The 72089-nt window shown below is 37.4% G+C and overlaps 1 protein-coding gene across 1 annotated transcript; it reads right to left on the minus strand.

Annotated features, from left to right (window-relative positions):
* Positions 1–13749: 13749 nt before the first annotated feature.
* On the minus strand, positions 13750–54421 carry LOC128662386 (protocadherin gamma-A4-like). The gene is given in 5 exon segments (XM_053716177.1): positions 13750–13931; positions 13933–14081; positions 16857–16945; positions 20884–20942; positions 54286–54421. Coding segments are annotated over 5 exon segments (441 nt in total). The 5' UTR covers positions 54322–54421; the 3' UTR covers positions 13750–13823.
* Positions 54422–72089: the final 17668 nt, after the last annotated feature.

Consider the following 72089-nt stretch of genomic DNA (forward strand, 5'->3'; position numbering starts at 1 on the left):
TATATGGTTACAATTGCACCAATAGAAGACTCAGTTGTTCTTGTTGTTTGCTTGTAGTATAACAAATGGATTCAATGTTAAATAATTCAATTTAATTATAAACACATCTGTTAAAGGGATAGTCTAGTCAAAATTAAACTGGCATGATTCAGATAGAACATGCAATTTTAAGCAACTTTCTAATTTACTCCTATTATCAAAATTTCTTTGTTCTCTTGTTCGCTTTGTATCTTTATTTGAAAAGGCTGGAATGTAAGCTTAGGATCCAGCTTAGGATCCACACCATTTTTAGTTCAGCATCCTGGGTAGCTCTTGTTGATTGGTGACTGAACCAAAAATTGGCTGGCCCCTAAACTTACATTCTTGCTTTTTCAAATAAAGATACCAAGAGTACAAAGAAAAATTGATAATAAGAGTAAATTAGAAAGTATGTTCCATCTGGATAATAAAAGTTTAATTTTGACTCGACTATCCCTTTAAATATGTTTAAATACATTTTCTTTAAATTTACTCAAATTAGGAAATACAAACATTTTACGAGCGCACTCACATACACAAAAAAACAGAAAATGTATGGTTTAATAAATGCACCCTCTTACTCCTTGGCTTAGTTGATTACATGACTTGGCACAGATCAAGAGGTTCTGAAAGAGGAAGCATAGAAACATTACATGTAGTATATTCTGGAACTCATACATTACATATTGGGCCTTTTCTTGCATATACAGATATATAATTCAGCCATGTATTTTTGTTTTTAAAATGTTTAGCAATGTCGCTGATTGTTGATGTTGATGGAGTATGGGGGTGCAACAGAAACCCTACAATTATTTTCTATCTCCCACCATCCATTTTTTTTGCTCTACAAGTCTGTTTGACTGATGGCTGCTATCCAGTACTTCTAATATGCCCAATAAACAAATAAGTTGCAAGTGATAGGGGCATATTTATCAAGCTGGAGCTTAATGCCCCTCTAAAGACCGCTGCTCCGTAACTTGTCCGCCTTCTCTGAGGCGGTGGACAGAAATCAACCCGATCGAATACGATCGGGTTGATTGACACCCCCTGCTAGTGGCCGATTGGCCGCAAATCTGCAGGGGGCGGCATTGCATAAGCAGTTCACAAGAACCGCTGGTGCAATGATAAATGCTGACAGCGTGTGCTGTCGGCATTTATTGAAGTGCAGCGGACGTGATACACTAGTTTGTATCATGTCCACTTACACATTGATAAATATGCACCATAGAGTAAGGAAGTAAGATAAAAGTATGAATTAACAGAGTAAAATGCAAAGACATACATCTCTCTATCTATCTATCTATCTATCTATCTATCTGTTTATCTATCTATCTATCTATCTATATATGTATATAGAGAGAGATAGAAAGAAAGTTAATGTGTGTGTGAAACTGAATGGCAATGTGATTAGTATTGATGGGAAAGGAAGTGGTGCAACCAGGTTGAAAGCAGGGAAGTAGCACTGCATGTGGGATTATTGGCTATTGTGCCATTATTGTTTCTGTTGGCTCTATATGTGAAATTACTACTGCAGTCATGAAATAAATGGTTCTAAAAACTTCTCTGGGGTCCCCTTTGTTTAGAAACAGCAGTCATGCGTGGCTTTGCAATTGTTTTTTTGGCAATTAGAAGACTGCTAATTGTAGCTATGCACCACACTTCTGAAATTCCTGTCGGTGAAGGGTTTAATCAGTTAGCTTGTAAGGTTAATTTTTTCTCTCCCACCTGACACCTCCCATCCCCTGATCCCTTCCAAACAGCTCTCTTCCTTCTGCCCCCCCACTAGTCACTACCATCTTAGTTGTCTGCCAGGATACATTTTAGGGCTTTTTTTTTCTGTAGTGTAGGGATCCCTCTTCTTACCCTCCTAAATCACTGATCCCCACCCCAAGTAGCACCTGCTGATTGGTGTTTACATTTAGCCACCAATCAGCAAGCGCTACCCAGGTGCGGAACCAAAAATGGGCCAGCTCCTAATTTTACATTCCTGCTTTTTCAAATAAATATACGAAGAAAATGTGATAAGAGTAAATTAGAAATGATACTACAGTATTAGAGTCTTCCTGCTTCATTTGTGATAAATGTATTAAACCTTTTTGTTTCCTGTCCTGAAAAATTGCAGAGTTTAAAACAGGAGTGAAATCTATTTTCCCCACCATAGATATATATTTAGATACAATATAATTATAAGATAGTTCCATACAAAGTTTTTGCTATGTAAAGATAATATTCCTAAAAGTACTCAAATTATTAACATTTGATGGTAACTTAGCAGCAGGAATATGTAAACAGGCACTAAGCGAGAAAGGAATTAATCTTTCTTCTAAGTTATACAATATTAATATTTATTTTCTTGATAACCAGTCTAAAGCAAACGTGATTATCGCAACCCAATTATAAAATCTCATTTTTGGGAGGGCTAAGCCTCCCTAATAATTTCTGAGAGATAATGTTGATAAAGAGATCTGGGCTCTTTTCCACCCCAGATAAATTCTGAACAAGTTGTACTGAATCTTTGTTTATCTAATTTAGGCAAGATTATAGGACGATTTGGCATTACATAGGGTACCTTAGGAAGGATTCTAGTTTTTATAAGCATAATCCTCAGTGGTAATAAAGACCACCTTTTCAAATCTTTAGAAATCTTATCCAGTAGACAGCATAATTTAAGATATCCCATCAATTAGGATTCCAACCAAGGGAGATACCTAGGTAGTTAATCTGCTGTACCCCTTGAAAAGGATGTGTACCACAGCTATATTGATTCACCCTACCTGTATATCTTGAGAAAGAACCATATATTGCGATAATATCTAGAAGAAGGGGTATATTACGACTTTTATTGCTCATAAAGAGCAACAAGTCATGGGCGTATAACAAAAGAACCACATCTTGTCCACCCAATCTAATGCCTTCTAATTCCTGCCTTAGGATAATAGTTAAAGGTTCAAGTGCCACATTAAAAAGAAGTGGTGAAAGCGGGCATCCTTGTCTGGTTCCTTTGGATAATTTAAAGGGCATGAAACCCAACATTTTTTTTTCTTATTGTTCATGTTCTAGAGCATATGATTTTAAACAACTCTCCAATTTACTTATTTTATCCATTTGCTTCATTCTCTTGGTATCCTTTTTTGAAGGAGCAGCTATGCACTATTGGGAGCTATCTCAAGACATCTGGTTAACCAATGAAAAGAGGCATTTTTGTGCAGCCACAAATCAGTATCTATCTCCCAGTAATCCATTTCTGCTCCTGAGCCTACCTAGATATGCTTTTCAACTAAGGATATTGAAAGAATAAAGCAATTTAGATAACAGAAGCCATTTGGAAAGTTGTTTAAAATCACTTGCTCTGTCTGAATCATGAAAGAAAAATGTGGTGTTTCATGTCCCTTTAATCTGTTGAGTTAATTCACCATTTACAAGAATTTGAGAAGTAGGGTTCCTATAGATTCAGCAAATAAAATTATAAAAAGGACCAGTTAGTCCAAACTTTTTCAAAAAAGTAAATAAATGATCCCAGCTAATTGTATCAAATGCTTTTTCAGCATCAATCGTGATTAGTGCGAGATCTGTTCTAAAATATGCTGTTTAATTATTATATAAATAATATTTGGCAAGCAAAACCTTCCTTATATTATCTGTGGAGTTTCTGCCTGACATAAAACCTACCTGATCAATATAAATCAAAGTACCCAGGCATCTCGTCAACCTCTCTGCTATAATTGAAGTGAGAATCGTATAATCGTTGTAAAGCAATTAAATAGGTCTATAGGACCTTAGTAATTTTGAATCTTTCCCTTTCCTAAGTATTAGAGAAACCACTGAGGCTGCAAAATATAGTGAAATCATACGGCTAGATTACGAGTTGTGCGTTAAGGTAAAAAAGCAGCGTTAAGAGGTCCTAACGCTGCGTTTTTATGCCCACTGCTATTACGAGTCTTGCAAGTTTAGGAGCACAGCACACTTCTTTGGCCTTACTGCAAAACGACTTACGTGAACTTCGTAAAGTCTTTTTTCTATGGGACTTCCATAGCGCCGGTATAACGAGTCTGTCCTGGGAGGCCAAAAAGTACACCCTACCCTGTCAAGAGTCCTAACGCATTTAAAAATCAGTAGTTAAGAGTTTTATGGTACAACGCTGTAACATAAAACTCATAACTAAAGTGCTAAAGAGTACACTAACACCCATAAACTACCTATTAACCCCTAAACCAAGGCCCTCCCGCATCGCAAACACTAAAATAAAATTTGTAACTCCTAATCTGCCGCTCCGGACACCGCCGCCACCTAAATTAATATTATGAACCTCTAATCTGTTGCCCCCAACATCGCCGACACCGACATTATATTTATTAACCCCTAATCTGCCACCCCCAATGTCGCCGCAACCTACCTACACTTATTAACCCCTAATCTGCCGCCCTCAATGTCGCCACCACTATAATAAACATATTAACCCCTAAACCGCCGGCATCCTGCCTCGCAAACATTAGTTAAACATTATTAACCCCTAATCTGCCGCCCCTAACATCGCCGCCACCTACCTATATTTATTAACCCTTAATCTGCCGCCCTCAACGTCGCCGCCACTATACTAAATGTATTAACCCCTAAACCTAAGTCTAACCCTAACCCTAACACCCCCTAACTTAAATAGAATTACAATAAATCTAACTAAAAAATCCTATCATTAACTAAATTATTCCTATTTGAAACTAAATACTTACCTGTAAAATAAACCCTAAGATAGCTACAATATAACTAATAGTTACATTGTAGCTAGCTTAGGGTTTATTTTTATTTTACAGGCAAGTTTGTTTCTATTTTAACTAGGTATAATAGTTATTAAATAGTTATTAACTATTTAATAACTACCTAGCTAAAATAAATGCAAAAGTACCTGTAAAATAAAGCCTAACCTAAGTTACAATAACACCTAACACTACACTATAATTAAATAAATTAACTAAATTAACAACAATTAAATAAATTAAATTAGCTAAAGTACAAAAACAAACAAACACTAACAATATAATACTAAGATAGCTACAATATAACTATTAGTTATATTGTAGCTAGCTTAGGTTTTATTTTACAGGTAAGAATATACTGTATGTAGTTTTAAATAGGAATTATTTAGGTAATAATCGTAAGGTTTATTTAGATTTATTTTAATTATATTTAAGTTAGGGTTAGACTTAGGGTTACGGTTAGGGTTAGGTTTAGGGGGTTAATATATTTATGTAGAGTTAGTGATGTGGGAGGTCAGAGGTTTAGGGGTTAATAATTTATTTACGTATATTTTGTTGTGGGGGGGCTTGCGGTTTAGTGGTTAAATAGGTTTATTATAGCGGCGGTGTGGGCGGACGGCAGATTAGGTGTTAATAATCTTTAAATAGTGTTTGCGATGTGGGAGGGCAGCGGTTTAGTGGTTAATAAGTTTATTATAGTGGCGATGATGTCTGGGAGAGGCAGAATAGGGGTTCATAATTTTTTTTTAGTGGCGGCGATGTCCAAAGCGGCAGATTAGGGGTTAATAAATTTATTATAGTGTTTGCGATGTGGGAGGGCCTCGGTTTAGGCGTTAATAGGTAGTTTATGGGTGTTAGTGCACTTTTTAACACTTTAGTTATGAGTTTTATGCTACAGCTTTGTAACGTAAAACTCATAACTACTGACTTTAGATGGCGGTACAGTGGTTGTGGTACTTGTGGTTATAGAGTGTACCGCTCACTTTTTGGCCTCGCAGGCAAACTCTTAATACCGGCGCTATGGAAGTCCCATTGAAAAATGACTTTTTTAAAAGTGCGGTACTGACGTTGCGTGACGGCCAAAAAGGTGTGCGGTACACCTATACCTACAAGACTTGTAATAACGGCGTTAGGGAAAAAGCAGCGTTATGAAGCATAACGATGCTTTTTCACTCATAACACAAAACTCATAATCTAGCTGAATGTGTTAATATATTTTTAAAATGTTTACACTTGGCTAAAATGTTATTCTAACAAAAGACAACAACGATTTCTTGTAATTGCAATCACCTAGATTACGAGTTTTGCGTTAGAGGCTATGCGGTGCTAACGAGCAGTTTTTGCTCACCACTCACTTACCTACTGCGCTGGTATTACAAGTTTTCAGAAGCCCTTCATTAAAAGACAAGAAGTGAGCGTTGAGCAAAATTTTGCTCATTACCGCACTCCAATACCAGCGCTGCTTAAGTCAGCGGTGAGCTGGTGTAACGTGCTCATGCACGATTTCCCCATAGGAATCAATGGGGAGAGCCGGCTGAAAAAAAGTCTAACACCTGCAAAAAAGCAGTGTAAAACTCAGTAATGCAGCCCCATTGATTCCTATGGGGAAATAAAAGTTATGTCTACACCTAACACCCTAACATGAACCCCGAGTCTAAACACCCCTAATCTTACACTTATTAACCCCTAATCTGCCGCCCCCGACATCGCCAACACCTATATTATACTCATTAACCCCGAATCTGCCACTCCGGACACCACCGCCACCTACATTATACATTTGAACCCCTAATCTGCTGCCCCCAACATCGCCAACACCTACATTATATTTATTAACCCCTAATCTACCGCCCCCAATGTCGCCGCCACCTACCTACACTTATTAACCCCTAATCTGCCGCCTCCAACGTCGCCGCCACTATAATAAACATATTAACCCCTAAACCGCCGCACTCCCACCTCGCAAACATTAGTTAAATATTATTAACCCCTAATCTGCCATCCCTAACATCGCCGCCACCTACCTACATTTATTAACCCCTAATCTGCCACCCCCAACGTCGCCGCCACTATATTAAAGTTATTAACCCCTAAACCTAAGTCTAACCCTAAACCTAACACCTACTAACTTAAATATAATTTAAATAAATCTAAATAAATATTCCTATCATTAACTAAATAATTCCTATTTAAAACTAAATACTTACCTGTAAAATAAACCCTAAACTAGCTACAATATAACTAATAGTTACATTGTATCTAATTTAGGATTTATTTTTATTTTACATGCAAGTTTGTATTTATTTTAACTAGGTAGAATAGTTATTAAATAGTTATTAACTATTTAATAACTACCTAGATAAAATAAATACAAACACCTAACACTACACTATAATTATATTAACACTATATAAATTAACTAAATTAAATACAATTACCTAAATTAAATTAAATTAGCTAAAGTACAAAAAAACCCCCACTAAATTACAGAAAATAATAAACAAATTACAGAAATTTAAACTAATTACACCTAATCTAATTAAATAAAAAAGCCCCCCCAAAATAAAAAAAAAACCCTAGCCTAAACTAAACTACCAATAGCCCTTAAAAGGGCCTTTTGCGGGGCATTGCCCCAAATTAATCAGCTCTTTTACCTGTAAAAAAAAAATACAAACAACCCCCCCAACAGTAAAACCCACCACCCACACAACCAACCCCCTAAATAAAATACTATCTAAAAAAAGGGCATTTGGATGGGCATTGCCCTTAAAAGGGCAGTTAGCTCTTTTGCTGCCCAAACCCTAATCTAAAAAATAAAACCCACCCAATACACCCTTAAAAAAACCTAACACTAACCCCCTGAAGATCGACTTACCGGGAGACGTCTTCATCCAAGCCCGGGCGAAGTGGTCCTCCAGACGGGCAGAAGTCTTCATCCAAGCCGGGCAGAAGTGGTCCTCCAGATGGGCAGAAGTCTTCATCCAAGCCGGGCAGAAGTGGTCCTCCAGACGGGCAGAAGTCTTCATCCAGACGGCATCTTCTATCTTCATCTATCCGGTGCGGAGCGGGGTCCATCTTCAAGACATCCGACGCGGAGCATCCTCTTCTGGCGACGGCTAAAACAGAATGAAGGTACCTTTAAGTGACGTCATCCAAGATGGCGTCCCTTAGATTCCGATTTGGCTGATAGAATTCTATCAGCCAATCGGGATTAAGGTAGAAAAAATCCTATTGGCTGATCTAATCAGTCAATAGGATTGAGCTCGCATCAGCCAATAGGATTTTTTTCTACCTTAATTCCGATTGGCTGATAGAATTCTATCAGCCAATCGAACTCTAAGGGACGCCATCTTCGATTAGGGTTAGGTGTCGGCGATGTTGGGGTCAGCAGATTAGGGCTTCATATATAATGTAGGTGGCGGCGGTGTCCCGGAGCGGGCAGATTAGGGTTACAATTTTTATTTCAGTATTTGCAATGCGGGAGAGCCTCGGTTTAGGGGTTAATAAGTAGTTTATGGGTGTTAGTGTACTTTTTATCACTTTAGTTATGAGTTTTATGTTACGGCGTTGTACCATAAAACTCTTAACTACTGACTTTTAAATCCGTTAGGACTCTTGACGGGGTAGGGTGTACCGCTCACTTTTTGGCCTCCCAGGACAGACTCTTAATACCAGCGCTATGGAAGTTCCATAGAAAAAAGACTTTACGAAGTTTACGTAAGTTGTTTTGCGGTAAGGCCAAAGAAGTGTGCTGTGCCCCTAAACCTTCAAGACTCGTAATACCAGCGGGCATAAAAAAGCAGCATTAGGACCTCTTAACGCTGCTTTTTTACCCTAATGCACAACTCGTTATCTAGCCGAATGTGTTTAATGTCTCTTTAAGTAATAATATAGTATTTTTTTTTTTTTTTTTTTTTTTTTAGACAGAATATAATATAGTATATTTTAATGTGAATATCCTTACCTTAGAAAACTTCCTCACTTACAGATCTTTTTGCTTGCATTTTACGTTCATTAAACTCGTATGGTAATTTTCTTTCATTCTCCTGTACTGACTGCTCAGGGACAGCACATCATTGAAGTGGCCATGTTGTATTACCAGATTGTGGAGGCAGAAGCAGACAATGAAAATTTGGACCACTTACTGAAAAAATATGTGATCCAGAGAACAAAATCACATTTGTAGAACTCCAAAGTTTCTCTTAATTGCAGATCCAGCCTTTTGATGTGCTGTATTAAATCTATTTTTAGTGGTTCCTGTTTTGGATATCACAGGTGTGAATAGCCAAAGATTAAGTGAATAGCCAGAGCCACCTAAACTTAGGCGTGTGATTGTAAGACATGTTCTGATTACACAGATCTCACACAACATTAATCAAATACTATATTCACCAGTCAGCCTTAATGCAGGGAAATTGCTTGCATCATATCAAGAGGCTGATGCAGAGTTAATTAAAATTAAATAGTCATGAGTAATGCTGGGTATCTGCATATTGCCATTCTGCCACAGTGTTTTCATAAATTTACCAAAGGGTCAACGTCCAGTTTAAATGTTGCAATAAATATCTTAAACAGCATCTGTTTTTTGCTTTGGCGGATTTCCATTGGGTATCTAGTATATGCTACAACAGATTTTGTGACATCTGCTCTTTCAGTAAAGAAACAACCACAGCATTAAACTTGTGAAAATATTTTAAAGACTGGATTAGTTATTAGGCAATCTGCTAGTTGTGTGATGAAACTGCAGTTCAATGTACATTCTATGATATTTCCAGTTAAAATGGGATACAATAAAAACAATCAAATGTTACAAGCAGGGGAGTGATAGCACCAGCCAATAGTAAAACCTCTTGGATCAAGATGGGAGAAGGAAACATGGGTGCTTCTGAGAAACCTTGGCTAAAAAGAAATAGTTTTTACATGCTAAAGAATATATCACTTTGGGTACCCATTGTGTATTATCAAACACTGAATACACTTACTTTGAAGAAAACATTTTATTTTTATAGAGAAGAAAAAAGCAATATAAATATTAGAGTATAAAACTTGCATTAGCACAATGACAATGATTTGTTATGTAAGATGTTTCAATATACATAAAAGGGGGGATTTATTAAAGAGGCACTAAAAATGGAGAAAAAAAGGTTTCCCACCAGGACAACTCCTTGCCTCTGCATCAAGCCATAGTGCATAAAATGGTATGGTCCACTCTTTTCTAGAGTTAAATGTTTATTAGAAAGCATAAAAATTCCACAAATTGTACTAGAAATCTCCTCCCCATACTAGGCGGTACATAAGGTAAATCTGTTAGAGCTTACAAAAGAGATGCAAGTAAACATCTAGGCTGTTATTTATTGAATGGAGGTAAAAGGTCAGCTAAAGAGAAAACAGTCATATAATCTATATGTTATTCTTTTTACATATGTTGTTTTATAGTATTTAAAATTAAGGTTCTCTAAAATTACACATAATATGGACTTATTTCATCTCAGTATTTACCTCCATTTAATAAATGTATTGTTCTTGTGCTAAACCTCGTCAGTAGAGATGCACTGTATGGGTTCATTTAGTGTAATGAATATTTACATCACAAACCACAGAGTAAGATTTAGGAGGGATTCATAATACTGTCATTCATAACTTATGTTATTAGCACAAAAATAAAAAAACACAAATACTCAATGTTATCAACATCACAATACGAGCTCTTCTAGAAAATAAAACATTAACGTCTATAGCTAAACTATCAAGTTTACTATTTTGATAACAGTTTAAACTGCAGGAATATAAAGGTCAGTATATTACTTTATACCTGTCCTACAAAACTAGCATAAATTAGAATAGGTAAGTGCACAATATTTGTGTGAGCACTATTATAGGCTGGGCTGCTTTCTAGTTCAGAGCAGCAACCTGGCAAACATACAACTTTGATGCTGTCGGATAAATAAGTCTGTGTACCCAAGCTGATCAAAATATGATGAAATATGCCTGGTGAGATTACGTGATATTCCTGATTCACAGCAAAGTGACTGCCATACACATCGTCATCTTCTTGTCTCTCCTGGCATACTGAAGGTAGGCACTTAAAATCAATATGGTAATTATTCAATAAGTTTGAAAACAGTCTCAACTTTGACTAAGATCAAAATGAGTTTAGAAGCATATTGAATAAACCATTTCTAACACAAAAGATAACAAATATTTAATAAATGAGTGTTGTTAAAAAAACACTTTGTAAAAATAATAATAATAAAATAAAAAAATGCATTCATCATATATATGGAAGGAGCATTTTCATCAGTTTTGGACTCCATCAGTCCATCCCCAAGGGTTATTCCTTTAATAACGGTCATATTTCTTGTATTTGTTGCCTCTTTATTGTGCTGCTAGCCTTGACTATTAATTATTTATCATTTCCTCCCCTTTTTCTTATATATTTTTTGTTCTATAGTCCTTTACATAACCACTATCTGTCACATACATCAAGACAACTACTCATTGATTATCAGGAGGGCTATTTGGAATGTGCAAGACTCAGTCCTACCTGAGTTTCTGTTGCACCTCGAAATGATCTTGTTTGTCTATACATAAAATAAACTCTCTTTAGAACACAAAAAAAAAACATTTGCCAGAGATGGTTTACTGATGAAACTCACCATTTAAAAGTTAGCAAGTGATCTATAATAATCACACTATTCTGTAATTTGTGGTGGGTAACACTAATAAAAATAATATACCAAGTTTGTACAGGTATATATAAGACCACAGTGGACTGTTACTCTTCACTTAATGAAGGAATCCAGTCTGTGTATGTCGGACAGCCATATAGTGTTCAGATTCTGAATTAAAAGGATCTTTTATTGACTTGGTCTAATTATCACTTTATGATGAAAATGAATAAACATGTGCTTGATCCTGACATGCAAAGAATGCTCTCATTTTAGTTCAGATCCTTGGATACAGCAAGACTGCATGCTATTTCTGTACAGTGAAATACAAATATTTGTATATAAAGAAAATCTAATCTCCTAATAATACGAGGATGAAAATATCCTTTTTTAATGTTTCTAGGTCCACCTCAATACTTACGGCCTGATTATCTAAAGGTTGCCAGATCGGACAAGGTTTTTCACACCAACCCTTACAGGGGCTGCCCTTGCGGAATTATTTTTAAAAAGGGGCAGTTTCTGCGAGTGTGGGGAGATTGCTGAAAAGTAAACTTTGCTGGGTGCACTTAAAAATGTAATCCTGTATAAAAAAACCAAATTGCACTGCTTTGCATTCTCCTCTATTTTCATATGCATGTGTTTTCTATTAGGGTATTTTGCATAATTTGTCACAACCTCGACACCTTTTATTTTTCCGTAAGGCAGAAATGTTTAGAAAATTATGGCTTGAATTTGAGAGACAATTTCAGCCCATTTTAAGTTAAAACAATTACGCTTTTTAATTTGTACTTATAAGTACAAATTTGTTATGTGTATTTAAATTACGATTTATGATGCCACATTATTTAATATAATTTATTCCTGTGTAATTTACATACAAATTTTATGTTTTTGATAAAATATGTTTGGTGAACAAATTTGTTTTACGATTTTTGATTCAACTTAACAATTTTTTAACAATACAATTTTACTGCATGTTTTGTGTAAATGGCTTAATTATTTGATTTGTATGATTTATTTAATTATGATTTTCATTCTGCACTTTTGTAATGTATGCTTCTCCATCCCATAGGAAAATGCAGTATTTGCCCCATAGCGAGAGGGCTTTAAAGAATTTCACCATTCCACCAGGGAAATAGAAGGACTAAGCGAGCATTGTTAAATAATCTCACCAGCGCAGAGACCTTTAGATAATCAGGCTCTATACACATATATATCTATACTGTATATATATATATATATATATATATATATATATATATATACACATATATATGCAGATATAATGTATAGAGGTGGCTAGCTTGAATCACCTACTTGTCCAGTTTAGTTTTGTAAACTGGTTTAATTAATTAAATGCATAAATGTTGTATTCCGTATGTTATGGAATGTAATTTAATTTAGTTGTATCTTAGTTTTCTGCTTTTTCTCATACAATATACTTATCATTTACAAATTCAGTCTAGTGGCTTGTTTCATGTGACAGAACCTTTAAAAGTAATCTAGAACATTTGGTCATTTTCAGGTCCTTGATAACTGTATTGGTATTTCATTTCATTGCCTTAACTTATTTAGGTAATATTTCAATAGATTTAGGAGATATTTTTGAATATATAATCTGTGTTGATTTGACCTTGACACTCATAAAAAGAAATCTACAGTAGATAGAATTATTTCTCTACAACTATTTAACTTATAAAATGCCACTAGTCCTACAAAACATAGCACACCCTATTTACAGTACTTGTAATATATATCATCATGGATAAAATACTTGGTTTCAGACCTAACAAATGATAATTGATCTGTAAATTCTTTTTAAATGTTGCACATTTTGGGGATGAGTATTTTAGACAGGGGAACTCCTGTTTGATCGGTCAGTATTTTTTTTTTCTAAAATGTATAAAAAGTGTTACAATTTTTGTGATATGTATTTTATACAGGGGATACCTGTATAAAATACCTGATATTCAAAACCTCATCGCTCAGGCAAGATATTCTAAAAAGTATTGTCGGTACGGCGATGCACAAATTTTATCTTGAGAAATGTTTATGTTGCTATGTAGTGTACATTATGTGAAATAGAGACTCCTACATTACAATACAAGGTCTAAAAAAAATCCCAAAGATTTTGTGTGATTTCTCTCCAAGCTGGCGAGGTTTTGAATATTAGGCCCTTAATAACAACCTGAATGCTTTATATCTGTCAACAAAATGTTACATTGCACACATATAAAAAAGTTAACTTTTATACTGCAGTCAAGAAAATCATAATTTCTTTGATAAATTAAGTTAAATGAAAATTCCACTACTAATTATTCTATCTATTTTAATGTTATTCAGCCAATAATCCCAGTTTGTGTTAAGTGCTTAGAGAATTAATCTGCTAATTTGCGATAAAGAAACAATTGCCACACATGATTATTTTTTTCTCTTTTTTGGCACATTTCTTTTTGTTCCCTCCTGATGGCGCCGCAGATTTTCCCTCTTGTTTTACGAGCAGCATTCGCCAGTGTAGCTGTTCCTGGGATATATATATTTTGTCTGTAGTCAGGCACATGCTGAAGGGTGAACTGAGGACCATAGCATGCTCCTAAACCCATAGTACCTGTTCCTCCTCCAATATTGGAACTTTCAGCTGCTTCTATAAAATAAGAAAGAAGAAAATAAGATTTAAAAAGAGTAATGATAACTGGCACTGCTAATTACAAATCTGCATAATAAAAAGTACATATTTAAAAATATGTTGTAGACACATTGTACTATATTTATTTAAGTGATTTGTTACAATTTAGTAAGATATAAACTTTCCATGTTATTTCAAGACACTTATACCCTAACTAATAACTAATGTATAGACTTAAGTATTTCAGGGCTGGTGCTATGATTTTTGGCTACATAGGTGAAGACACATTATGATGTCCCCCCCCACCAAGAAATTATATACCCTGCCATTACTGCTTTTTAACATTACTGTATGTTATTTCTGTACAGTTAAATAAATATATATGCATAGAAAGAAAACTATATCTCCTAATCATATGAAGATTACAAATTTTTTTTAATGTTTTAGTTTTAACTTTCCAAACTGGAGGCTCTGCACAAAAAAAGGAAGTCAGTGGGTGGCTCTACATAGTGAATCTCTACATAGTGATTCTACATAGTGAATCAAACAGTGGTGACAATAGAACACCCAAACCTGTGGGGCCAGGATGACCTATTTTCTTTTTTTTACCATTATATGTAGACTGATACTAGCATGTCTAACACATAGATTTATCTGACAAGTTCTCAAGCAGAGAACCTGTTCACCTGCAATCACCACTTGGCAACAATTATGACTGAAGAAGAGCTTTCTTGTTAAATCCTGCCTCCTGTTTTTGGGCAACCAATTGTGTGAGAGCATAACCTGTCAATCACCCCGAACAAGCAAGTTTGATGTGACGTATTTCTGCCACCTAGGATAAGAAGCAGAGACTGCTTCATAAATTTGTGGTTTCAGATTCACTCTTGGATGCCTGAACTGCAAGTTCTCAGAAGCTGCAAATGCATCTTGATAATTGTTCCCATAAGTATGCTTTTTTCAAGCCCTATAGTAGATCACATTAACTTGCTGTGGAGTACTGGCAAGTTTTGGACAGGGGACCAGTACAACTCACACTTATTCTGAACAAGAGTCACTGTATAGTTATGGTAATGATCATTTATACATATACACAATACTCTGCATTATATGATAATGCAAGTCATCTATACACTAATGAACAATAAGTAATGTAGAGTAACTATACACCAATAACATATATGCTGCACTGTGTAATGATGTTGAGGTTCATACACTAAAAAACAGAACAGGTTGCCCTCTATAATAATGGTGGGTGTCTATACACTGATGGTGAGCACTCTGTGCTACCCAATGATGCCAAACATTTATACACTGAAAATAAAAACACTAAATTGTATAATTATGCCAAGTATTTATAAACTGCAACAGAACATGTTGTGCTGAATAGTGATTGTGGCCTACTATAAACTTTAATTTATAGGTATGTATTTAGAGTAAACAGATAATAGATATGTGGTACTGCGCAATTATAACTTTAGATAGATACGAGACATCGTGCAGAAGTAGCTAGTGCACCAACGCCTTGCAGTATATCAAAAGTTGGGGGATTGTAAGTGCTGCTACAAATGCACAAGTAATATCCATTAGGCTGTGGATGGAGGCAAGTCCCCCACTGTCGCTGGCTCCAACAACTCTATGAAGGCTGTTAAAGTTTTGCAGAGATTGCAGGGTCTGTGCAGTGAGCTATTTCAGCCAGATACTTCCAATGTTTCAGGGGAGTCCCCTCACATTCAAGTCATTATGCCACCACATATGGCCTCTACTTTGAAGCCCAAGTTGAGGAGAAAAAAAAAACAAAACAAAAAAACAATAAAACAATAATTATGTCATTCACCAAATGTGTGCCCCCCACCTGCAGGGCTGCTCTAAGACAGTCGCCTTATCAGCCACTATTGTAGCACCAGCACTGCTTGTTGTAGGATATGCTTTTTAACTACTAAATAATATGTTATTTAATTAATCACTTCTACAGTCACATTCAAGTATAGAAGTCTTCTCTATAAAGGTATAATACAGATGTTAACTAGTTCCTGCTGATTGTACAGCATTTAGTACTTTAGAAAAAAGTACCTTTTAACAGATGAAGCTCTGAAATATGGTCTGTACTATCTGCTTGTGTTAGTATTTAGGTAATGTTCCTCAAATTAGCGTTCATTATGGCATAGTTTTATATAAGTTATATGTACATTGTGGTACTCAAAATTAGTTTTTTTTTAATATTAAATTACTTATAGCCGTTGTCATTCATTTGCACGCCCAAAGCTTAAAGGAACATTTAATTCAGAATTAATCTTTTTAAGAGACTTTCTAATTTACTTTTATTATTAAATTTTGCACAAAAGTTTCTGAGGCACCAGCTCCCACTTAGGATGTGCACAAGTGCACAACCTTCACAGTGTATGTGTATACTAGTCTGTGATTGGCTGATGGTTGTCACATGATACGGGGGGTCAGACAAGTTGGAAAAAATAAATTTGTCTGACAAAATATACTGATTATTTTAAATTCATTTTATTGCATTGTCTTTTTATTATACACATGGTTATTATGCAATTCTATTGTATGTAATGATCTTTTAAGCTAAATAAATAATAAAGAACCAACAGCAAACTGGAAGGATACCTAAGACATTAACCCATAAATATTTATACCTAGGTTTTCAAGAAGCATCTCTAATGCAATTACTTTATGTATAATTTGACCATTTGCTAGTGTTTAAATAGATATTCATTGTATAACCTTTATAAAAAGTTAATGTTTATATAAAATATGTTTAGATAATCTGAAGCTTACCACTTGCAGAGGCCAGGATCATTGCTTGAAGTCTCTCTGTTTCCACAGGGTTGTTTGGCCATACCCCACCTTCCTCAGTAGTCTGTGTTCTAGAGAACCAAAAAAATCCAAAAAACAGGATTTCCAGTAAAAGCTAAATAGGCATAATTATACACCCCCCTTTCCACTTCATTAGAATATCCATTAGAAATGGCTTTCCTTTTCTTTTATATATATATAATATATATATATATATATATATATATATATATATATATATATATTATATATATATATATATATATATATGACCTGCCCCCCCCAAAAAATATATATATAATGTAGAAATAAAACCTAATATCTAATTGTTTTGGTATTAATGATGACTAATGTGTTTGCCTGTGTTTTACTTAACTATTTATATCAATTCATGATGTATGTCGTTTACAATTTTATATATTTTTTCATAGGTTTATTATTAGAATTTTTAGAATCCCCATACACTTAAATGCGTACATACTGCTGAGGATATTTAAGTTGTGCATACATTTTATAGGTTAATTGTGTGATTTTAGCTTTAAATTAAACTTTTTATTAAACTACAAAGCAATTGTATTTATTAATATGTTACCTGGGGATTAAAAAGCTTAAACATTATAAAAAATAAAATAAAAAAATAAGGCTATGGTGACTGTCAATTTATACCATTTTTAAAAAGCCAGAATGGGTTTAATAAGTCAAGGTGGTTGAATTAGATGTAAGTTAAGTTAAAAGTAAATAAAAGTTACTTTAAAAGCAAGGACGTTACTATAGGGGTGAAAGGGTCTCCACTACCTGTCCTTTAAGTGGTCCCGCTGCTGCTCGAGCAGAATCAGATTTCAGTACAGCTTGTTTACGGGGCTGCAGATTTTCTAATCAACACTAGAGGTCGCTAAACTTATGGTGACTGAATAACAACCATGACAAATAAAGCTTTGCACAGAAAACAAGCAAGCAGCTTGCAGTTGTGTTTTTCTTAGTGCTGTATTGTTTGTTATGGGTGTTTGCTAGGCTGTGCATCAACTTCCTCCTGTGTATGTTTGTGGGCATGTGTTTGTGTGTGTATATGTGCTTTTGTATGTGCCTATATATGTGTGTATGTATATGTATATACATATCTATCTATCTATCTATCTATCTATCATCTATCTATCATCTATCTATCTATCTATCTATCTTTCTATCTATCTATCTATCTATCTATCTATCTATCTATCTAGCTACTGTGTGTATATATATACAGGGGTGTATTTAGGTTTTGTGCTGCCCTAGGCACTCAAAATTCTGCTGCCCACCCCACCCCAGGTTGAAGGCCTTTTTTTAGACATATTTTTTGGGCAGGGTGTAAAAAATTTAAAAAATGTCTTTTTAAGTAGATGTTCACCAGGGCTTGCATTGACTCTGGTCACACACACACATACATACATATATATATATATATATATTAAGACATTATTTTGCAAGTCAGATGATTAAAGTGTTTATATCAGAAAAAAAGTAGTCTTCACTGTATTTAATAGTTTGTCAGTAGGTAGTTGTTTAACCTTAAACATCTTCTTTGGTGATTGACAGTTATTTAAGCAAAATATCTGCTTGGGATACATATGTAATGAATATACAAACTGGCCTTTAAAAGTACTTAAAAAAATACAACAGTAGTTATGATAGGTTTAGGAATTGTATCCTAGGGGATAAAGTCACGATACAATCATAATAAAGTATATACTTGTATTGTTTCTGAATGTATTAAATGCATACAACATATTTTCAGTTGTGTTTTTAGTCAAATAGTTGTATAGATTCAGCAATAAATACATATTCTTTGCATGTATGACAGACAAACAGTTAATGTACAAGTGTTTAGTGACTAATCCGTTTAAGTATTTTAATGCCTAATGAAGATGTATTGAAGGGAAAAAGGCATATGCTGTTTCACAGTGGTCACGTTGTAGTGCACACTGCACTATGTAGTCTGTGTGAGTCTCAATCACGCGGTGGAGCCAGGAAGAATACCGCATTCCCTCTCAGTCCAAGCCAGGCTGCGCAAGTAAGCTCTGCCTCCCCAGTCACCACGTCATGCGCACCCACATACAATCCCATAGGATAGCAATAGCCGGGCCAGCCATTTAAGTCATTAGTAATTGGTTGATTTAGCCACCCGGCCCTGAGTTCAGTAGAGTGGCCCTAGGGACTCATAATTCTGCTGCCCCTTGAAAATCTGCTGCCCTAGGCACCGGCCTTGTTGGCCTATGCCTTAATACGCCCCTGTATATATATATATATATATATATATATATATATATATATACATTGCTCATTAGATATGTTTTGGAAGGGGTGCTGTTCAAATGATGGGGCCCTGTCACAGACTTTGCCCCTGGGGACCAGTGAGTTAGTTATGCCTCTGTTGTCCGTTTGCTTTTAATATAGCTGGTGAAGTTAGTGAAACACCACTAGAACATCAGACAATACCTGGCAGGGGCGTATTAAGGCATAGGCCAACAAGGCCGGTGCCTAGGTCAGCAGATTTTCAAGGGGCAGCAGAATTATGAGTCCCTAGGGCCACTCTACTGAACTCAGGGCCGGGTGGCTAAATCAACCAATTACTAATGACTTAAATGGCTGGCCCGGCTATTGCTATCCTATGGGATTGTATGTGGGTGCGCATGACGTGGTGACTGGGAGGCAGAGCTCACTTGCGCAGCCTGGCTTGGACTGAGAGGGAATGCGTATTCTTCCTGGGCTCCACCGCGTGATTGAGACTCACACAGACTACACAGTGCAGTGTGCACTACAACGTGACCACTGTGAAACAGCATATGCCTTTTTCCCTTCAATACATCTTCATTAGGCATTAAAATACTTAAATGGATTAGTCACTAAACACTTGTACATTAACTGTTTGTCTGTCATACATGCAAAGAATACGTATTTATTGCTGAATCTATACAACTATTTGACTTAAAACACAACTGAAAATATGTTGTATGCATTTATACATTCAGAAACAATACAAGTATATACTTTTTTTTTTTAAATAGTGATTTTTATTGAGGTAGGTCAAAGTCACAAACAACTATGCATTACATTTGAAAATATAACCTTACAACAACATCACATGAATACATAGTCTTTGGATCTGGGGGGTGTTTTATCTTCACCTCCATTGTCTATATCACCTCGTTTTTACAGAGGCCGTTATACAAGACAAGTATATACTTTATTATGATTGTATTGTGACTTTATCCCCTAGGATAAAATTCCTAAACCTATCATAACTACTGTTGTATTTTTTAAGTACTTTTAAAGGCCAGTTTGTATATTCATTACATATGTATCCAAGCAGATATTTTGCTTAAATAACTGTCAATCACCAAAGAAGATGTTTAAGGTTAAACAACTACCTACTGACAAACTATAAATACAGTGAAGACTATTTTTTTCTGATATAAACACTTTAATCATCTGACTTGCAAAATAATGTCTTAATATATATATATATATATATATATATATACTATATATATATATATATATATATATATATATATATATATATATATATATATATATGTGTGTGTGTGTATGTGTATGTGTGTGTGACCAGAGTCAATGCAAGCCCTGGTGAACATCTACTTAAAAAGACATTTTTTAAATTTTTTACACCCTGCCCAAAAAATATGTCTAAAAAAAGGCCTTCAACCTGGGGTGGTGGGTGGGGCAGCAGAATCTTGAGTGCCTAGGGCAACCACAAAACCTAAATACGCCCCTGATACCTGGTAATGGTTTGTAATGTTATCATATTTGAAAACCTCTTTGAAAATTCACACAACACAGCTTCATTTGCATATTAAGTGTTCCAACTGTGCAAATCTGACTGCATAACTTCTTGTGCCAATCATATACTTATATTAAGAGATATATCATAATTCAAAGTGTAGCTTGGGTTTGAATCTTACTCATGGAAAATAAAAATCATTTATGGTTATGTGAATATCTGTTTACTTACCCACTGGGCCCTGGTCTTTGAGCTTGGGTGAAATGCCAGTCCATGTTGGCTTGTGTCTGCTGGAGAAAAATGTTTATTTCATTCACATTCTGTATCTGAATTCCGATACATATAACAAACTCCCTTTTAATTAGACAATCGTTTTATTTATTTATATATTTACTTATCTATTTTTGATCCAATTTGTATTATGAATATTTTATTATTTTTGTTTGTAAAGCACCCCAAATTCCTTAGTGCTGTATGTACATCTTCAAGTTTACCTGATTATTTAATCTTGAGAATAAACACATGTACATCACTTTAACTATTCTAATACATATTTAAATATTTATTTCATAAAAATAATGTGGAGAGAATCTCTGTGTATTACTGACTCACTGTTTTTATTTTTTTATAATTTTAAAGTGATGGTAAATCCTAGCGTTTGTGAAACGTTAGGCTTTACCAGTGCAACAAATAAAGGGGACTTTTAGTCATTGGGGTCGATTTATGAAGCAGCGGATGCTGCTTCAGACACACTCCGCTTTAGGTCCTAAGACCACTGCTCCTTAACTCGTCCGCCACCTCTGAGGTGGCGGACAGCAATCATCCCAATCGGATACGATCGGGTTGATTGACACCCCCTGCTAGCGGCCGATTGGTCGCAAATCTGCAGGGGGCGGCATTGCACCAGCAGTTCACCAGAACTGCTGGTGCAATGATAAATGCCGATAGCGTATGCTGTTGGCATTTATCGATGTGCGGCGGACATGATACGATACAGCGTATCATGTCTGTCCGCACCTTAATAAATTGACCCCATGAAGTATAAAATACTTCATGCTGAAAGTTCCTTTATTTATCTGAAGCGTTTGCCACACTGGCAGCCCATGGCAGAACGCTATTTTGCTGTGAAATGACGTTTCCACCTCTTAGCCAATAGATGTGCAGGCCAACTGAAGCCTGTCAGATAGCTATTGGCTAAGCTCACCTCACATCAAAATAGCATTCTGCCGTGGGCTGCCTGAGGAGCTCAGTGCGGCAAACGCTTCATATAATAAAGTCCCCTTTATTTGTTGCACTGGTAAATCCTATCCTTTCACAAATGCTAGGATTTACCATCACTTTAATGTTGTGCTTTTACTACATGACACAATCATGAGAATTCTCAACTTAGAAATCCATTATATTTCCATGCTCTAATAAAATACATAGGGCTAGAGTACAAGTGGCCTGCTAAGTTAGCACAGGTCATGATAAGCAATATTGCAATATTGCGACCATTCTAACTTGTGCGCAAATTACAAGTTGAAAGTAATCGAGTGCGCTTGAGTGCAAACAAAATTTGCGCTCATCGGGTAAGGGCGACTGAAGACCTAGGGGCCGAATTATCTATGTGCGGGCGGACATGATACGCTGTAGTGGATCATGTCCACCGCACATCGATAAATGCCGACAGCAAACGTTGTCGACATTTATCATTGCATATGCTGTCAGCATTTATCATTGCATACGCTGTCAGCATTTATCATTGCACAAGCATTTCACTAGAAATGCTTGTGCAATGCCGCCCCCTGCACATTCCATGCCAATTGGCCGCAAGCAGGGAGTGTCAATAAACCCAATCGTATCTGATCGGGCTGATTGCTGTCCGCCGCCTCAGAGGTAGCAGACAAGTTAAGGAGCAGCGGTCTTATGACCGCTGCTTCTTAACTTCCGCTTCTCACTGAAGCAACCCTCACTGAAGCAATGAGGGTCGGAAGCAGCATCCGCTGCTTCATAAATACACCCCCTAGTGTAAATGTAAGGGGTAAAAACAAAGTTACACTAACCACAAGATAAGTACATTAAAATAAAGTATTACACTTATATGTAAACTATCTGAATAAAATTATTCAAATAAATATAAAAAAATACTTATAAGGGTTAAAAGGTATATGATATATGACAAGGTATTTGACTGGAAAGGGCTACAATAATGTATATGTATACACACACACACACACATTTGTCTACACTTTGGAGCCTTTCCCACACAAATATTTTCAAACATGAAGTTTTCCCCCTTCAAGGCCAGAATTTCATAGAAAAACTTTCCAAAATAACAGAGAATTTATAGCATTTCTGCTATCACTCAGTTTAAGCAGAAATATAGCCTTGTTTTTTGGACTATATACATATATTTATTAGTAGACAAGCCAAGGTATATTTCATGCCATTGTTTCACCACCAGATGCGATTATATTAAAAAAAAGTTAACTTTTTCACAAACTTTGGGTTTCTCAATGAAATTATTTATACACAACTACTACAGTGATAACGCAAATTGTTGTAAAAGCTTCTCTGGTATCCCCTTTTTTCAGAAATAGCAGACATGCATGGATTTGCCATCTTTTTTTCGTAATTAGAAGGTTGCTAATTGCAGCTATGCACCACACTTCTGAAATTCCCCACAGTAAAGGGGTTAATTAGTTAGAAGTAACTGATCCCTACTTGATCTCTTCCAAACAGCTCTCCCCCCACCCACAGTTGTCACCACCATCTTAGGCACTTTCACACAGGTTGCCATTATGAAGTTTTAGGGATTTTTTTTTATTACGTTTTAATTTTTTATTTTCTGCAGTGTAGGATCCCCCTTACCGTTTCTCCTCCCTGATGCCTTCACAAACAGCTCTCTAACCCTCCTCCCTCCTAATGGTCTCTGCCACCTTAGGTACTGGTAGCTGTCAGCGAGTAGTACCCAGTTTATACATATTTTTATTTATATTAATTTATTAATAAAAAAAGTTTCTGTAGTGATCATACTGTAGGACTCCCTGTACCCTGTAAAATTTTTAATGCAGTGTTGCAAACCCTGCCGTTCCTCCCCTTCCGGCAATGGGCCACCGCCCACAGCACCCCCTCAGCAGATACAGAAAGTGACACAGAGTGTCAATGTCTGTATCTGCATCTGGCTTTACATGGTAAAAGGAGCACAATCAGCACTACCTTACCATATGAAGGCAGATGCCTTTTTAGCTGTCAAAGCTGACATCCAGGACCGCAGCATGAGGCAGAAGGTTGGACGTAGGTACTACGTTAAAGGGCCATGATATCCAAATGTTTAAACACTTGAATGTGCTGCAGCATAGCTGTAAAAAGCTGACTAGAAAATATCACCTGAACATCTCTATGTAAAAAAGAAAGATATTTGACCTCAAAATGTCCTAAGTATTCACACCCCACTGTAAAGGGCTTTAAGCAGCAAATCAGTATGTCTGTCCCGGGACAGGCAAGGAAGCAAACCTCATGCACACTCATCTTATTTCCATTTCCCTTTTCAGTTTAAAGAAGTTTACTATGAAATCTCATGACAGTTAAGTGAAATCTCATGAGATCACAGTAAAAGAGTTCATGACCTCTGCACTGCTGTTGCCGATTGGCTGCTGTTCATTTCTTCCCTTTTTTTTTTAAACCTGCAGCTGGGCAGTAACTAAAGTATAACTTTTTACACAAGACTTACTCTGGTGAGCTGTGGAAGTTGTGAGGTAAAATATCTTCCTTTTTTACATAGAGATGCTCAGGTGATATTTTCCTGTCAGCGTTTTACAGTTATGCTGCATCACTTTCAAGTGATTTATCATATGAGTATTATGTCCCATAAACAAGTTATGCTAGATAAAGTACACTGTGTAGTACCTATGTCCATATGGCTTAATGAAGTTAATATGTATTCAATTTTAATATGTTTTATTATGTTTTACTGTGTTATTACTGTAAATATATCACATTCCAATGTTGTTCACATAGAAGAAAAGGTTCTTTGTATTTTTTAATATATTTTTCTATATATATCTGTATATATCTATACCTGTGTGTGTGTTTATATATATATATATATATAAAAATATTTTTTTTACAAAAAATCATCAGATAAATACAGAAGTATATTTTTTAAATATAAAAAAGAACATTTTCTTCCATGTGAAGAGCATTGGAATATAAAATATTCATAACTTCTTTCCCTGTATATCTAACGTGGTGTCGCATTAGTGTGCAAGCGAGAAGTGCTTTTTTTCTTCAGTACTCTCCATTGAAGCCTACGAGTAAAAGAAGTTAATGTGTTTGAGATATCCGAAATCCTGAAGTTAGCACGCACCAGGTTTCGCTTGCACGCTAACTTTTTACTTTCAACTTGTAATATGCTTGATAAACTGCCCACGTTTACTTTCAGAGGTGTTAGCGTGCGAGCCAAAAAAATATAATATTAAGCATGCTACTTGTAATCTGGCCCATAGAATTTTAGTGGATAAATATGAAAGAAAACAGAAAATAAAGTCATGCGTTCACTCTTCTCGTATTATTCTTGACATTGTAATAAAACACGTACAAAGTGAATTGATATTAATACAATTGCAATTCATATTCCTTTTTCACAAGTCAGCTTAACAATGGATACTATTTTTAGCCAAGAATTACATACTGAATCTGTATAAAAACACCTCCATGAGTTCCAAAGCTCAACTGCTCTTAATGTACCAATCCTTTTCATTGTTTTTCTTTTCCTCTGCTCTTAAAGTGAATGTTAACTTTCATGATAAAGTGCCCAGTTTTTAAAAAAACTATTAAAAAACAGGGAAACTTTTATTCATAAATGTTTACATTGCACCGAATTTTACAAATACCTTCTCCTGAAACGCCAGATCGCTGATCCCCCCCCCCCCGCCTGCTTCTTCCTGCTATACTTACGCAGCAATGCTAACCGGCTTCCTTCAATCACGGCGTGGCCTCACCAGATGAACGCTCCTGGGGGGAATCCGTGATTGGAGAGATACATTTTTGTCATTGTTGACAAAGTACAGAGGACCTGCAGACGTGGGATCGGCGATCTGGCGTTTTAACAAAAGATATAAGGAGGGTAGTGCATATAGAACATACACCACACTCCTAGGGGGCGCTAACAATAAGCAGCAAACAGGTAAGCAAATATATACAGATAATTAAGAGAATATACAATAAACCTAGCACACTTATATCAGATTATTAGAGATGATATGCTCACAAGTGGACCCAGATGATATTGGTATAATCAAATAACAAAATGTCCGCACAAAGAATAATCCAAAAGAAAGAAGGCAGCTCTCTGTCATAGGACGGTCATCCTGGTGTGGCGTGATCTATAAGAAAAAGAAGCACAGAGGCGCCTCTGTGCTTCTTTTTCTTATAGATCTGGCGTTTTAGGAGAAGAAAGTAAGTATTTGTAAAATCCGGTGCAATGTAAACTTTCATGAATGAAAGTGCCCCCCTGTTTTTAATAGTTTTTTTTTTAAAACCGGGCACTTTATCATGAAAGTTGACATTCACTTTAAATGCAAACAAAAGTCAAATTTAAACTTTCATGTTTCAGATAGAACATGCAGTTTTAAGCTGGCATAAAATGGCAATCACCTGTTTTCTAGATACTTTTTACTTTGCTCTGGGCTTTAAAAGGTCCTTAGTACACCAAAATAAGCACTACAGTGGAAAAAGACCCCTCTTTTGAAAAAGGAAAGGGCTTACTTTGATCAATGAGTCCTATGCACAGGTACCTTCAGCTGATGACCATGGTGATCACCTGACAAAAACATAGGCATATGAAACTATGCCAAGGGGGATGGGTAAGCTTTAAGTTGCCCCCCACAATACATAGATACATTTTAGATCATTTATTTGAAAACAGCAATTGTGCTCTTTGAAATAAGTGGTCCTGTATCTTTCATGCTTCCAGCTGATTGCCATAGTAATATATCATAATATATCATTTTAAAGAGTGAGGTTCCATGATTCAGATAAGTGGTTTCATTTCTCTTTAGCTATCAAGTGATTATCATAGTAATAGTGATAACCTGTCAGTAACCACTAGCCTCATTTTGTTGTGTAGTTGATGTTAGGGCTCATAGATCTGTGTTTGTCTGAGCTAATAAAAACATTCAAGAATCAAAATGAATGGGAGAACTGGGAGAATGTAAAACTATGGCATATTTTGCGCAAAATTCTATAAAGAATGACTTTTGGTACAACTAGTTTGTTTTTATGGAGGTTTAGAAACAAAAACATTATAGATAATATTATAGGAATACCAAACATAGCCACTGTCCAGTAATTAGCAACACAGTATAATGAGACATGATACTTTAGCTACATTGATTTACCTATGAAAACTATACATAGAAATATATACACTATATACTGTATGTATGTATATATATATACCGTATATAGGCATAAACTATCTATTTATTCACAAAATTAAGAAATTATTGTAAAATTACCAAAAAAGTAAAAAAAAAATATATTTAAAAAGATTAATTATCCCATTGCTCAAAAACCTGTAGCTTTCTCAATTTGTTTTTTTTTTATTTTTGATCAATGTAAGGTACTTGCAGCTATATCTAAAATTATGCAATAGGTTAAGTCTCATTTGTTATAGCAGAACTGCCCAAATTCTCAAAGTTGACACCCAACACTATATAAATCTATTTAAAGTAGATAAACCAAAGACAATTTTGGTACATTTCATGCCACCATTTTGCTCTCCAATGCAGAAATGAGGAGGGGACACAATGTACAAAGCACTTGGCTACAAACAAAGCCCTTCTCCTGCCACTGTGCTCCCTATTAGGGATGGGCGAATGTGCAAATTTTCGAATTTCGAATGTAGAACGAATGTTATTACCGAAATTCGAATTCTAAATTCGAATGTCGATAAGAACGAATATTCTTAAAAATTCAAAAATCGAATGTTATTTACAGTTTTCGAATGTCACTTTCGAATTCAAATGTTTATAATTATATCGAATGTCTACATTCGAAATTCGAATTCGAATATAAATTCGAATTTTTCAATTCGATTATAAATTCGAATTCTTCGAATTCGAATATTGCATAATTCGAATATTACATTTAAAAGCATTAGAAATACTATTACAATCTAAATTCGAATTTTTCGAATTCGAATACACGTATTGTATAATTAGAATATTACATTTAAAGAAAAAGCATTAGAAATACTATTACAATCTAAATTCGAATTTTTCGAATTCGAATACACGTATTGCATAATTCGAATATTACATTTAAGGAAAAAGCATTAGAAATAGTATTACAATCTAAATTCGAATTTTTCGAATTCGAATATTGCATAATTCGAATATTACATTTAAAAGCATTAGAAATACTATTACAATCTAAATTCAAATTTTTCGAATTCGAATACACGTATTGCATAATTCGAATATTACATTTAAAGAAAAAGCATTAGAAATACTATTACAATCTAAATTCGAATTTTTCGAATTCGAATACACGTATTGCATAATTCGAATATTACATTTAAAGAAAAAGCATTAGAAATACTATTACAATCTAAATTCAAATTTTTTGAATTCGAATATTGCATAATTCGAATATTACATTTAAAGAAAAAGCATTAGAAATACTATTACAATCTAAATTCAAATTTTTCGAATTCGAATATTGCATAATTCGAATATTACATTTAAAGAAAAAGCATTAGAAATACTATTACAATCTAAATTCGAATTTTTCGAATTCGAATATTTTCGAATGTAATCGTAAAATTCGAAACCGAACATTCGAAAATCGAATGTTAGAATGTTATGTAAACATTCGAAATTCGATTCGAACTAACGAATGTGTTAAAATTCGTGCCGTTTTTCGAATGTTGCAAAACATTCGCCCATCCCTACTCCCTATGCAATAACACCACCAATATACTTTACGACACACTCTGGCGAAGACAGCAAAGCATGGCTTAGGGCTTTATAACTCCACTTACTGGCTAAGGGCCTGATGATAAAAATTCACATGAAGAGAAATCACACAAAATCTTTGGGTCTTTTTTGTGCATTATATTGCAATATGTGTCTTTCCTTCACACTTGATAATTAACCAGCCTTTACAAGTTAGCTCGTAGTAGCAATTAGGGGTCCTAACGCTGCTTTTTAACGCCCGCTGGTATTTAGAGTCAGCCAGGAAAGGTTCTACCGCTCACTTTCTTTCCACGACTCGAGGTTACCACAGATCTCCTTACGTCGATTGCGTATCCTATCTTTTCAATGGGATTTGCCTAACGCTTTTATTACGAGTCTTGGAAGAAGTGAGCGGTAGAGCCTTTACCGACAAGACTCCAACCGCAAAAAAAATCTGTAGGTAAGAGTTTTATGGGCTAACGCGGGAACATAAACCCCATAAACTACCTATGAACCCCTAAACCGAGGCCCCCCCACATTGCAAACCCTATAATAATTTTTTTAACCCCTAATCTCCCACCCCGGACACCGCCGCAACCTACATTATATCTATGAACCCCTAATCTCCTGCCCATAACATCGCCGACACCTATATTATATTTATTACCCCCTAATCTGCCTCCCCCAACGTCGCCGCCACCTACCTACACTTATTAACCCCTAATCTGCCGACCGGACCTCGCAGCCACTATAATAAATGTATTAACCCCTAAACCGCCGCACTCCGGCCTCGCAAACATTATAATAAATTGTATTAACCCCTAATCTGCCCTCCCTAACATCGCCGCCACCTACCTACAATTATTAACCCCTAATCCTCATGGTCATAAACTTAATCCCTGCAGGGCATGATCATAAGCAATGTAGTTAATCTCTCAGTGTAAACATGCTTGACACATGTTATACATATAACCTTATTCCCTATAAAATATTTCAGTATCTGTAGTAAAAAGAATGCATTATACAATGACGCACATACCACAGATTTAGGGCTCATTTCTATTGAGCTGTAATTAGGCTTGCACAAGGTCGCAAACCAATACAGGTATACCTCACTTTTCAGCGCTTCACTTTACAGCGCTTCGCTAATACAGCTCTTTGTGGAGCTGAAGTTCAGCCTCCAAGGATTTTGAAACAGTGCTGTAATCATTGTGAGATTGCGAGAAAAGTGACTGGCACCATTTTGTTATGCTTAGTTCACTCTGTTTACAGCATTACAGTGCAATCTGTGTCTCAGTGCTATAGTCTGGCAATTTGTACTACAGTAATTGTCCCTATTTTACAGGTACAGTATTTATTGAATACTAATTGAATACTGTTCTAGTGTTAAACTAAACATAGCACTATTGCACCCCTAATATATGTTAGTTCAAACATGTTTTCAAATCTTTAAACACACTGGCAAGTGAAAGTTAAAAAACTACCTTGCTTCACTTTAAGGCGGTTATCACTTTACAGCGGGGCTCCGGTCCCTAACCCGCTGTATGAGCGGGGTATACCTGTAAATATGCTGTCAGAAGAAATTTCATTTATCAACTGCTTCCGATGGCGTGTTATACCTCAATTTTGGCTGCCAAACATATTTATGTATTCCATAGAAAGTATTTTATTAAGCTGTTAAGCGATAACTTATACCAGGTTTCCAATAAAAGCACAAACCATTAATAGAAAAAAATAAGTCCAAAGAGTCGCCAATGCAATTAAATAAAAGTCCAAATTTTATTCAGGATTCATATCCAAATTTGTTAAAAGCATATGAAGGTAACATCAAAGGATGGTGGAAGATACAAAACAGGTCTTACATGTTTCGGCAGAGTGTAGCCGTAATCATAGACATAGATGTCTATGATTACGGCTACACTCTGCCGAAACATGTAAGACCTGTTTTGTATCTTCCACCATCCTTTGATGTTACCTTCATATGCTTTTAACGAATTTGGATATGAATCCTGAATAAAATTTGGACTTTTATTTAATTGCATTGGCGACTCTTTGGACTTATTTTTTTCTGCTTATCTGGAAGGGTAAGGAGCCCTTCTGTCTACATGTTGCCTTGCAGCCACGGGTGGTTGTACTTTTCCTGAGCACTGCTGTTATGTGTGGAGGAGGGTTGAGAGAGTAGCGCTGCTTGGAGTTGGTGCTGTTCGGGAGCTGATGTAGGACTACGCAAACAGGAAGTGCCATTGTGCATAGTTGTGCAGCCTCGCGGAGGTGAAGGCACAGAACGCCGAACAAGTATACCGGTCAAATTTGGGCTTTAAATATATAAGCCTTTGAAGCAGGACCGGTTGGATGTAGCGGCTCTTCTGTCGAGCTGGTGAGTTCGTCCACTTGTGAATAACGAGTTTCACTACCCTCAGCACATACATTTTGCACCTTACCGCAACGATACCCTCCACACACAGGGACATTTCTTGTACAACCATACAAATTCTCTGTACCCGGCACCATCATAATCCTACTGGAGTAAACTGTACGCTTGTACTATTTTCTACACAAACCATTAATACAATGTCAGAATCTGTCTGCAAATTGAAAAAAATCACATCCCGCTCAACTAGGTGTAAAAGAGGAAAAAGGGAGTTTTTTGAGGCCTGGTTCCCATTGAAATTTTAAATCTTGCAAAAAATGCAATTGTTTCAATGAAGAAACAAAATTGTAATATGTAATATTTATTGTTGTCCCATGTATAGGAGTATTTGCACTAATATTCTTATGGAAATATCCGTCTGTATTTACATATAAAAATATAGGCAAGCACATATCTACAAAATTCAAACTAGACCTATGCCTAGGGCAGCAATACAGCGGGGCAAAAAAGTATTTAGTCAGCCACCAATTGTGCAAGTTCTCCCACTTAAGAAGATGAGAGAGGCCTGTAATTTTCATCATAGGTATACCTCAACTATGAGAGACAAAATGTGGAAACAAATCCAGACAATCACATTGTGTGATTTGGAAATAATTTATTTGCAAATTATGGTAGAAAATAAGTATTTGGTCAATCCTTTGTTGGCAATGACAAAGGTCAAACGTTTTCTGTAAGTCTTCACAAGGTTGTCACACACTGTTGCTGGTATGTTGGCCCATTCTTGCATGCAGATCTCCTCTAGAGCAGTGATGTTTTGGGACTGTCGCTGGGCAACACGGACTTTGAACTCCCTCCAAAGGTTTTCTATAGGGTTGAGATCTGGAGACTGGCTAGGCCACTCCAGGACCTTGAAATGCTTCTTACGAACCCACTCCTTAGTTGCCCGGATGGTGTGTTTGGGATCATTGTCATGCTGAAAGACCCAGCCACGTTTCATCTTCAATGCCCTTGCTGATGGAAGGAGGTTTGCACTCAAAATCTTACGATACATGGCCCCATTCCTTTCATGTACACGGATCAGTTGTCATGTTTCCTTTGCAGAGAAACAGCCCCAAAGCATGATGTTGCCACCCCCATGCTTCACAGTAGGTATGGTGTTCTTTGGTTGCAACTCAACATTCTCTCTCCTCCAAACACGAGTTGTGTTTCTACCAAACAGTTCTACTTTGGTTTCATCTGACCATATGACATTCTCCCAATCCACTTCTGGATCATCCAAATGCTTTCTAGCATACTTCAGATGGGCCCGGACATGTACTGGCTTAAGCAGGGGGACACGTCTCGCACTGCAGCCTGGCGGCGTAGTGTGTTACTGATGGTAGCCTTTGTTAAGTTGGTCCCAGCTCTCTGCAGGTCATTCACTAGGTCCCCCATGTGGTTCTGGGATGTTTGCTCATCATTCTTGTGATCATTTTGACCCCACAGGGTGAGATCTTGCGTGGAGCCCCAGATCGAGGGAGATTATCAGTGGTCTTGTATGTCTTCCATTTTCTAATTATTTCTCCCACAGTTGATTTCTTCACACCAAGCTGCTTGCCTATTGCAGATTCAGTCTTCCCAGACTGGTGCAGGTCTACAATTTTGTTTCTGGTGTCCTTCGACAGCTCTTTGGTCTTCACCATAGTGGAATTTAGAGTGTGACTGTTTGAGGTTGTGGACAGGTGTCTTTTATACTGATAACAAGTTCAAACAGGTGACGAAGCCTCTTAAAGAAGAAGATACAGGTCTGTGAGAGCCAGAAATCTTGTTTGTTTGTAGGTGACCAAATACTTATTTTCCATCATAATATGCAAATAAATTATTTCCAAATCAGACAATGTGATTGTCTGGATTTGTTTCCACATTTTGTCTCTCATAGTTGAGGTATACCTATGATGAAAATTACAGGCCTCTCTCATCTTCTTAAGTGGGAGAACTTGCACAATTGGTGGCTGACTAAATACTTTTTTACCTCACTGTACATATAACATATATTAATAAAGTGGAAAATATAATTAGAATGAAAAATAGTATTTGCTTATAGTTAAAATATGTATTATAAATAAGGGTATCTTTGTTTTTGTTTCTCATTAGAGGTGATCACAGATATGGGGGCCCATTTATCAAGCTCCGTATGGAGCTTGTGGACCCGTGTTTCTGCAGGATCGCCAGAAACACTAATTATGAAGCAGCGGTCTAAAGACTGCTGCTCCATAACCTGTCCGCCTGCTCTGAGCAGGCGGACAGACATTGCTGGCAATTCAACCTGATCGAGTACGATCAGGTTGATTGACACCCCCCTGCTGGTGTCCGATTGGCCGCAAATCTGCAGGGGGTGGCGTTGCACCAGCAGCTCACAAGAGCTGCTGGTGCAATTCTGAATACGAAGAGCGTATTGCTCTCCGCATTCAGCGAGGTCTGGCGGACCTGATCCGCACTGTCGGATCAGGCCCGCTAGACCTTTGATAAATATCCCCCATGGAGTACAGATGTTAAATGTACGTTTTATAGTATAAGGTCGGGTTACCATAACAACTAACTTGATTTTCAAGAAATCCTATGTCAGATGGAAGCGTTAAAACAACATTGACTTATAACTACCTGAAAAGAGTGACTGCACGCAACGCTCAAAATATTTCAATGGAAACCTGGTACTAAAATTGAGTCATAAACTACTTTTAGCTGTGTCAACCTCTTTTTTAGCTTACAGCTCAGTTTTTTACAGCTCAATGGAAGCGAGCCCTTAGTCATCATAATCTTACAAAGCCTAGTTATATCAGTACCTAATTAGGCACAGCAAAGGAGATAAGATAAACATGCTCAAAGGCTTTTTAAGGGGTATGTCCTTGGCCTGCAGAACAATGAAAAATAACATTTTTAAAATGCTCTGCTATACTGATGACATACTAAGCCCAATTGAGTATCAATAGGGAATTTATTTTGTAAGGTGGTGAGAAACCACAAGTTCATTACTTTTTGGATTCTACTCCTGGCCACCAGGTAGATGGAAAGATTCTCAAAAATCCAACAGTATTCCATCCATCCCACCTCACTGATAAGCCAGTCTAATCTTTGTCTCCCATTATATGATGAAGAATTGAGGTACTCTAGATTCTTTGTTAAGAAGGGTCCACAGACCGATTTGAGGCCCATTCGCCCCTCAGAATGCTGCTACTCTAAGACAGAGGGGACATTTGAGTATAGGGTAGTGATACAATTACTCTCTCTGTAAGAGGTAATCACAGGTCTCGCAGGGACGGTCCCTTAGCCTTCTCCTGTTGGATAGTCGAGATACTCCTTACAGTATTCCTCTGCTGTGATGTAGACAGCACTGGATTGGCTCTCTAGTGAAAACTGACATGGCTGCCGGGGGTGAGCTCAGTAGAGTAACTGCAGTTTCAGGTAAGTAAATTATCACATTTTGACATTTTGCACTCAGCTCACAGGCTATTAGTAGATAAACTCTTATACTGAACATCATAGCCAGGGGACATTTTTTCATTCTACACCTACACATTTATTGAGATTATACATATTTTATGCATACTGTATGAAGGGATTGGTCTGAGAGATTTCACAGTGCTGAATATTTTTATTTATTAGCTCAAAATCTTTTGCTAAAAACTAGTTATATCACACTGGCATGCTCTGTCAGAGCTGTTCTTTCCTTCAGTAAATTTCAGCTAGTGTGTCGCTAGATTGTATAGCATGCTTCTTTTTATAGTGAATAGCTTACAATGTTATTTGCCCTTAGCCAATGTGGGGCAGCAAGCTTCATGTTAAAGATTTTTTTTAATGATCTGGATAAGCAGAGCCAGAGTTAACATTTTTCCCATTCTGGGATGTAAGCGCTCTATGAGGCTGAGAAATGTCTGCTTCAAACTCAAATTAAGCATTCCTGCCTGCAGCTGAGGTAGCTGCTCATATACAATGCTCCTGCTTTTATGCTTTTTTAAATAAATTTGGATATATCTTTTATCCTTTGAGTGGATTCATTTCTACCCACCATCTGCCATTGTTCACCTATGAGAGACCAGCCCAGCACCTGAGGGAACACATTATCATACAAATATCAAGATACCTAGAGTTTGGGTGAGCTGCCACACCTCTACAAATCTGCAGCCTGCTTCTACAAGCACATTGGTGTGCTCTGGGAATATGTGAGTACCCTCCACATTAAGGAATCTGTTGTGGTTGTACCATTAATAGAGTGCACATGTGGTGCCCATATTTCTTGTCTCCCTTATAGCACCACCATCTTACGCCAAGAGCGCCTTCAAGTGGGTGAGCTGTCACACCTTTCTAATTCTGCAGCCCGCCCCTACCAGCACATAAGTGTGCTCTCCAAATTTGTGAGTACCCATTTGGCAATAGTTCTGTGACTCATTGTTAATTAATAGATGATACCACACATGAGGCGCCCCTCCATTCTGTTTTATCTTATATAGTACCACCTGGACCATCCAGTGAGGAGGAGGCAGCCGCTACAGCAATCGTTATCCTTTGAAGAACGTATAAAGGACTGTCTAATTTTTCACAATTGCAAGTGTATTTTCACTACAGTATCTAAGAATTTACTGTTTTCTGCCTTTATTGTGTATATACTCATCTATGATAGCTTAACATTGCCCCATCATATATACTTTTGTTCTAGATTATTGATTATACTGCATCTTGAGTGCCCCCTTCAGTGATTAGGTTTTTACAATGCTCCTGCCAATATTTACTTTGTGGGGTAGGATTTCCAAATCTTCCAAGATTTTATTTGTCAGATTAATTTTATATATATAAATGGCTAATTTTCTTTCCTTTTTTCTTATTGTCAGTTTGTTATAGACTAGCATTTCTCAGTCTCTGTTATATCCTTTTTGTTTTCCGTTCTTGAATTTTGTACCTAATATTCCAGAATTACTTTTTAAAGGTGTATTACTGTATGTCATTTAGTGATAACGAATTATCCTGGAACTGTCCCCAATCCTGTTATCTTAGATCATTTAGAGCAGTGATTTTCAACCACTGTGCCGCGGCACACTAGTGTGCCGTGAGAGATCATCAGGTGTGCCGCCGTCACAGAGGCAGACTGACAGGCTAATCAGGCAGACGGTATCATTTACTGGGGCAGCTGCAGAAGTGTGTGGAGACTGAGCAGCAAAGTTTTGCTCACTTTGGGAGCGCATCGGCAGAGAGCCGCCGCCATAATGTAATGTTATAACTCCAGAGTGTGCAGACCCTACTGCCCGTGACGTACCCCATAATACATGCCCACCTGCCACTTTTGCTTGATTGAAATAGCCAATCCTATCTCTATTGGAAGTTCCAATTAGAGAGAGCGGGCATTGACTTCCAAGATGGCGTCCCTTGAATTCCGATTGACTGATAGAATTCTATCAGCCAATCGGAATTAAAGGTGAAAAAATCCTATTGGCTGATGCAAACCAATGGTGTGTTAGTTTTTTTTAAGGGTTTATTGGTTTATTTTTAGCTTAGGGTTTGTGTGGAAAAAGAGCTAAATGCCCTTTTAAGGGCAATGCCCATCCAAATGCCCTTTTCAGGGCAATGGGGAGCTTAGGTTTTTAAGATAGGTTTTTATTTGGGGGGTTTGGTTGTGTGGGTGGTGGGTTTTACTATTAAGGGGTTGTTTGTATTTTTTTTTACAAGTAAAGGAGCTGATTTCTTTGGGGCAATGCCCCACAAAAGGCCCTTTTAAGGGCTATTGGTAGTTTAGTTTAGGCTAGGTTTTTTTTTGTTTCTTTTTTGGGGGGGGGGGGGGGCTTTTTATTTTGATAGGGCTATTAGATTAGGTGTAATTAGTTTAAATATTTGATAATTTCTTTTTTATTTTGTGTAATTTAGTGTTTTTTTTGTAATTTAGTTAATTGTATTTAATTAATGTAATTTATTTAATTGTAGTGTAAGGTTAGGTGTTAGTGTAAGACAGGTTAGGTTTTATTTTACAGGTACATTTTATTTATTTTAACTAGGTAGCTAGTAAATAGTTAATAACTATTTAATAACTATTCTACCTAGTTAAAATAAATGTGAATAGATGTGAAATAAAAATAAAACCTAAGCTAGCTACAATGTAACTATTAGTTATATTGTAACTAGCTTAGGGTTTATTTTACAGGTAAGTATTTAGTTTTAAATAGGAATTATTTAGTTATTAATAGTAGGTTTTATTTAGATTTATTTTAATTACATTAAAGTTAGTGGGTGTTAGGGTTACGTTAGGGTTAGACTTAGGGTTAGGGGTTAATAACTTTAGTATAGTGGCGGGGACGTTGGGGGCGGAAGATTAGGGGTTAATAACTGTAATGTAGGTGACGGTGACATTGGGGGCAGCAGATTAGGGGTTAATAAGTGTATGTAGGTGGCGGCGACGTTGGGGGCTCAGATTAGGGGTTAATAAGTGTAGGCAGGTGGCGGCGATGTTGGGGGCGGCAGATTAGGGGTTAATAACAGTAATGTAGGTGGTGTTGGGGCGGCAGATTAGGGGTTAATAACAGTAATGTAGGTGGCGGCGGTGGCGGGGGCGGCAGATTAGGGGTTAATAAGTGTAATGTAGGTGTCGTCGATGTCGGGGCAGCAGCTTAGGGGTGTTTAGACTCAGAGTTTATGTTAGGGTGTTAGGTGTAAACATACATTTTCTTTCCCCGTAGGAATCAATGGGGCTGCGTTATGGAGCTTTACGCTCCTTTATTGCAGTTGCTAGGCTTTTATTCAGCCGGCTTTCCCCATTGATGTCTATGTGGAAATCGTGCACAAGCATGTAAAACCAACACAAAGCAGCGCTGGTATTGGAGTGCGGTATGGAGCTCAATTTTGCTCAACGCTCACATATTGCCTGCTAATGCCGGGTTTTTGTAAACCTGTAATAGCAGCGCTATAGGGAGGTGAGCTGTAACAATAACTTGCAAGTTAGCACCGCACCGCTCACAACTCAAAACTCGTAATCTAGCCAATGGTTTCTAAGTCCAGGCTTTTAACTATTTACTTTCAAGGTAAGATATAATTTGATCCTGGTTTGGTTTCTATTATCTCTATCAGGAGTAAAAAGGAGTCTTTCTTCCTGAGGACAAATGATCCAAGGGAAAAGGTAAGGCTCCTAATCGCTGTTGTTCATTTTGTCAGTTTAGGAAAGAAATATCATCCTTTTCTCCTCAAAAGAATGAATCTTTCAGAACTCCCTAGAAGTCCTCTTCCAGTTGGAATAAGTCTAAGCAAAGAAACCCTCCACTGCTCCTTAATTAGCACAAAGGTGCAACCCCCGATCCCAGATCTTCTTCTGGTAGGGGCAGATTACACCTTTTTCAGAAGGTTTGGGCTCAGTCCGATCAAGACCTCTAGGTTTTGAACATTGTTTCCCAGGAAAACAGAATAGGATTCAGATCAAGGCCTCCCAAAGGAATGTTTCTTCTGTCCAATATTCCAGAGAATTCTGTAAAGGCTCAAGCCTTTTTTTCAATGGATTCGAGATCTAGAATGCATGGGAGTAATCCGTCCTGTTCCTTTGGAGGAATGAGGACAGGGGTTTTATTCCAACCTTTTCATTGTTCCCAAGAAAGAGGGAACTTTCAGGCCTATGCTGGATCTAAAAACTTTAAACATGCTTTTCAGAGTCCCAAACTTCAAAATGGAAATAATCAGAACTCTTCTTCCCCTTGTTCAACAAAGTCAAATACAATATATTTGAAAGACACCTACCTTTATGTTTCAACTCACAAAGAGCACTTTCAGTTCCTCAGATTTACTTATCTGGACAAACACTTAAAGTTTCTTGCTCTACTGTTTGGTCTGGCTGCTGCTCCCAGAATTTTCACAAAGGTTCTGGGAGGTCTGTTACCTGTCATCAGGGCTCAAGGCATTTTGATGGCTCCATACCTGGATGATATCTTGGTACAGGTTCCATCATTACCTTTAGCAATTTCCTATTCCAATATGTTTTTGTCGTTTTTTTCAACAACATGGTTGGAGAATACATTTTATCTGTCTCCACAGACCAGAGTGTCTTTTTTTGGAGTGGTAATTGATTTAATTTCAATTACTCCCTCTTTAACAGTTCAGAGTAAATTAAATTTGCAGTCATCTCCCAATCCTACGGTGGCTCTCTATATAGAGTTGTTAGGTCTGATGATTGCAGCATCAGATGCCATTCCATTTGCCCGGTTTCACATGAGGCTTCTTCAACTTTCTATTTTGAATCAATGGTACAAGGATTATAATCAGCTCTTTTAAGAACTAATTTAGATTTTTTTTACTAAAATTACTAAAGTTAGTTTCCTTCAACAACACCAATACTGCTCATTTTACTAGATCCAGTCTCTATTACCCAGGATTTTAAAATAGGCATCAGTAGGGGGGCTGAGCTAACTGAGTATGGGAACAGACGCATGAGACAAGTGCTCCTGAGTGAGTAAAGCTAAAAGCGATGTAAATAGCTTAAAAATAGTCTACAAATAAGAATATTCAGGAGTCTTACTCCAGGCTTGTTACTCTGGGAACTTCGCTACATGAGGATATCTCTCTTTGCAGCAGTAGCTGCGAGTTCAGACACCGGTGAACTGGGCTGCGATTGGCACAAGATTTAAGGGGGTTCCAAGAAGAGCTAACACCCAGCGGCAGTGTCGGAGAAGAGTCTGAAGGCCATTGAGCGGTATCGTACAGAGCCGTACTCAGAGAGGAGAAGATTATTTCAGAGCATGTATAATCATTTTGGCGCGAACGGCGGCCATTGAAGGAAAGTGTACAGCAAGAAGGGAGGGCCTACAGCGGCAATAAGAGATCAGAATTAGGAAAGTATCAGACCGGACAGTGAGGTGAGGACATCCTCACTGTATGACTTGTACACGAATAGCACTCGTGAGCTATGTGAATAAACTGGAATTAACCACGTATTACAAAAAGACTAATCAGTGATTGAAATGATAATGTTCTCAGGGTATACAAGAACCACACTAAATTAAAACTTAACGTTTATTGATTAAACAGTGCTAAAATTAGCGGAAAACTACATATAATTAAAAACACTAGCTAGAAATAGAGGCTATGTTTTATTAAGCAAAGGAGAGTATTTAGGTAGTTAATCTGGGGTCTTGAGTTGGTGATTTCTACAAAACTGACTTATTTTGTAAGTACTGAATAGTCTACAGAGTCAGTATATAGAATGTGGGTATGGAGAATATAAGGTGTATTAAAGGACTGTTGTCATACGTGGGTCTATTGGGTTGACTGTTAACAGCAATATCAAAGTCCTTAAAATCTACTAAGAGTGGGTAGTCTTTAGTGGTTAATCCCTATATAACCCGTCTATAGTTATGGCTGTTGAACAATAAGTTTTATGTATCTAATAGTCGAAAGGGTAGTATTCCGTATCTAAATTATTTGGTTGGAATACTTCGTAATGGTATTTTATGTTGTATCTCCTTATCTATGTGTTACACTTTCTCTTATTGCAGTATTACCCAGATTCAAAATAGATTGTGTTACACGTTTCTCTTGTTTTTTAATTTTGAGATTTAATGATTTACTGTATTTGAGATGGACACATACAGGTTTTTTATATATTGTACCGTGGTTTATTGTTGTACTCCACAAATTAGATTTGACAATGAAGTTTTTTTCTCCCTTTTGCTAATTTGTTTGATTCACAGAATTCAGCCACTGAAGGCAAGATAACGTTTAATGTACGTTGCTTTTTAGTATGTATTTCTTCAGAGGTGAAAAAATATACTCAATGTTAGGCAGGGAGATGTTAATGGTTTCTACCTTTTTCTCTAATATATATGTATTTAGAATAATTTGGTAAATTTCATTATAGTTGACACACTCAAATTACTAGCCCAGTAAGGTGCTGCTATGTGATACTGCTTGAGGTGCGTGTCTTTTCACATGCAAGACTTTTTTTCAACTTATGTCAATCTTTATTTAGATACAATACATAGATGGAATATTACCCTTTCCTGTTGAAATTGTGTTATATTCTAACAGTCTTATTCAAACTCTTTGTGACACCCGATGAGTCCTTATAGTTATCTATACCCTCTTAGTTATATTTATAGAGTATTTTCTTAGCATTCCCTATGAATATAGGACTGTCTAAGTTTGAATACCCACATATGTGTTTTTGTTTGACCCCGTAATATTTGTGGCATATGATTATAGACTCGGCTTTTGTGTTCACTTATCCGGTAACGTCCGGTATCTATATGATTTTTGTTTGGCGCTTTACTATTTAGCTTAAGTCTCCGTTAGTGCCTGTCAGCATCCCAGTAACGGTTAAATATTTAGAAAGCAGCACATTGTATTGTTAGCCTGTCCGGTATGGCTATTGAATCAGGATTCAGCGCTCGTATTATTATATCATTTAAAACCGGTGCAATAGTCTGATTTGCCGGTAATAATAAGGTACTATAGAGCTCCTGAAATAGTCATATCTGTGACTCGGCTAATCTTATTTTGTAATGATAGAGTGGCTTTTCGTTGTTAGTTGAATTGCCGGAGTGGCAGTATGGTTCCCCAGCGATAATTGCAAATTGGGTAGCAGCCACTCTCTAAAAAAGCCGGTCTGATTATATGAGTTCTGGTTCTCCTTTTAATACATAAAGTTACGGCTATATCCTAATAGATAGCCTGTATGGTTTTAAACATAGCACTAATAGAAGCTAGCAACTAAAACACAGGAGCTCGCTAAGACTCCTCACCATTTCCCTAAGTCCCTAACATGTTTCGCCGTGAACTACGGCTTTTTCAAAGGGTTCACGGACTTAGGGAAATGGTGAGGAGTCTTAGCGAGCTCCTGTGTTTTAGTTGCTAGCTTCTATTAGTGCTATGTTTAAAACCATACAGGCTATCTATTAGGATATAGCCGTAACTTTATGTATTAAAAGGAGAACCAGAACTCATATAATCAGACCGGCTTTTTTAGAGAGTGGCTGCTACCCAATTTGCAATTATCGCTGGGGAACCATACTGCCACTCCGGCAATTCAACTAACAACGAAAAGCCACTCTATCATTACAAAATAAGATTAGCCGAGTCACAGATATGACTATTTCAGGAGCTCTATAGTACCTTATTATTACCGGCAAATCAGACTATTGCACCGGTTTTAAATGATATAATAATACGAGCGCTGAATCCTGATTCAATAGCCATACCGGACAGGCTAGCAATACAATGTGCTGCTTTCTAAATATTTAACCGTTACTGGGATGCTGACAGGCACTAACGGAGACTTAAGCTAAATAGTAAAGCGCCAAACAAAAATCATATAGATACCGGACGTTACCGGATAAGTGAACACAAAAGCCGAGTCTATAATCATATGCCACAAATATTACGGGGTCAAACAAAAACACATATGTGGGTATTCAAACTTAGACAGTCCTATATTCATAGGGAATGCTAAGAAAATACTCTATAAATATAACTAAGAGGGTATAGATAACTATAAGGACTCATCGGGTGTCACAAAGAGTTTGAATAAGACTGTTAGAATATAACACAATTTCAACAGGAAAGGGTAATATTCCATCTATGTATTGTATCTAAATAAAGATTGACATAAGTTGAAAAAAAGTCTTGCATGTGAAAAGACACGCACCTCAAGCAGTATCACATAGCAGCACCTTACTGGGCTAGTAATTCGAGTGTGTCAACTATAATGAAATTTACCAAATTATTCTAAATACATATATATTAGAGAAAAAGGTAGAAACCATTAACATCTCCCTGCCTAACATTGAGTATATTTTTTCACCTCTGAAGAAATACATACTAAAAAGCAACGTACATTAAACGTTATCTTGCCTTCAGTGGCTGAATTCTGTGAATCAAACAAATTAGCAAAAGGGAGAAAAAAACTTAATTGTCAAATCTAATTTGTGGAGTACAACAATAAACCACAGTACAATATATAAAAAACCTGTATGTGTCCATCTCAAATACAGTAAATCATTAAATCTCAAAATTAAAAAACAAGAGAAACGTGTAACACAATCTATTTTGAATCTGGGTAATACTGCAATAAGAGAAAGTGTAACACATACATAAGGAGATACAACATAAAATACCATTACGAAGTATTCCAACCAAATAATTTAGATACGGAATACTACCCTTTCGACTATTAGATACATAAAACTTATTGTTCAACAGCCATAACTATAGACGGGTTATATAGGGATTAACCACTAAAGACTACCCACTCTTAGTAGATTTTAAGGACTTTGATATTGCTGTTAACAGTCAACCCAATAGACCCACGTATGACAACAGTCCTTTAATACACCTTATATTCTCCATACCCACATTCTATATACTGACTCTGTAGACTATTCAGTACTTACAAAATAAGTCAGTTTTGTAGAAATCACCAACTCAAGACCCCAGATTAACTACCTAAATACTCTCCTTTGCTTAATAAAACATAGCCTCTATTTCTAGCTAGTGTTTTTAATTATATGTAGTTTTCCGCTAATTTTAGCACTGTTTAATCAATAAACGTTAAGTTTTAATTTAGTGTGGTTCTTGTATACCCTGAGAACATTATCATTTCAATCACTGATTAGTCTTTTTGTAATACGTGGTTAATTCCAGTTTATTCACATAGCTCACGAGTGCTATTCGTGTACAATTCCTAGTGGTTATTAATTTAACCACGCTCAGTCTTTCAAGTTGCAGCCAAGTACACAGCACCGCAGACTCCAGTATTATATACTATTACATCTGGAAATTATCCCAGAAGTAGCTACAGTAAGAGATCCTGAGCTTAGCCTTAAGTGAAATTGTAGTGCCATTGGTCTCCCCCTCTTTTCTTTTAAAACATCCTCACTGTATGCTGTCAGTGCACAAAACATCTACACAGAGTTTTCTCTCCCCTGCACTCTTAATTGACAAACTCATACGCTGCCATCCCCACAAACCTGCTAGCAGAGGCGCCCTGTACATCAGCGACCGGAACTTAACTGTAAAAGTGCTGATACATAATCTAGTCAACTAATAAGTTCAGTGCTCCTATTAAAACTTCCTTACTTAAAGATTAGGTCCTGGAGTGGCGTGCCTCCTAACAAATACATACATCAAAGCTTGAAGAGCTCAAACAAAAGATTACAGATCTCGCTGCATTGGTTGTAGCAGCTTAGGAGTACTTGGACACATTAGATATTAGGTTCTCACTTCACCAGTCTTAACTGACATTACTTAACAGATACCTTATTCTAAAATATGCATGATTATTAATCGAAGTTGAAGATCTAAATAAAGATTTAAGAGAAACCACAGCAGAAAAAAGGATCTCTGATTTCATTGTACCAACAGTGACTATCCTAAGTTGGAGGCTCATATATAACTAAAGGACAACCTTAGACATACAAAAGGACCTTGTAGGACTGTAGCACACTTCCCCTCTCCATTTCCTGCTGAACTAAGTGTCAGTAGGTCATATCCCCTATACCCTTTCCCATCCTGGTCAAGTGAAGACATATGCCCCTGGTGGGAAGTGTGATCCGATAAAACACAGGTACCCAGCAGAGAGACATACAGAGACTTACAAAACCATTTAAAGTATCTCTGGCGAACTATCTGGATTAGATACTTGAAGATGTACCCCATTTTCTAAATAAAAACTAGGGGGCAGTAGGGGAGATCATCCATCATAACTGCAGAGGAGAGATCCTGATCTAGGTGAATTTCAGCTACGTCACTGTGTAAACAGTTCCCTAGCCTGGTAGACCCTGAAATATAATGGCTCACTCTAACAAAAAGGAACAGCGGCAACCTGAGGGTCCTAAAAGGACCATTTTAACAGTAAAGTGCTGTTAGACAGAGAGTGTTCCTATGAAGAATCGAGAGATTCACTGCATAGCTTCAAAGATCACATAGAGTCAGGTACATCTACATCATTTGGGCAAGGTAAAGGAGATGGTTCTGTCATGGAATCCATTAGGGCTCTCTCTTCAAAAATGGACACTCTCACTATGCATCACTGAAAAGCGAAATAAGAAGTTTGGTCTCTGAACTAAAAAGAGACATTAATGCCTTAGGTGAACGGACTGAAATAATAGAGAGGAGAGAGGAAGACCTTTCCGTAGACCATGCTAATCTACTATCATATTAACAAAGCATGGCTGAACAGATATCTAATCTTGAAATAAAGTTGGCGGACTTAGAAGATAGGTCTCGCCGCAATAATATTAGTGAGAGGGATTTCAGAAGAAATAAACACAGCGGAACTTCCTTCTTTCTTGATCAGATCTTTTCAAGCTATGGATCCACTGATAGAGCTCACAGAGTGCTAAGACCGAGAAACGCGTCCTCTGAACAACCAAGGGATGAAATTATAAGATTGCATTACTTCACCTTCAAGGAAAAGTTACTCAGAGTTGCCTTCAACACTTAAAATCTTCCTGAGAGGTACAAGGATATGTAGCTTTTCCAGGACCTGTCTGCTCACATATTGGCTAGGAGAAGATCCTTCATGCCAATAACCCAGAGCCTACGAAAAACAGAGATCAAATACAGATGGGGATTCCCTGTTAAGTTGTTTTTTCAGTATGAAAGCAAGTCATATGTCATCTCTAACCTAGAACAAGGGACAAAATTACTGGATTCTTTGAATATTAATGTATCTCTTAATTCTCAGACTCCGTCAACCGATATCACTAAAGGTTTGAGAGCTGCAGCACCTGAATGGGATCCATTACCTAAAAGAGAATTTTCAGCATTCAAAAGAAAAGGACATAATGTTGAGAATACCTAGTTCAAGGCGGGTAGTCTGAAGAACACCTAGAGTATCCTTTCCAAAAAAAAATAAGTTCAAAATTTTTATTTTTTTTATATATTTTGTTTATTTCTAAGTCTGCTATACTATGAGAATACAAGTTTAGCCCTCGTGATAGGTTTAGATCTAACTGCATAGAGTACAGAGATAACACTTGCTGAAATTGGGAGCTGTTGCTAGACACTAGCCGATGTTAACTCTAAGACACTATAACTATTATAATGGGAAATGTTAATCTTAGTTATACCACGCAATTGCATTGTTACTTGCCTTAGTTGTAGTCCAATACTGTTAGTAGTAAACTAGGTTGTTAGGCAAATATATGGCTAGATTACGAGTTTTGCGTTAGAGGCTATGCAGTGCTAACGAGCAGTTTTCTCTCACCGCTCACTTACCTGCAGCACTGGTATTACAGGTTTTTACAAACCCGACGTTAAAAGGCAAAAAGTGAGCGTTGAGCAAAATTTTGCTCCATAATGCACTCCAAGCTTAAGTCAGCGGTGAGCTGGTCGTACGTGCTCGGGCACGATTTCCCCATAGGAATCAACGGGGGAGAGCCAGCTGAGAAAAAGTATAACACCTGCAAAAAAGCAGAGTAAAACTCAGTAACGCAGCCCCATTGATTCCTATGGGGAAATAAAATTTATGTCTACACCTAACATCCTAACATGAACCCCGAGTCTAAACACCCCTAATCTTATACTTATTAACCCCTAATCTGCCGCCGCCGACACCTGCATTATATTTATTAACCCCTAATCTGCTGCTCCGGAAACCGCCGCTACCTACATTATACTTATGAACCCCTAATCTGCTGCCCCCAACATCGCCAACACCTACATTATATTTATTAACCCCTAACATCGCCGCAACCTAACTACACTTATTAACCCCTAATCTGCCGCCCCCAACATCGCCGCTACTATAATAAACATATTAACCCCTAAACCGCCACACTCCCGCCTCGCAAACATTAGTTAAATATTATTAACCCCTAACATCGCCGCCACCTACCTACATTTATTAACCCCTAATCTGCCGCCCCCAATGTCGCCGCCACTATATTAAATGTATTAACCCCTAAACCTAAGTCTAACCCTAACCCTAACACCCCCTAACTTAAATATAATTACAATAAATCTAAATAATTTTTTTTAATTCAAACCCCCCCCCCCTCATACAGGCACCTGCTATTAAGATACAATTAGAACTTTAACTTTAGCATGGCAGGTGAACATAATTTTACCAGTATTCTGACTGGGTATTAGCAAGAGCGGCTTTGGTCCGCTATTCTTTTTGCATATTTATTCTGAAATACCAATTGGCATAAACCTACTGTGACGTATATATTCATATTTATGAGGTTAACTTATTCGCTAATATTCCTGTATATAATTAGTCCATAAAAATATGGTAATTAACTGGTACAGGCCTATATACTGCATATCATACCCTCCTTTCTTGTGTATAACTTTGGTGAATTGAGAGTAGAGAGAGGAGGGTACCTCAAAAGCGAGATTAAATATGCTTTTCGAGAATAACACGGGATCATTATATATATTAAAATGATCTATCAATTTATTAAGTTTTAATCTCCTTTTTGAAAGCTCCCCTACATCCTGAACCTCTTGATTTTATAAATGTGATAAGCTTTAATATACCTAATTGTATCTGTTATCCTGCTAATAGGCGAATTACTTGTGTGTTAAGAAGTAAGGTTTTTCTTATGTTTGTCTTAAGTTTGTGTAAATTATATAAAATTAATAATAGGTAAGGCTTATACATTACTGTAATAGACAATTCTGTTGTAGTTGGATATGTTCGGCATGTATACATAATTAAGATGTTAAGTTTGCCAAGCCAACTGTAATTAGCAACCAATGTACTATATATATATATATATATATATATATATATATATATATATATATATATATATATATATATATATATATATATATATATATATGGCATATGTTTGCATGTTACCTCAATAAAAAAAAAAATAGGATTTAGTAGAACAAATTTGCAAGGCAGCTACATGGGCATCCCTTCATAGCTTTACTTAATTATACCATTTTTGCTTTTTTTGGAAGCGGCTTTTTTCTCAAAAAATGTTTTATCCCGGCCGCCATATTAATAGGATTAGAGCTACTAAAATCCTATTGGCTGTTCAAATCAGCCAATAAGGTTTCAGTAGCTCTCATTCTATTGGCTGCTGAATTTTTCAAAATGCCCATACAAATGGCCTTTTCAGGGCAATGGGTAGATTAGGTTTATTAGTGTTAGTTTTTTTTATTTTGGGGGGTTTAGTGGGTGGGGGTTTTTACTGTTAGGGCAATGACCTACAAAAAGCCATTTTAAGGGCTATTGGTAGTTTAGCATTAGATTAGGGGGTGTTTTTATTTGGGGGGCTTTTTTATTTTTAAAGGGGTTTGGTTTATTTTTTTTATTTTGGATAATGTGTTTATTATTTTTTGTAATGTTAGCCTTTTTATTTTTGTAATTAAGGGGTTAATTTAGGGGGTGTTAAGGGGGCTTGGTCATTAAATTAGTTTTTTGCATTGTGTGGGGTTGGCGGTGTAGGAGCTAATAGGTAAATTAGGTTTAATGTGTTGTGGGGGGTTGGCGGTTTAGGGGTTAATAGATGTATTAGGTAATTCGTGATGTTGGGGGATTTGAGGATTTTAGGGGTTAATAATTTTATTAGGTAGTTGTTTTTTTCTTAATACTTCGTACGGTCGGATAGTTTTTTTTAAAAAAAAATACTTATTGCGGGCACTTAGTTTTTTTTTAATATTTATTGCATGCATTTAGGTGTTTTTTTCATACTTATTGCGGGCATTTTTTTTTTTTTTTTTTTTAATGCTCCGTTTGCCTTCGCTGCATCCTGGGGGTTTCCGAAAATGGCAGGGCATTTTTGGAATCCACCTGGATACATTCTGTTGGCTGCCTTGCGCTGCCAACATTCCTTTGAGGATACATGCGCAACTGCCTACGCCGATGGACATTACAAACGCAATTATAGTATAGATGCATTGTGTAAAACAGTAAATTAAGAACATATTGCTAATTTAAATATTTTTGCTGAAAATTCCTTTTAAAAGTTTATTTTCTTATCTCTACTCAACTCAGTGCAGCTTTTCTTTCTTTCTACAAGCTGTACACTTACAAATGTAGAACACTTATTGCACAAAACGTCGTATTGTGCATTATGACACAGCAATAAAGGGACTTTGTGTCCAACTTTAATGAAGTAGTGCTGTTGTGTCATACTACTTGTTTAAGGCTAAATGGTGGGCAGAGATCCAGCTACAACAAGCTTGCTACAATGTGCTATAACCTCTTAATGACCACAGCACTTTTCCATTTTCTGTCCGTTTGGGACCCAAGGCTATTTTTACATTTCTGCGGTGTTTGTGTTTAGCTGTAATTTTCCTCTTACTCATTTACTGTACCCACACATATTATATACCGTAGTTCTCGCCATTAAATGGACTTTCTAAAGATACCATTATTTTCATCATATCTTTTAATTTAATATAAAAAAATTATAAAATATGATGAAAAATGGAAAAAAAAACACACTTTTTCTAACTTTGACCCCCAAAATCTGTTACACATTTACAACCACCAAAAAACACCCATGCTAAATAGTTTCCAAATTTTGTCCTGAGTTTAGAAATACCCAATGTTTACATGTTCTTTGCTTTTTTTGCAAGTTATAGGGCAATAAATACAAGTAGCACTTTGCTATTTCCAAACCACTTATTTTCAAAATTAGCGCTAGTTACATTGGGACACTGATATCTTTCAGGAATCCCTGAATATCCATTGACATGTATATATTTTGTTTTAGAAGACATCCCAAAGTATGGATCTAGGCCCATTTTGGTATATTTTATGCCACCATTTCACCGCCAAATGCGATTAAATAGATTTTTTTTAAAATTTTTTCACAGTTTTAGGTTTCTCACTGAAATGATTTACAAACAGTTTGTGCAATTATGGCACAAATGGTTGTAAATGCTTCTCTGGGATGCCCTTTGTTGAGAAATAGCAGACATATATGGCTTTGGCGTTGCTTTTTTGGTAATTAGAAGGCCGCTAAATGCCGCTGCGCATCACACGTGTATTATGGCTAGCAGTGAAGGGGTTAATTAAGTAGCATGTAGGGAGCTTGCAGGGTTAATTTTAGCTTTAGTGTAGAGATCAGCCTCCCACCTGACACATTACACCCCCTGATCCCTCCCTTCCAGCTCTCTTCCCTCCCTCAGCCCACAATTGTCCGCACCATGTTATTTGATATTTTTTTTTTACAAAATAAGCATATTTACATATGCTGTTCTGTAGGATCCCCCCTTAGCCCTCAACCTCCCTGATCCCCACCACAGCTCTCTAACCCTCCCCCTCTAACTTATTGGTAGCCATCTTGGGTACTGGCATCTGTCTGCCACTACCCAGTTTACAATAAAATATATATATATTTTTATATTTTTTATATTTTTCTGTAGTGTAGCTTGCCCCCCACCAAAGACCAACCCCACCCCTCCCAGATCCCTTAGATCATTTTTATTTTATTTTTGTATCCCCCTCTCTGCCACTTTTTTTTCAATCTTTTTCTACAGTGTAGCTATTCCCACCTGCTCCCTACACGTGCACGAGCTCGCCCCCGTGCATGCGCGCGTGTCCGTGCGTGCTTCCTGGCTATCCCGCCCCCGATCCCGCCCCCCTCCATCGATGGCCGCCCACCCGCCTCCCAGACTGGCTCCCACCCACCAACGATACAGGCCATCGATGTCCGGTGCAGAGAGGGCCACAGAGTGTCTCTCTCTGCATCGGATGGCCAAGGAGGGTTATTGCAGGATGCCTCGATATCGAGGCATCACTGCAATAACCTGAAAGCGGCTGGAGGCGATCACTATCGCTGCCTTCACTTTCCAAGACCAAGGATATGAAAAGCATATCTAGATTGGCTCAGTAGCTGCTGATTGGTTGTTGCACATAGATGCCTTATGTGATTGACTCACCTATGTGCATTGCTATTTCTAAAGAATTAAGCAAATTAGATAATAAAAGTAAATTGTAATGTTGTTTAAAATTGTATTCTCTACCTGAATCATGAAAGAAAAATGTTGGGTTTAGTGTCCCTTTAACTGAGATCAGTATATACAAACTGATGCTGTGCTCAAGAATAGCTCGTGCCCCATTGAAATATATTACTGTATGCTCTCTGCTTCTGCTATTCAGTTCAATGGTATAAATTCAGTGTGTGGTCAAAGTCCTTGAGCTGAATAGCAAGAGTGTGAAAAGGCCCTACTATAGATTTGAATAGGACATACAGCGTACTCTTGGCCATTCTGTCCCCTTGTTAAAAGGCTGCACCGTGTTGGGCAGAGGAAACAATCTTGCTTGGGCTAAATATGAGGTATGGAAATAGATTTTTAAAAAGCATTTTTAGCAATATTATTTAAAGTAACATTGTACTAGTTTTGTATTTATATGAACATTTTACCTTAAAAATGAGACCCAAAAAATGCATTTTATGATTGTTAAGGCTGCTCCTTAATTTGTCCGTCACCTTTCAGATACAATCGGGATGATTGACACCCTGTGCTAGCGGCCGATTGGCCACGAATGTGCAGGGGGCGGCATTGCACAAGTATTTCACAAGAAATTATTGTGCAATGTTAAATACGCTGTCGGCATTTAGTGGTGTTCTGTGAAGGGACCGAACTTTGTAAAAGAGCGAACCATGTCACTTCCTGTGACGTTTCATCAGCTGTTGCACTCATTTTGGCCCAATTGCGCATGCGTGCCAGCGTCATCACATACCTGGCCGCATACGTTACGGTGAAACTATTTAGGCTTCTGAAATTCTGAAACCTTTTTATAGCGCATGCGTGGGCTTTTCTATCACAAACGGGGGGATTTATGGAACTACGTTTATTCAACACTGTATGTGAATTATGGTGTGAAACAGAAATAAATGTATACTTATTTAAAAATATTTATTTATATGTAACCTCAAACGCGTACAAAAAGAAGGCGTGCATTCAAAGCACTTCACTTTATGTTTACTTTAAAATACGACAAGCAGTGGCGATAGCCGAGTGGCTGTTTGTCATGCAGGGACGAATAAACATCGTTCCATGTTTGAGGTTACATATAAATAAATATCTTTAAATAAGTATACATTTATTTTTGTTTCACACCATAATTCACATACAGTGTTGAATAAACATTGTTCCATAAACTACCCCCATTCGTGATTGAAAAGCCCACGCATGCACTATTAAAAGGTTTCAGAATTTCACAAGTCTACATAGTTTCACCATGACGTATGCGGCCAGGTATGTGATGACGCTGGCACGCATGCGCATTTGGTGCAAAATGAGTGCAACAGCTGATGAAACGTCACAGGAGGTGACATGGTTTGCTCTTTTACAAAGTTCAGTCCCTTCACAGAACACCGGGCGGACATGATTTGCTACAGTGAATCATGTCTGCCTGGTGTTTCATAAATTGACCCCCTAGTATCAATTTTGCTTATTTTTCTTGATATCTTTTAGCAGCAATGCACTAGTGGGAGCTTGCTAAGCCAATGGCAAGAGCTATATATGTGCTGCCACCAATTAGCAGCTGTCTCCCAGCCAGTGGCGTAGCGTGGGTTGTCAGCGCCCAGGGCAAGGCAAGTATTGCGCCCCCTAACCCATTAGCACTGACTGAGTCTCTTCCACCAGTACAGTAGGGATTGGCAAATTTGCTTTGAATCTATCAGCCAGCTAAACAACTTAGGAGACAGGTTTTTTTTTAAACAAACAAAGCTTTATTTTTAACGACAAAAATAACAGATTTTAAATTTACAAATAAAGAAGACTAGAACCAAACATCATGAGCATGAAGTTGATTCATGAAGTTGTTTCCTATGTATTTTGAACAACTTTACGGCAGTACAATTTCAAAGTCATTTCAAAGTACAAAGTCAAATTTAAGTAAAATTTTGACTATCACTTACCAAACACATATATTTTTTATTACAGGCAGCAGTAGCACTAATCTTCTTCTCGAGCAAGGCAGCCAGCACACCTTGTCGCCTCACTGCCTGAGTTTCAACCTCACAAAACTACAGTCAGGCTACAGCCATTGGCTGAAGCTAAACTGTGCCATTGGTTGCAATTTAAACTGTACAGCACAGTCATTGACTGGCAGCAACTAGCAGCTGATTGGGTCCATGGAAAGGGGGGCATGTTTCAAATTTGGCTTAACGTTGTATGGAAACATCTTACATGCAGCGTTAATCAGTGGCGGATCCAGAGCCTGGTCTCGGGAGGGGCACTTCCAGATTTTTTTGTGGTGGCGGATAGAAAATAATGAGAGAGAAAGAGAGAGAAAGAGAGAGAGAGAAAGAGAGAGAGAGAAAGAGAAAGAGAGAGAGAGAAAGAGAGAGAGAGAAAGAGAGAAAGAGAGAAAGAGAGAGAGAAAGAGAGAGAGAAAGAGAGAGAGAAAGAGAGAGAGAAAGAGAGAAAGAAAGAGAGAAAGAGAGAAAGAGAGATAGAGAGAAAGAGAGATAGAGAGATAGAGAGAAAGAGAGATAGAGAGAAAGAGAGATAGAGAGAGAGAAAGAGAGAAAGAGAGAAAGAGAAAGAGAAAAAGAGAGAAAGAGAAAGAGAGAGAGAGAGAGACACACACACACAGGGGCCTTTGGATGGACAATTATATTCTTTCCAAACCACTGAGATATATATATATATATATATATATAGATAAATATATAGATATATATATAGATATAGATATATATATATATATAGATATAGATATATATAGATATATATATATATATATATATATATATATATATAGATATATATATATATATACCTAGGAGATGGAATAATGGGAAATTATTTAGGGATGAATACAAAGATTTTCATTTTTTAAAAGCAGGCTGTATGAATTAAGCAGGGTAAGTCTGAAGCCTGGCTGCTATGCTATTTCAGCAATTAAGAGGTTAACACTCACAGCTCACAAACATTCCTGGGTCTAGTGAGTCGTCACAGTGCTTAGCTTCACTGATTGAAAGGAAAGGAATGCAAGCTGCTGCCGTTCCACACTACACCGGTCTTCCTTAGGAGGTACAAATAAAATGTGACATAATTTACTGCAGTGCTTGCAAGGCTCGAGCCCAACATTTTTGGAAAGTTTATTTGGAGCACAGAAGCTGCTAAAAAAATGTTGGGCTTGCAAGTACTGCAGTAAATTATGTCACATTTTATTTGTAGCTCCAAAGGAAGACCGGTGTAGTGAAGCTAAGCACTGTGAGTGATGACTGGATGCAGGAATGTTTGTGACCCACTGGCCAGAGCACCGGCCTGAGACTCCACCCTCTCTGCTCTTACATTAGTTAGTTACCCGGCGTGGTCTGTACCCTGGCTGCTGCCCCCCCCATCCCCCATTGGAAAAATAAAACCTTGTCTATCATCATGTGAGTCACTTACGGTCACTGACGATTCAAATACCATCCTGACCGGCATCCTCACTGACAGACTGAGATGACTGATACTCCATAGTTGTTCTGCCCGCACTCACCCAGGGACCACCTCACCAGGACACGGACATGCAGCAGTGCGCTATAACTTGTTATTGGCGCCATATGACTTCAGAGTCAAGTGCAGGTATTGGCTACAATTCTTCATGTGACCGACTACATCAGACCCAATAGGAATTAAATAATAAAACTAAACAAATAGAATTAACAATGAAGCGGCCACAAGGTTGGGGGCAATGCGGGACACACAAATAATAATAATAATAAAAAATTAACAATAAAGCGGCCAGGGGGTTGGGGGGCAATTGGGACACACACACTGTGCAGCTGCCTGGCCCCAGCCTCTGCCGGCATGGTGAGGGAAGCCCTTTCTCTCAGTATATTCTCGGGGGGGGGGGGGCAATTGCCCAGTTGCCCCCCCTGGATCCGCCACTGGCGTTAATAACCATGAATCATCGCAGAGTGGAGGTTTCCAGCCGGCAATTGGCTGTCAGCTGATGCTTGCTAGAAGCAATGAGCTGATGCTGATCGCCGGCCCTGTATGTGAGACAGTGAGAGCGGAGGAGCGCACCTCATGATAAGGAGATGGCTCTTTCAGCTTTCCAGCAGCTAGCCTCAGCCTGCACAGATGCCCCCCATACTCGTGTGATGCATTTGTGAGTGTGCACGGTAGCACACCTTATGAATTGGCAGGCGACTTCCTCTTTTGAAATTTTGCGCCCCTAAGAATTATGCGCCCGGGGCAACTGCCCCTGTGGCCCCCCCCACGCTACGCCACTGCTCCCAGCTCCTGAGCCTACCAAGGTATTGTTTACTACAAAGGATACCAAGATAACAAAGCAAATTAGATAATAGAAGTACATTGGAAATCTGCTTAAAATTGTATGTTCTATCTAAATCATGAAATAAAGTTTTGGGCTTTATGTTCCCATTGACATTTTAGCTGGTACGCCCATTATTGCGTGGTCCAGCCCCTCCCCTCTACCTGCCCCTAATATGCGTTCATTATTTATGTTGTCTGCCCTGAGCAGATGGTTGTGCATGCAACAGGAAGCTGGGTAGACAGACTGAAGCAGGAGTGTGTGTCCAGCATGAGTAATGGTATTTTGTTAGCTGGATAATTGTCTAAACCATCTACTGCTGAAAATCTGAAAAAAATTACCAGACTTGGGGTCGGCCAACAAAGAAATCCAGATGGATATTCTAATGTATATTTGCTGATTTGTAATGGAGTACAGACAATGATATATGCACAGTATATGTCACTAACATAAGCAGATTTCAGTTCCTCAAAAAAAAAAAATCCTGTTTATTGTACCTTTAACTTTTAGCCAGTGCATTTTTTGATATTACATTGTCATCACTTTAATATATTTTTTCTACTTAATATTTACATAAAGGTGTGTCTTGTGTTACCCCAATATCAGTTACTTATAAAAAAAATGACTGTCTCCCAGGAAAAGAACTAGGGGGTCAATTTATTATTAGCCGAATTGGGCCAATTCACCCTGTCTCCGCGCGAGTCTTTAGGCTCGCCAGAAAAAATGAGTTTAGAAGCAGTGGTCTATAGAACACTGCTCCTTAACTCATACGCCACCTCTGATGCGGCGTACAGCAATCTGCCCGATCCTATACGATCGGGTTGATTGACACCCCCTGCTAGTGGCCCATTGGTCATGAATCTGCAGGGGGCGGTATTGCACAAGCAGTTCACTAAAACTGCTTGTGCAATGCTGAAAACGGACAGCGTATGCTGCCCGCATTCAGTGATGTTTGGCGGACATGATACGTTACAGTGTATCATGTTCGACAGACTTTAATAAATTAACCCCTAGGTGTGTTTACAATGGCCTCTAGTTATCAAGCCGTCAACCTCAAATACGCTGGAATTCCACAGCGTATTTGTGGCGAGGCTGATTCGCCTTAGTTAACAAGCCCTACACACCGGCAAATGTAGGATTTAGTGATGTAAGCTTCGATCCGCCGGACTCAGTCCGACACAGATCGATTCTTACGTCACTCCAGATGTTCCGAACACAAGTTCGGCACAATCTGACTACTTTTGCTAGTTATCAAAAAACTAGCAGATACGCTCGGCACTTTTCCGGCCCAGCGTACCTGATTTTCAATCCGCCGCCCTGGAGGCGGCGGATCCCAAAGGAATCAATGGGACTCTGACCATAGCGAAAGTTCATGTTCGCTGCTGCCCGATATCCCATTGATTTCTATGGGAGATATCTACACCTAACACCCTAACATGTACCCCGAGTCTAAACACCCCTAATCTACCCCCCCTACACTGCCACAACTAAATAAATGTATTACCCCCTAAACCGCCGCTCCTGGAGCCCACCGCCACTCTAATAAACTGATTAACCCCTAAACCGCCGCTCCCGGACCCCGCCGCCACTATAATAAATATGTTAACCCCTAAACTGCCGCTCCCGGACCCCGCCGCCACCTACATAATACCTATTAACGCCTATCCTGCCCCCCTACACCGCCGCCACCTATAATAAATTTATTAACCCCTATCCTGCCCCCCTACACCGCCGCCACTATAATAAAATTATTAACCCCTAAACCTAAGTCTAACACTAACACCCCCCTAACTTAAATATTAATTAAATACATCTAAATATTATAACTCTTATTAACTAAATTAATCCTATTTAAAACTAAATACTTATCTTTAAAATAAACCCTAATATAGCTACAATATAAATAATAATTATATTGTAGCTATCTTAGGATTTATTTTTATTTTACAGGCAACTTTCAATTTATTTTAACTAGGTACAATAGCTATTAAATAGTTATTAACTATTTAATAGCTACCTAGTTAAAATAAAGACAAATTTACCTGTAAAATAAAAACTAACCTAAGTTACAATTACACCTAACACTACACTATACTTAAATAAATTATGCCTATTTAAAACTAAATATTTACCTGTAAAATAAACCCTAAGATAGCTACAATGTAATTAATAATTGCATTGTAGCTATTTTAGGATTTATATTTATTTTACTGGTAACTTTGTATTTATTTTAGCTAGTTAGAATAGTTATTAAATAGTTATTAACTATTTAATAACTACCTAGCTAAAAGAAATACAAAATTACCTGTAAAATAAATCCTAACTTAAGTTACAATTAAACCTAACACTACACTATCATTAAATTAATTAAATAAATTTCCTACAAATAACTACAATTAAATACAATTAAATAAACTAACTAAAGTACAAAAAATAAAAAAAACTAAGTTACAAAAAATAAAAAAAAATAAGTTACAAACATTTCAAAAATATTACAAACATTTTAAGCTACTTACACCTAATTTAAGCCCCCTAATAAAATAACAAAGCCCCCAAAATAAAAAAATGCCCTACCCTATTCTACATTAAAAAGTTAACAGCTCTATTACCTTACCAGCCCTTAAAAGGGCCTTTTGCGGGGCATGCCACAAAGAAATCAGCTCTTTTGCCTGTTAAATAAAAATACAACCCCGAACATTAAAACCCACCATCCACATACCCCTACTCTAACCCAAACCCCCCTTAAATAAACTTAACACTACCCCCCTGAAGATCATCCTACCTTTAGCCGTCTTCAGCCAGCCGACCACCGATGGAACAGAAGAGGACATCCCCAGCGGCCGAAGTCATCATCCAAGGGGCGCTGAAAAAATCTTCCATCCGATTGAAGTCATCATCCAGGCGGCGTCTTCAATTTTCATCCATCCGGAGCGGAGCAGAGCCATCTTCAGACGAGCCGATGCGGAGCCATCCTATTCTACCGACGGACTAACGACGAATGACGGTTCCTTTAAGTGACGTCATCCAAGATGGCGTCCCTCGAATTCCGATTGGCTGATAGGAATCGGAATTAAGGTAGGAAAAATCTGATTGGCTGATTTAATCAGCCAATCAGATTGAAGTTCAATCCGATTGGCTGATCCAATCAGCCAATCAGATTGAGCTTGCATTCTATTGGCTGATCGGAATTATTCCTACCTTAATTCCGATTGGCTGATAGAATCCTATCAGCCAATCGGAATTCCAGGGACGCCATCTTGGATGACGTCACTTAAAGGAACCGTCATTCGTCGTTAGTCCGTCGGTAGAAGAGGATGGCTCCGCGTCGGCTTGTCTGAAGATGGCTCCGCTCCACTCCGGATGGATGAAGATTGAAGACGCCGCCTGGATGATGACTTCAATCGGATGGAAGACTTCTTCAGCGCACCTTGGATGAAGACTTCGGCCGCTGCGGATGTCCTCTTCTGTTCCATCGGTGGTCGGCTGGCTGAAGACAGCTAAAGGTAGGATGATCTACAGGGGGGTAGTGTTAGGTTTATTTAAGGGGGTTTGGGTTAGAGTAGGGGTATTTGGGTGGTGGGTTTTAATGTTGGGGGGGTTGTATTTTTATTTTACAGGCAAAAGAGCTGTTTTCTTTGGGGCATGCCCTGCAAAAGGCCCTTTTAAGGGCTGGTAAGGTAATAGAGCTGTTAACTTTTTAATGTAGAATAGGGTAGGGCATTTTTTTATTTTGGGGGGCTTTGTTATTTTATTAGGGGGCTTAGATTAGGTGTAAGTAGCTTAAAATTTTTTTGAAATGTTTGTAACTTATTTTTTTTTATTTTTTGTAACTTTTTTTTTTTATTTAGTTAGTTTATTTAATTGTATTTAATTGTAGTTATTTGTAGGTAATTTATTTAATTAATTTAATGATAGTGTAGTGTTAGGTTTAATTGTAACTTAGGTTAGGATTTATTTTACAGGTAATTTTGTATTTCTTTTAACTAGGTAGTTATTAAATAGTTAATAACTATTTAATAACTATTCTAACTAGCTAAAATAAATACAAAGTTACCTGTAAAATAAATATAAATCCTAAAATAGCTACAATGTAATTATTAATTACATTCTAGCTATCTTAGGGTTTATTTTACAGGTAAGTATTTAGTTTTAAATAGGAATAATTTAGTTAATGAAAGTGTAGTGTTAGGTGTAATTGTAACTTAGGCTAGTTTTAATTTTACAAGTAAATGTTTCTTTATTTTAACTAGGTATCTATTAAATAGTTAATAACTATTTAATAGCTATTGTACCTAGTTAAAATAAATTGAAATTTGCCTGTAAAATAAAAATAAATCCTAAATAGCTACAATATAATTATTATTTATATTGTAGCTATATTAGGGTTTATTTTAAAGGTAAGTATTTAGTTTTAAATAGGATTCATTTAGTTAATAAGAGTTATAATATTTAGATGTATTTAATTAATATTTAAGTTAGGGGGTGTTAGGGTTAGGGTTAGACTTAGGTTTAGGGGTTAATAATTTTATTATAGTGGCGGCGGTGTAGGGGGGGCAGGATAGGGGTTAATAAATTTATTATAGGTTGCTGCGGTATAGGGGGGGCAGGATAGGGGTTAATAAATTTATTATAGGTTGCGGCGGGATGGGGGGGCAGGATAGGGGTTAATAAATTTATTATAGGTGGCGACGGTGTAGGGGGGCAGATTAGGGGTTAATAAGTTTAATATAGGTGGCGGTGGGGTCCGGGAGCAGCGGTTTAGGGGTTAAACAATTTATTTAGTTGCGGCGGGGTCCGGGATCGGCAGGATAGGGGTTAATAAATTTATTATAGGTGGCGGCGGTATAGGGGGGGCAGGATAGGGGTTACTAGGTATAATGTAGGTGGCGGTGGGCTCCGGGAGCGGCGGTTTAGGGGTTAATACATTTATTATAGTTGCAGCGGGGTCTAGGAGCAGCGGTTTAGGGGTTAATAACTTTATTTAGTTGCGGGGGGCTCCGGGGGCGCCGGTATAGGGGGTAGAACAGTGTAGTTTAGTGTGGGTGCTTAGTGACAGGCTAGCAATAAAGCTGGGAAAAAGCCGAAGAGCAGCGAGATCGGATGAGTGATAAATATCACAGTCCGCTGCTCATCGCCCCGTACTTGGTGTGCGGCTTTTTGACAGCTTTATTGATAACTTTGACGAGATTATTCAGGTCCGCGGCGGCGATGGTAGGCGAGCTTAGGCGGGCGTATTGGGGCCGGCGATGGCAGGTAAGTAGACACGTTGATAACTAGAGGCCCATATCTCATCATCATTTATAACTTGCAAGCTTTAGTGGTCATCCTTCTATGAGAGTACAAAGGCATTGACCATGCTTCTATTATTTATTATTCCGGAGCATGGAGGTGAAAGTATTAACTCTGCATTACAGGGAACAGCTCAAAATCATAGGTGAATTCTTGGCAAGCTTGTGAAAAAGACACCGCAGAACATATTTTAAAGAGGCACATTCAGCAATATATTTGACATATGGTTGGTTACAGATACAAAATTAATTTCTTTTCGTGGAGTGCAGAAAAGCTACTGAAGCAAGACTCTAAAAGATCATGGTACAAGTCTTCAGAAAGTATTTTTAAGACATCAAACAAATGACTACATATGAAATACAGCTGTGAACAAAATGCTCATTACAGTATACATGCATGAATACTATTTGTTAGAAATAAGGCTTTAAAAAAACAAAGGTTACTTTTGTTGCTATAAAAGAGTTACAGTACAATGTCTTGAAGTGTCAAAAGAAATCCCTAATTTCTATTTAAGGATCTAAACTTTAAAACCCAAAGGAACTATTTCCAATACATTTTTTTATTTTAATGCAGATTGTATATTAAATGGACACTACACTGCTGAGCACAGCAATAAACCAATAGTAACTACTCACCGCATTGCTTTTTATTCTGTTCCTACAGCTCTTTTCAAATCTTTTCCTGTTTTATAAGCTTAAAGGTACCAGATACTGAAGCCCCGCCTCTTCATACTGGGCACCATCATCTTGGAGCTCAGGTATTCTTACAGTCGGTGACAGAAGCAGTGCACACTCACAGATCAGCTTTTTGACAGCGGTATCATTTGCTTGGAGTTAGTGTGCATGATATATTGTGTGCACTTTATATTTTTGCAATGTTATACAGTACATTTACACAAAATATATTTGCAAAAAAGAATTGAGTACTAATACAGAGCAATACAGCCACTGCAAAAACATAAAGCACCTGCTCTGCATCAAGCACCTTAACCTGAAGCACATTATATAGATGTAAAAAAAACAGACTGATATGTAAATGCTCACTTCTTCATTCCCAGTGTGTGAGAATACAGCTCCAAGATGGCAGAGCCCAGTATGAAGAGGCGTAGCCTCAGTATCTGGCACATTTAAACTATTAAAACAGAAGAACTGATTTGAAAAGAGCTGCAGGAACAGGATGAAATGCAATAACACTATGAGTAGTTACTATTGTTTTGTATTTGTGCTCTGCAGTTTAATGACCCTTTAAGAACCTGAGGATGCATTATAGGGAAAAATGACATTGTCCCTTTAACCACTTCAAATGGGTAAACGTGCTGAGCGGCACTGGAGAAAATCTAGGAGTTCAGCTGATTTTCAACTTTACAAATTTATATTGAACTCCTACTATTCTGCCCTTAATCTCCATAAGCAACACTACTTCTCTACTGTTATATCTAATCTTTCTTCAAAACCAAAATGTTTCAATACCTTTCTCCGCCCTCCTCCACCTCCTAATACAACTTCTCTGTCAGCTCAAGACTTTGCCAGCCACTTCAATAACAAAATCGACTCCATCAGAAATGAAATCAGCACTCAACATAATTCCATTCTCTCACCCCCTCAAATGCTCTCAATCAACCACAACCCACATAACCTTAAACTTAGCTCATTCTTCCCTGTTATTGAGGAAGAAGTTTTGGCACTTAAACTGCGCTCTCACCTCACTACCTGTCCAATTGACCCTATCCCTTCACAGCTACTTTTTCCCTCTCTGCTACCCTTACCCCTATACTCACACACACTTTCAACCTCTCCCTCAGCACCGGTATATGACCACCCTCTTTGCTCCAAACCCTCCAATCCTTCGGCATCTGTGACACAGCCCTCTCGTGGCCCTCTTCCTACCTGTCAAACCGTACCTTTAGTGTAGCCTTCTCTGGGGCCTCCTCTGCCCGTCACCACTTTCTGTCGGAGTACCGCAAGGCTCTGTCCTCGGTCCCCTTCTCTTCTCAATCTACATTAGACACTTCCTTACACAAGACACAACTAAGATTTTAATCCACTCTCACATTCTTTCCCGCCTCGATTACTGCAACTCTGTCTTCTCTGGTCTCCCCACCTGCCGCCTAGCTCCTTTACAATCCATAATGAATGCCTCTGCCAGACTCATCTTCCTTACACGTCGCTCTTAATCTGCTGCACCTCTCTGCCAATCCCTTCACTAGCTTCCTCTTGCCTCTAGGATCAAACACTAAATTCTCTCTCTGACATACAAAACCCTCAACTGCACTGCCCCCCTATATCTCAGACCTTGTCTCTAGATACTCTCCCTCCCCTTCACCCTGCTCATGACCTCCTACTCTCCTCCTCTCTTGTCACCTCATCACACTCCGGTTTACAGGACTTCTCCAGACTGGCTCCCATCTTGTGGAACTCTCTGCCTCGCTCCACAAGACTCTCTTCTAGTTTTAAAAGCTTCAAGCGCTCCCTAAAGACTCTACTGTTCAGGGATGCATACAACCTACGCTAACCTTTCTTTATACCAGTTCCTCTCCTCCATTGCTATCCCCTGAACCACCTTAGCATGTAAGCCTAAGAGTCCAGCTGTTTGTAGATCACCTTCTTAAGAGCTGACTACAACAGTGCAACTCTTGGCAGGGCACACTATCCATTAGATCCCTATAATTGTTTTGTTGTACTCCTCCTTTGTTTATAGCGCTGCGGAATCTGTCAGCGCTCTACAAATAACCGATAATAATAATAATAATAATAAATATCCAATATTGCTCTCTCATCGCCCATGCTGTTCTGAAGCAGATATAAAATGTTGATTGGTTAATACTTATATTAATATACCACCCCTGAATAACTTACCTGCTGTGGAGCATAAATGCTTCTGGGAGCTCAACCTTTCTTATATGTTTTACTTCTTTGCAAGGGTTAAACACATAGGCCCTGATATTCAAAACATTGTCAGATCGACGAGAAATTACCTGTTGTGATCGCACTATAGCAAAAGTGTTCTGTAGTAATATTAATATATAATATACTGTACATATATATTAATATAGAACACATTTGCTACAGTGCTATCACAATATTATAAGTAAAATAAGATTGCAATAGCGATCACATTATTGCGAATAGTGCATATTACAAACGCAAATATTTGGAAATATGAATATTGCAAATGCAACATCATGATCACAATAATGTGAAATATGAATCGTAGTGAATCATGTCCGCCCGACATCGCTAAATGCCGACAGCATACGCTGTCAGCATTTAACATTGCACAAGCATTTCTTGTGAAATGCTTGTGCAATGCCGCGCCCTGTACATTCACTGCCAATTGGCCACTAGCAGGGGATGTCAATCATCTTGATCGGATCGGAATGACTGCAATCCGCAGTCTAAAAGGTGGCGGACAAGCTAAAGATAGAAAACCAAAGGAAGCAGCAGCAGCATAAATTGTCACAATGTTTTATTGGCAACGTTTCGGGGATTCACCCCTTAATTATGTGGATACAGAGTAACACTAAATCTTTACCTTTTATACACAGGTGTAATTAGCACACAATTATCAAATAACAGGTACAATTTCCATATTCATACCACCCTCTAGTGGTGGTTCTACCAAATTACATCCTCATTTTTCAATTTTTTAAAATATATATAATCACTTAAAGGGACACTCAGGTTGAATTAAATTTTCATGATTCAGATACAGCATGTGATTTTAAACAACTTTCCAATTTACTTCCATTAAAAAAAATGTGCACATTCTTTTATATTTATACTTTTTGAGTCACCAGATCCTACTGAGCATGTGCAAGAATTCACAGACTATACGTATATGCATTTGTGATTGGCTGATTGTTATCACATGGTATAAGGGGAGTGGAAATATACATAACTTTGAAATTTGTTATAAAAAAAACTACTAGTCATTTGAAGTTCAGACTAAGTGCTATTGCATTGTCTTGTTATCTTGCGTTTGTTGATTATGCAAATCTAATGTGTTGACTGGTCCTTTAATGACCCATTCCCCAGTTTTGCATAGTCAACACAGTTATAATAATACACGTTTTGCCTCTGCAGGCTGCCCCCTTATTTCAGTACTTTTGAAAGACTTGCATTTTAGCCAATCAGTGCTCACTCCTGGGTAAATTCATGTGCGTGAGCTCAATGTTATCTATATGAAACACATGAACTTCAAGGTCTAAGACATTAACATATGAACCTCCTAGGTTTAAACTAAGAATACCAAAAGAAAACAAAGCAAAATTAGTGATAAAAGTAAATTTGAAAGTTGTTTAAAATTACATGCCTTATTTGAATCATGAAACTTTTTTTGGTTCTTGATTGTCCTTTTAAGGATCAACGGTCTTACGACTGCTGCTTCTTAACTTAAGTTTCCGGCGAGCCGGAAACTTCGGGCAGAGAAAGCACCATCTGCTGCTTGTTAAATCCAGCCCTTAGGGGACAAATTATTAAGCACCATATTGTGGCTAATACATTTGTTTTCGCACAAGCCTTCAGGCTCGCCGGAAACAGCAGTTAAGAAGCAGCGGTCTTAAGACTGCTGCTCCTTAACTGGTCCGCCGCCTCTGAGCGGTGGACAGCAATCAACGCGATCAGATACAATCGGGTTGATTGACACCCCCTGCTAGCGGCTGATTCACCAGAACTGCTTGTGCAATGCTAAATGCCGGCAGCGTATGCTGTTGGCATTCATCGATGTCTGTCGGACATGATCCAATGAGAAAAGGGGTAAAATACATTAAAAAATTTGGTTTGCTTATGCAGGAAAACACTTTTCCCTGGCAAAGCAATAACAAATAAACATTTATATAGTTTTATTAATTTTCCTGAAAAGGTAGGTCCATTTTGGAATATTTTATTGTTGTGAAATACATATATTATTCCTTTTTGAATCAAATTAACCTTCAATCCATTTGTAATTTTCTAGAATGTTGATCTTACAGTTCTATTTTAAGGTTACCCAGCTTTAAACTGTGTTTTTTTTTAAAGGGACAGTAAAGTCAAAATTAAACTTTCACGATTCAGATAGAGCATATGATTTTAAACATCTTTCTAATTTACTTCTATTAATATATTTGCTCTGTTCTCTTGATATCCTTTGTTAAGAATAAAGCTAGGTAAACTTATAGGAGCTTAGAAACGTGCATGTGTCTTTAGTCTATGTATAAAATTGTTATAAACAATGTCGCTAACTCCGCTGCCAGATGGTTAGAGGCACATTCACGCTCCTGAGGTCACCTAGGATTACTCTTTAATAAAGGACACCAAGAGAACTAAGCAAAATTGATAACAGAAGTAAAGCAGAAAGTTGTTTAAAATGCCATGCTCTATCTAGTTCATTTAAGTTTAATTTTGAAATGTACCAGAAAACAATTTATTTCAATTAACAAAATCCATTAAATAAAATGCATAGGACTTAAAACATATTTTTTTGGCCGTTTCTATTGCCATATAACATATACATATAAAAATCCCCCATGTATATACAAATTAAACATCTAAGAATATCAATCCATTCTACTAATCCCCCATCATTTTCACTTAATCCAAAACACCCCCATCCCACACTTCCATCTATCAAATTATTTGTCTTTAGCTGTTTAATGTTTGCCACCTTACAGCGCCAGTCATTTAGCCCTTAAGAGCATGCGTCTTACCCTGTATGGCGCCTGTGTCCTGGGCTGTTAGAGTGGTCTCGCTGATAACAGTGAGCCCGGTGCATTATTTCTACATATCTCTGGAGTGAGGCATTGCAGAAATAGGATAATGGAAGCCCCCCAGGCTAACAGTCACAGGGACAAGGACGGTATCCCTATGCTCTCATGGCTGTCAGTGCGAAGCCTTCATTACATGGGATACACACTGCGATCAGTGTGTATCTTATGCTGTTGCTGGAGCCTACATTTGAGGCTATCCAGTAAAGTTAAACAATTACAGTTTCTGATTATATAATCACTGTTCCAGTCACAGTGATCACATGTCAAAAATGAACAGTCATTATTTGTTAATAATAGCTTGTCTTTGCCCCAGCTTTTCATTCCCAGTAAACACATACAGTGAAAAAAATGTAAAATGTATTTTTATTTCAGTGTTTTTATGTATTTTTTTAAAAATAAATTTAATTTAAAAAAAGTTTATTTTCTTTTGTAAGATGATGAGAGTCCTTGGGTGTCCATAACATGTCCTACCACTAGAAGGAGGTCAAGAACCCTCACAAGAGCTTTAATACCTCCCAACTCCTCTCTCCATTTAGTTTGTTCTTGACCTCTGAGGAGAGAGGTCAAGAGAGGTGATCTGCAAACAATATTTTATTATTTTTTTATCTAATCATTTATTGGAAGCTCAGATCTGACTTGAGACCCAGAACCCCTCTGTCATGATACACCTGTACCTTTAACACCTAATCTCCTCCCATCTCCACCTTTTCCTACATAAGGCCAATCATTGCACTGAGTCTTTGCTTGAATATTGGCAACTATTGTGTATAGCCTCTGACTCTGTTACTAAAGTCACAATAAGAGCGGATGTACTTCCTCCATTCCGTTACCTTGCTACTCAGCCTTCTCTCCCTGCTTCCTCACAGACATAACAGATTCCTGCACAGACTTTCTCTGCAACAGTGTGCCTGTTTATTCTCCACAGCAGTCATTTGCCTTTAGCCTCCTTCATTCTGTGCTGCAGAATGCAATTACTCCGGGACCTGAGAGCAAGCGCTGACTGACGATTACGTCAGCAACCTTATCTTCACTTCCTCCCGCACATACCTTTCTGAACCACCGCCGCTGGAGCATCGGACAGAAAACTATTCCTCGCTCCTTCCAGGATATAATCCAATCTGCAATCCACAGCAAATATAACTCCCTACAGAGTATTATTACTATATTCTCCTGTCTGTGTTAATCAATATTACCGGATACCATATACACTATCATTGACTGTGTTCATACTTTTATGGCAGTTCCTACTGAAGCAGCATTATCGTTACACTAACTGTAAACTAACATATCATTCCTCCTATTTTAAGTCAATATTCCTGATAACTTAAATAAGGCATTCATTGATCTTGCTTTACTTTCCTGAATGATATTAAGCAGAAAATTCATAACTAAAAGTTCTTTTTGATTGCTGCTATCTAATTTTCAACAGAACCTGAACCTATGGTAAACATCCTCATGTTACATGTCCGATTATTCTCTGTTAAAACATAACCTGCATCTGCATATGTGTTTAACCCTTCCTAAAGACCAACTTGCTATTTGGTGATATTCAGCTCTGTTTATCTATATTGAACTGTGTCTACTGAAAAACTACATTCACTATATATATTTTCTTTTGCAATTTATATACATCTCACTAATTGAGTGTTAGTTAAGATTATTGCACCCTCTTCCATCTTGACTCAGAGAACAAGCATTACCAGAAGACTTCAGGATAATTTCTCCAAAATTCTGAGTGAAGCAGTGGTAAAGGAATAGGTCAGTTATGGCATGTCAGTACCCTCACAAGTAAATCTCTCAGCCATAATTGCCCTCAGGTGTCACAAGGACCCCATTCCCCATATCTGAAAGTATCCTTTGCAGTATATTTACTTCCACTGGATAGGCTCTCTACTGGATCAGCATTCTGATAGGGAGAGAGGCCTCAGCAAGCTGGTAAGATACAGTGGAGGGGTGCTGCATTCTAGATAAGTGACTCTGACACTAAACACAGCCCAGTCACTATCCAAAGTACTCTCCTTATATAGGTACTACATAGTTGGGGGTTCTCAGCATTTTAACATTGCGCTTTACCTATGTGTTTAACACAGAAAATGATGGAATTCAGAGTTAAAATCACTTTCATTTTATTGCCCTATTGCCCTTCAGGAGCAGAGGAAAACCACTGCACCTTATTGGCCATTCACAGGAGTGAAAAATTGGGAAGCAGATTACCTAAGTCTGTCAATTAGTCCTAAGTTGGGGTCTTCCAGAAATCGATCTCATTGTGTCCAAATTGAACTGCAAAGTTCCGGTTTATTGCACCAGGTCAAGAGATCCAAGAGATGATATTATAGATGCTCTAGTCTGTCCCTGGACCTTTCATATGGCCTTTCTATTACCTCAATTTGTTCTTCTTCCAAGAGTCCTTTCCAGAATCAAACCAGAATCGTCTTTTGTAATTCTCATAGCTCCGGAGTGGCCCCTCACAACTTTTTATATGGACCTAATTCAGATGTCATCCCTTCTTTCATGTGCTCTACTCTTAAGGAAAGATTTGCTGTCTCTAGAACCGTTGTATCATCTCAAATCTCCTAATTTGACGGCGTGGAGTTTGAACACCTAGTTCTTAAAAACAGAGGTCATATTTTGTTATCTCTACTCTACTGCAAGCCAGAAAGCCGGTCACGCAGAGAATTTACCATTAGATTTGGAAAGTTTACTTTCTTTGGTGTTCTTTCGGAGGTTTCTCTTGGAAATCTGTTCGAATCACCAGAACTCTTCAATTCCTTCAAGAAGGACTGGATAAGGGTTTATCGGCTAGTTCTTTAAAGGATCCGATTTTGGCATTATCTGTTTTGTTTCACAAAAAGCTGGCTAAGCTACCATTTTCCCATGTTATTAGGCCCATTTCTCCCCCTTGGGATTTGAATCTGGTTCTTTGTGTTTTGCAAGGTAACCCCCATTTGAACCTATTCCCTGGACCTAAAATTATTGTCATGGAAGGTTTTCTTTCTTCTAGCTATTTCTCTGCTAGAAGAGTTTCTGAATTATATGCATTGTATTCTGATCACCCCTTAATTTTTCATCAGGATAAAGTGGTCCTCCAAAATAAATATGATTTTCTCCCAAAGGTAGTGTCTTCATTAAATATTAATAAGGAAATTGTTGTTCCCTCTCTGTGCCCAAATCCTACTAACCCTAATGAACACCTACTACACAATTTGGATGTATTCAGAGCCTTGTAATTTTATCTTCAGGCTACTAAAGATTTTAGAAAGCAATAGAACTCCAGCGAGTCAGACATATAGTGCTTAGGTAAAAAAAAACTAATTTTATTACTTGCAGGAAAAACATGCTTAAAATCCAAATGTTAGTCACAGCTCAATCCCATAGCTGTCTAACGCATTTCGGCCCCCTGGCCTTATTCATACTAAAGATTTTAGACAGACTTCTAGGTTGTCCACTTTTCATGTACCATAAAAGGTCAAAAGGCTACAATGGTTGCCTTGCCGTCATGGCTAAAGCAGACTATTAGTAAGGATTACTTGGTTGAGAGAAAACCACCTCCAATAAGAGTAACTGCTCAGTTTACCAAGTCTGTATCTACTACTTGGGCCTTTAAAAATGATACCTCCTTGAAACAAATTTGCAAGGCAGCAACTTGGTCTTCTCTCCATATCTTTTCAAAATGTTGACATGTTGACATATCTTTTCAAAATGTTGATATGTATGCTTCTTCCTAAGCTGCTTTTGGCAGAAATGTCCTTCAGCTAGCAGTGTCCGCCAAATGCGAACTGCCATAATTTTGTCCCACCCGTTCTTAACATGGACTCTCAGCTTGGGTATTGTAGCCTACATGTTATAGACACCTATGGACTCTCACCACCTTACAAAAGTAAACATAATTGATAATTACCGATACATTTCTTTTTTTTTTCTGCCCTTGGTTATAAAAGGGTTAAATATATAAAGTATCAAAATACCTCTAGGTTAATACCCTGGGGCGGTCTAAATTCTACAAATAATTTTGTGTAGCAGTTTTAAACTTGTGAGCTCTATGTGCCTTACAGTCCAAGCATAGCAAATGTTAGCTTTAAACACATAATTCCATCTTTGTAGTATTGGGCCTATATTTCCTTAAACTTACTTAATCTAGACATATGGGATAATTCTAAAATCAAGAGAACATAATGAATCTATTTAGAGGTATTTTTCTTTAGCTACACTAGTTTTGTAGAAATGTTTCTAAAAAAAACTGCAAAAAAATGCCTTTACCACATTTTTTCACAATTTTGCAGTAGTAAATTCTATTTATTGTTATTTTATATTAGGAATGTGCATTTGGATCCTTTGTGAGAATCCAAATGGGGAAGTACGAAGCCTCTCGTTCCCTTTGAATATTTTCGTAGCCGGATTGATTCCTGTAAAAGGACCCCACTCTATGCACAAACATCAACGATAAACCCAATATCGCTTGTGTTACCCTCATTACCCTCATTCAAAGGATAAGGGTTTATGTGATGGATGACTGCTTTGTACGATGGTCTCAGTGGGCAGCTTTATATTTTCTGGAACCTCTTTTTCTACCATATTCAGGCTAAATGTATTTAAAAGACAATAGGTATGTGGCTTATTGTGTGGTTGATGAATAGATGGAATGGCATTGAGTTTTGAAAACCCTGTGTTAAAGCCACTAAACTGCAGAAACCCAGTACTGACTGATCTAGATGACTATACAATATAAAAAGATACACACTTGTATAAATATATACAATAACAACAAAATAATGGTTTATATCATATACAGTGATACTTATTCCACAAAAGTACACAATGTATGTGTTAAGTTAATGGTAAAATGTATATATAAAGTAGGAATTATAACAAAAATAAAATAACAAAAATAAATATAAAATTGTAACTACTTCCTTATATAGTTTAAGGGACATTAAACACCGTGTAATAACAAGATGTTTCTGCAATCTTGAAACAAATTAACATAGTGGATGAGTTGGAAATGTTTTGAATAAATTAACACCTTATTAGGTGCAATTGTTTTTTAGTACCCAGACTTCACCCACCAGTTTTTTATTTGGAGGAGCCAATCAGAACTTTGTACTGGAGTAGACAAGGCAAAACACTGTCATTATGTTTGCAAACTCTTTATTGTCTTGCCCTATCTGGTAATCTCTGTTTAAGACAATTAGAGACATGTATCTGGTATGGTTAAGCTTGCAAGAGCCTACCATGTTCTCTACCAGTTGTCAGAAATGGAAAATCTCTTAATTATATTGTTAATTATGATGATTTATAGACAGGGTAAATTAATTGATTTGCTCCAATATAAACCTATAGAATTATGTGACTGACTATATTTTTTCTATGAATTTGTTACATGTGAAAAATGTCTTTAGTAGAACTGTAATTGATGTTTTATATATACAGGGAGTGCAGAATTATTAGGCAAGTTGTATTTTTGAGGATTAATTTTATTATTGAACAAGAACCATGTTCTCAATGAACCCAAAAAACTCATTAATATCAAAGCTGAATAGTTTTGGAAGAAGTTTTTAGTTTGTTTTTAGTTAGAGCTATTTTAGGGGGATATCTGTGTGTGCAGGTGACTATTACTGTGCATAATTATTAGGCAACTTTACAAAAAACAAATATATACCCATTTCAATTATTTATTTTTACCAGTGAAACCAATATAACATCTCAACATTCACAAATATACATTTCTGACATTCAAAAACAAAACAAAAACAATTCAGTGACCAATATAGCCACCTTTCTTTGCAAGGACACTCAAAAGCCTGCCATCCATGGATTCTGTCAGTGTTTTGATCTGTTCACCATCAACATTGCGTGCAGCAGCAACCACAGCCTCCCAGACACTGTTCAGAGAGGTGTACTGTT

Source organism: Bombina bombina, chromosome 6, assembly GCF_027579735.1.
Source record: "Bombina bombina isolate aBomBom1 chromosome 6, aBomBom1.pri, whole genome shotgun sequence".
Taxonomy (NCBI): domain Eukaryota; kingdom Metazoa; phylum Chordata; class Amphibia; order Anura; family Bombinatoridae; genus Bombina; species Bombina bombina.